Source organism: Lichenostomus cassidix, chromosome 26, assembly GCF_008360975.1.
Source record: "Lichenostomus cassidix isolate B80296 chromosome 26, HeHo_3.0, whole genome shotgun sequence".
In the NCBI taxonomy this organism is placed as follows: Eukaryota; Metazoa; Chordata; class Aves; order Passeriformes; family Meliphagidae; genus Lichenostomus; species Lichenostomus cassidix.
In genome coordinates this window covers 2045496-2114258 of record NC_139506.1, presented here as the reverse complement: position 1 = coordinate 2114258, position 68763 = coordinate 2045496, and the positions used below count along the sequence as shown (strand labels likewise).

At 50.8% G+C, this 68763-nt stretch overlaps 4 protein-coding genes across 11 annotated transcripts; 1 reads left to right on the top strand and 3 right to left on the bottom strand.

Annotated features, from left to right (window-relative positions):
* Positions 1 to 52: 52 nt before the first annotated feature.
* RAB44 (RAB44, member RAS oncogene family) lies at positions 53 to 16071 on the bottom strand. Of its 8 annotated transcripts, none has more exons than XM_085082887.1 (17): positions 15900 to 16069; positions 14283 to 14563; positions 14080 to 14194; positions 13668 to 13842; positions 13268 to 13411; positions 12849 to 12939; positions 12637 to 12732; positions 12135 to 12322; positions 11702 to 11750; positions 11297 to 11391; positions 9180 to 10813; positions 4119 to 4679; positions 3575 to 3656; positions 3139 to 3253; positions 2372 to 2473; positions 1463 to 1539; positions 53 to 1028 (listed from the first exon to the last, which is right to left on the bottom strand). In XM_085082887.1, the coding sequence occupies exons 2-17, from the start codon at positions 14490 to 14492 to the stop codon at positions 941 to 943; spliced, it is 3822 nt and encodes a 1273-aa protein (XP_084939013.1). In that variant the 5' UTR covers positions 14493 to 14563; positions 15900 to 16069; the 3' UTR covers positions 53 to 940. The 8 variants fall into 8 exon arrangements, with proteins under 8 accessions (XP_084939013.1, XP_084939014.1, XP_084939015.1 ...); XM_085082888.1 differs by having other exon boundaries at positions 9684 to 10813; XM_085082889.1 differs by having other exon boundaries at positions 10428 to 10813; positions 15900 to 16068.
* Positions 16072 to 17806: 1735 nt separating this feature from the next.
* On the bottom strand, positions 17807 to 22028 carry CDKN1A (cyclin dependent kinase inhibitor 1A). The gene is made up of 3 exons (XM_085082834.1): positions 21998 to 22028; positions 19187 to 19594; positions 17807 to 18464 (listed from the first exon to the last, which is right to left on the bottom strand). Exons 2-3 carry the CDS (start codon positions 19584 to 19586, stop codon positions 18415 to 18417), a joined length of 450 nt encoding a protein of 149 aa, XP_084938960.1. The 5' UTR covers positions 19587 to 19594; positions 21998 to 22028; the 3' UTR covers positions 17807 to 18414.
* An 11607-nt stretch (positions 22029 to 33635) lies between these two features.
* Positions 33636 to 39792, bottom strand: SRSF3 (serine and arginine rich splicing factor 3). Its single transcript, XM_085082756.1, has 6 exons — positions 39640 to 39792; positions 38654 to 38861; positions 37623 to 37757; positions 35400 to 35438; positions 34706 to 34792; positions 33636 to 34436 (listed from the first exon to the last, which is right to left on the bottom strand). Exons 2-6 carry the CDS (start codon positions 38857 to 38859, stop codon positions 34409 to 34411), a joined length of 495 nt encoding a protein of 164 aa, XP_084938882.1. The 5' UTR covers positions 38860 to 38861; positions 39640 to 39792; the 3' UTR covers positions 33636 to 34408.
* Positions 39793 to 51208: 11416 nt separating this feature from the next.
* Positions 51209 to 66154, top strand: STK38 (serine/threonine kinase 38). Its single transcript, XM_085082898.1, has 14 exons — positions 51209 to 51386; positions 53199 to 53331; positions 55766 to 55817; positions 55964 to 56086; positions 56653 to 56736; positions 57465 to 57588; positions 57997 to 58151; positions 59064 to 59166; positions 59717 to 59778; positions 60494 to 60611; positions 60970 to 61093; positions 61790 to 61885; positions 62134 to 62228; positions 63056 to 66154. Exons 2-14 carry the CDS (start codon positions 53201 to 53203, stop codon positions 63184 to 63186), a joined length of 1398 nt encoding a protein of 465 aa, XP_084939024.1. The 5' UTR covers positions 51209 to 51386; positions 53199 to 53200; the 3' UTR covers positions 63187 to 66154.
* The last annotated feature ends 2609 nt before the right edge of the window (positions 66155 to 68763 follow it).

Sequence of the window (68763 nt, the reverse complement as noted above, 5' to 3'; positions counted from 1 at the left end):
CACCTGTTGAACTGCTGGAAATTTACACAGAACATATAAATAAACTAAAATATAGCACTTGTATTCTGATTTATTTAGTCTGTATCACTTTTTGCAGAAAAAAATACAATTCTGTGAAGCTGTAAAAAAAAAACAAAACCAAAAAAACCCTTGAAATTGTGATGTGCTTATTTAGATTTTTCAAGCTGGATTTCAAACCAATTCAGTACTTCACAAAGAGCAGAAGGGCAGGATGCAGCAGTTCTTTACTGCCCAGCCTGAGATTTGTCGCAATAGTTCAGAAATCTGCTCTAGGGGCAACAAAATGAAAAAAACTCTTACAAGCATTTCTCCTCTTATTATCCTGGATGTGCTCTTGGGGCTTTTGAATTTATTTTGAGCAAAATATTCAGTAGCTTCCATCAAGCCCCATCACTGCTCACTGGCAGGATAAACGAGGAAAGGGAAAAATTAGCTTTACCTTTCCTAATTGGAAAGACTTAAGTGCATTTAGGATATATTGAATATCTCGTTGTTCCTGATCAAACCCAATCAGATTGCAAAGCCAGAGCAGAAGTCCTCACAGCCCAGAGCACCAACAGCACTAAACTCCCTTGTTTTATACACTTGGGCAGCTCCAGGTTCTCATTTCTTCTATCCCAAAGCTTGGGTTTACTCCCTGCTGCTTCCAGTGTTGTTCCAGCATCTCAGACCCTGCAGGGTTCCTTTTCTACCTCTCTCCTTGGCCTGTTTTTGGTCTCTAAAAGAAAGTGGTAAAGTTCCCCAAGAGGTATTTTGGAGGGCTGGGGGAATGGCAGGGGGTTCCCCACAGCAAGTTTTGCTCTCAGCATCCAAGGAAGATCAGGCAAGGTAAAGGGGAGCAGAGAAGGTTTCCAAGAGCTGTTTTTGTGCATTTCTAGCTGTTGCTGCAGTTTCAGATCAGTGGGGGAGGATCTGTCCATCACCAGCAGCAGCCCTTTTTCTTCTGGGGTGCCTTTGGTACCTCTTCTGCTTTATTTTTCAATTCATCTTCACGACCTTTGAGCAGCCTAGGAGAAAAGGAAGCAAATTATCCAGGTATTTCCCCCATATTTTGTATTGCTGTGCTGTTTGTCTTGCCAAGCCTTGATACAGGAGGCTCAGCACAGCTGAAAGGAATCAGGATCCTTCCAGTTCCATGTGATCCATGTGGATGCTGCTAAAAATTCCAGCCTAAATCAAATCACAGGCAGAATTTTTTTCAGTCAAACCAGGGGGAAATCAGCAGCATCCCAAAAAGGATTTTATTAATCTTGCAATGCTGATGGTTCGAGAGACAAGTTAGGGCAGTGGTAAGTGCTCATCTCAGCACATGCTGCCCTGAGTTTTCCCTGACATTTGGGCACGTGGAGTGACAGTGACATCCCAGTATTTAGAGTTAAGGAAGCAGGGAGGGAGCCCATTAAATTGAAGACAGCTGGAAAAATCCAAGCACACGTCTCACCTGATGAAGCTGACCATGGACTCGAAGACGTTGTGGCCTGAGGCAGCACTGCACTCGTAAAACATGAGCTGATGCTCCTGGAAGACACAGACCCCAGATAGAAATGTAATGTTTTTGCACTGGAATAGCTTAATGTAGTAACAAATAGCTATGGGACAGTCAGAGTCAAGGGGAGACAGGAGGGAATCAAGGAAACAACTCAATAACTTATTTACTGGAACACGAGGGTGAAATCGAGTTTTTCTGGTTGCTACAACACCAACTTTTAATACCAAGGAAAAGGCTGACACTGCAGACTGAAGAATTTGTGATGCCCTCTGGTTATGGAAGCAAACACAGAGAGAGACATAACTAGATTTTCCCAGCTCTTTTGTGCCTGACAATGACCAGTTTGGGAAAAGAAGCATCTATCCCTCATCTCCATTTGTAAAACTGACAATGAATTCTGGCCCAAATCCCATGAAGTTTGTAATTAATTCAGTAAAGGTGAGACTCTTCTCATTCTCCTCACCTACTTTTTATTAGCCATCTCTATTTGAAAAGATTAATCAAAGTTTGATCATTTCAGTATCTTTAAACCAGGACAGTGCTCAGTGGGTTTATTTTTTTTATGATGCTGGGAAGATACTCAACACTTCACAGCAAAGATAAGCAGAGCTGAAAATGTTTTAACTTATAAATCCAGTTCCATAAACCAATTTCCTGGGATGGTGCTGAGGCAAAATTAAAGTGGCAAAGGGAAAAAAGCAAGGCAGGGAAGGGTGAGAAGTGGGTTCAGAGAGCACTTGGCTGACTGCTGATGGATGAGGGTTAAATTAAGGGCTTTCCCCTTTCTTCACATCCTCAGGCTGGTGGTGTCCATCCTCAGCTGTCCCTGCCACCCTTGGGTGGCTGTGCTTCACCACCTACCTTGGCCAAGCATTCCCCCTCCTTCATAGGCACCTGTCTCTGGGCAGCACAGTCGGTTTTGTTCCCAAGAAGCAGAACAGCAACTCCATCCTCTGCTGCTTCCTGAGTGATAAAGAGGGGAAGAACAGGAGAGCTTCAAAATCTTCCTTGAATCCCAGCTGGCCACACTGTCTACACATCCCCTGGATCACCATGACTGATACCCATGGATTTGGGCTGATAACAAAACTTTAGATACTTAAACAAATTCAACAGCATTGAAGAAATTATTTTTCCCCCTTAAATCATCTGCCCATGTCTATTAACAGGGCAGAGCACTGGGTGAGTTACCCTTGTAATAAATTCACTTTGTGCTCAACTTCAGCAACTCTCTGAAGATGCTCTGGCTGGGATTTACAGGCACTGAGCATTTTTAAACACCTAATTTGCTTCAGCATTTTTAAACACTGGCTTTGTGCTCCACTGGAAATCTCTCACAAGAAGTTTTTAATAAGCCTCGAATCACCTCCCATTTCCCAGGACTCAGAGTGGACTATTCTTGATCTAAAAGCACTGTCAAATCACTTCCAATATTTTCCATTCCTCTGCACTGGATTTTGTTTAAGAGTTGATCATTACCCTAACAGTGTAAATGTGTTAGGGTAAAAAATGTGAAAATTGACTTAAATCCTCCAAGAAAAATTATTTTCTAACCGAAGCGATGCAGAATACCCTTTCCCAAGGGCGTGGCCACACCCAGCAGTTCCCAGACATCGGACCGCACCCACCTGGATGCAGCTGAGCCAGTAGCGCACGTCGGAGAAGGAGTACTCGGAGGTGATGTCGTACATCAGCACCACCCCGTCCGCCTTCCGGAAGAACTGCTTGGTCATGCTGCGGTACCTGCGGGCAGTTTAGATGGTCACCAGTGTGGTCTGAGAAGGTTCTGACTAGGAATGATGTGAAATCCTAGTGGAAAAGGTGGGAATGCAGGTCTACAAACCCCAGATTTGGCTTTTGTCCCAATGGTGGGGGCCATAGGAGCAGCCTGAGTGCCAGTTTTATCTTAATTACTTCCTTTATTATGTTTTATCAGATCACATACTGTACAGAGTCCCTCCTTGAGCAACCTCACCTTTGCTTAGCAATAGAATAATCATTGCCCCTAAACTACCAGGAAAAAGAAAACCCCAGGTTGTGTCCTTAAGCAGCACAGCTCCTCACCTTTCCTGACCAGCTGAGTCCCACAGGCGGAGAGCAAAGCGCTTGTTATCCACAACGAGGTTTTTGATCTGATAATCCAGTCCTGGAACACACAAAAGGGAATATTTTGATACTGTAGAGCTCTTCCCTGTGACAGAGGATGGATGGATGAAGGAACACAGTGCAGGGTGGTCTGAGGCTGCAGCTCCAGGGGTCGGTTCCCAAGTGAACCTCTGGATTTTGGGAAGATCTCTAATCTCATGATGAATAAAACCATGTTGGTGAAGAGAGGAGAATGGAGCTGAAAGGCAAAGCAGAGAGGAAAACACTGGGCCACTGTCACTGGTGCCCTGGGAAGGGCAAGGAGGAGCAGCATTTCCTGCCCATGAGCATCCAGGCGTGGGGAGTTGGTGGTTCAGCTTGGCCCCTGGGGACAGGTTGTACAACACTTTTGACGTGAGCTGTGGCAGGCATGTGGTCACCACCAGCAGCTTGTGGGGTGGAGGAAAGGGAATTGCAGTGGTGATCCAAGGGAGGGCTTGGAGAGGGGCTGGAGGAGACCTACCCACAGTGGCACTGAGGTGAGGGTTGAAGGTGTCGGCGTGCAGGCGATACAGGAACGACGTTTTGCCCACGTGGGAGTCCCCGACAAACAGCACGTTGTAGAGGTGGTCTGGGTCCTGGGCAGCTTTAGGACAACTCCTCTGGGCATCTCCTGCCCCACCTGCAGTCACAGCCCCTGGCTCTGCTGGGCTAGGCTCACCCTCCTGGCTCATTTTCTGACCAAACTCTTGCATCTTCTCTCGTTGACCAACACTGACATCTTTTCTCTGTTCTCCCAAGGGCTGCCTTTGCCCCAGTGAGTTATCTCTGAGGATCATCCCCAGCTGCTCACTCCCAGCACCTTCTGGTCTCACTGTCGTGTGCAGTGCTGATGCTGATGGCACCTCTTGCTTCGGAGGCCCAGCAGGTTCAGCAGCTGCATGCTCTGGTTCCATCGCGTGTGGTGTCTCCCTGTCCAGCTGTGGGGCCGTTGTGGGAAGCCTCCCCTCATGTCCCTGTGCTGAAACCTGTTCCTGAAGCTCCCTTTGGGCTGCCTGTCCCGGGGCACAGAGCCGCCACACATCTGGAATGAGAACATCCTCCTGCATCATTGTTTCCAGCTTTAGGGTGCTGCTTTGTGGTGGCACCTCAGAGACCAGGGAGGCCAATGCTGGCACAGCATCATCATGGCCCTGGTTTAATCCTAGACCCTGAGTTTTCCCTGCATTCCTCACCCCTGCCTCCAGCCTCTCTCCCTGTGCCACTCCCAGACTGTGAGCTCCATCCAGAGGCTTCCCCTCTGCAGCAGCTCTCTCTGCCTGCAGTGATTCCAGTGCCTGGGTGTCCTCCAGGATCTGCCCCTCAGGACCAAAGCATGCTCCCAGTTTTGTTTCCAGACCAGGCCCCTCTGCAGCAGTGACAGGCTCAGGACACAAAGCAGCCTCAGCTGGAGGGACCACATGTGCAGCAGCAGCTCCTTCCCATGGGTCTGCAGTGGGAGCTGCAGTCAGACCTCCCTCTGAACCTGGAGTCAGGCTCTGCTGTCCTTCCCACATCCCAGCTACACCCAGAGGTGTCAGATCTGCCTCCCTGCTCCCTCCTGAGCCTGATCTGGGCTCCTGCTGCTCCAGCTGCACATCAGCATCAGTGCTCTGGGCCTCCAGTGTGTCCAGGCTTTCAGCCTCCTCCTGTGGTTGTAGTCCTGCCTCAACCCCTTCTCCCTGTCTGTGTCCTGCTCCCTGGGGATCAAGCACAGACTCCTGTGGCAGTGCATGCTCACCCTGTCCTTGTGCCCCATCCTCCTCAATCTGAATGGCTGTTCCACCCTCCCCTACCCTCTGAGATCCCAGGCTTTCTCCTGAGGCTGATTTGAGCTCATTCCCCTCTGTAAGCAGCTGCACACTGGCATCACTGCTCTGGTCCTCAGTAGTGTCCAGGCTTTCAGCCTCTTCCCACAGTTGCACACCAGCACCAATCCCCACTGTCTGCCCAACTCTTGATCTCTGCAGATGAAGGACAGGCTCATGTGACAGTTCACACTCACCCTGTCCTTGTGCCCCATCCTCCTTCTTGTCCTCCTCCTCCTCCTCAATCTGAACATCTGTTCCAATTTCTCCTCCCTGTTGAGCTCCTGATCTGAGACTCTCACACAGCAGCAGATCAGCCTGGGCATCCTCTCCCTCCACTTCCACTAACTCTGCTTTATTGACCTGATCCAGGAGCTGCACCTCTGAATCCACACTCCCTCCCTGCTCTGTCCCTGGGGAGTCAGTCTCACCCAAGGGCTGCAGATCTGCCTCTGTGCTCCCTCCCGGAGTCACTCTGAGCTCTTCCTCCTCTGCAATTAGCTGTTCATTGGCACCACTGCTCTGGTCCACAACAGTGTCCAGGCTTTCAGCCTCTTTCTCTGGCTGTAGACCAGCACCAGCCCCCTCTTCCTGGCCCAAGGTCACACCTTCAGGATTAGACACTGGCTCATGTGGCAGCCCATGCTCACCTTGCTCTTGTCCCCCATCCTCCTCCACCTCTTCCATCTGAAGGGCTGTTCCACCCTCCCCTCCCCATGGAGACGCTGGGCTGAGACCTTCACACAGCTGCATGTCTTCCTGGGCATCCTCTGCCTCCACTTCCACTAATTCTGCTTTAGCCACCTGATCCAGGAGCTGCACCTCTGAATCCACACTCCCTCCCTGCTCTGTCCCTGGGGATCCAGCCTCACCCATGAGCTGCAGATCTGCCTCTGTGCTCCCTCCCGGGGTCACTCTGAGCTCACCCTGCTCTGCAATCAGCTGCACATTGGCACCACTGCTCTGATCCCCAACAGTGTCCAGCATTGCAATCTCATCCCACGGCTGCACACCTGCATCAGTCTCCCTTCTCTGCCTGCTGCTCACTGCAGAGGGGTGAGGCACAAGCTCCTGCCCCAGCCCATGCTCACCCTGTCCCCAGTCCCCAGCCCCATCCCTGGGCTGCACAGCTGAACTATCCTCCTCTGCTTGGGGGGTTTCTGGGCTGGCACCCACACACAGCTGAGTGTCTCTCCAGGAGTCCTCTGCCTCCATTTCCACTGACTCTGCTTCACCCACCTGATCCAGGGGATGCACATCTGGAGCCACATTCCCTCCCTGCTCTGTGCCCTGGGAGTCAGTCACACTCAGGGGCTGCAGATCTGCCTCTGTGCTTTCTCCCGAGGCTGATTTGAGCTCATTCCTCCCTGCAATCAGCTGCACATTGGCATCAGTGCTCTGGTCCTCCAGCATGTCCAGACTTTCAGCCTCTTTGCCTGCTTGTAGATCTGCCCCAGATCCCTCTCCCTGACCGACTCCTGCTCCCTGCAGATCAAGCACAGGTTTGTGTGACAGGTCACACTCACCCTGTCCTTGTGCCCCATCCTGCTCCTCCTTCTCCTTCTCCTCCTCGGGATGAGCATTTGTTCCACATTGCCCTCCCCATGGGCCTCCTGGGCTGAGATGCTCATGGAACGTTGTATCTTCCTGGACATCCTCTACCTTCATTTCCAAAACCTCTATTTTATCCACCTGATCCAGGAAATGCACATCTGCAGCCACACTCTCTCCCTGCTCTGTCCCTGGGGAGTCTGTCCCACCCAAGGGCTGCAGATCTGCCTCTGTGCTCCCTCCTGGGGTCACTCTGAGCTCTTCCTCCTCTGCAGTCAGCTGCTGCTCATTGGCACCACTGCTCTGTTCCTCAATGGTGTTCAGGCTTTCAGCCTCTCCTTGTGCTTGCATGTCTTCTGCAGCCCCCTCTCCCTGCCTGACCCCTGATCCCTGCAGATCAAGCACAGGTTCATGTGACAGCTCACACTCACCCTGTCCTTGTGCCCCATTCTCCTCCTCCTCAATCTGACCATCTGTTCCAATTTCTCCTCCCCATGGGACTCCTGAGTTGAGACTCTCAGACAGCTGCATGTCTTCCTGAGCATCCTCTGCCTCCACTTCCACCAACTCTGCTTTATTGAGCTGATCCAGGAGCTGCACCTCTGAATCCACACTCCCTCCCTGCTCTGTCCCTGGGGATCCAGCCTCACCCATGAGCTGCAGATCTGCCTCTGTGCTCCCTCCCTGGGTCACTCTGAGCTCACCCTGCTCTGCAATCAGCTGCACATTGGCACCACTGCTCTGGTCCTCATCAGTGTCCAGCATTGCAATCTCATCCCACGGCTGCACACCTGCATCAGTCTCCCTTCTCTGCCTGATGCTCACTGCAGAGGGGTGAGGCACAAGCTCCTGCCCCAGCCCATGCTCACCCTGTCCCCAGTCCCCAGCCCCATCCCTGGGCTGCACAACTGAACTATCCCCCTCTGCTTGGGGGGTTTCTGGGCTGGCACCCACACACAGCTGAGTGTCTCTCCAGGAGTCCTCTGCCTCCATTTCCACTGACTCTGCTTCACCCACCTGATCCAGGGGATGCACATCTGGAACCACATTCCCTCCCTGCTCTGTGTCCTGGGAGTCAGTCACACACAGGAGCTGTAGATCTGCCTCTGTGCTTTCTCCCGAGGCTGATTTGAGCTCATTCCTCCCTGCAATCAGCTGCACATTGGCATCAGTGCTCTGGTCCTCCAGCATGTCCAGACTTTCAGCCTCTTTGCCTGCTTGTAGACCTGCCGCAGTGCCCTCTCCCTGACCAACTCCTGCTCCCTGCAGATCAAGCACAGGTTTGTGTGACAGGTCACACTCACCCTGTCCTTGTGCCTCATCCTGCTCCTCCTCCTCGGGATGAGCATTTGTTCCACATTGCCCTCCCCATGGGCCTCCTGGGCTGAGACCCTCATGGAACATTGTATCTTCCTGGACATCCTCCATCTTCATTTCCAAAACCTCTGTTTTATCCACCTGATCCAGGGAATGCACATCTGCAGCCACACTCTCTCCCTGCTCTGTCCCTGGGGAGTCAGTCTCACGCAAGGGCTGCAGATCTGCCTCTGTGCTCCCTCCTGGGGTCACTCTGAGCTCTTCCTCCTCTGCAGTCAGCTGCTGCTCATTGGCACCACTGCTCTGTTCCTCAATGGTGTTCAGGCTTTCAGCCTCTCCTTGTGCTTGCATGTCTTCTGCAGCCTCCTCTCCCTGCCTGACCCCTGATCCCTGCAGATCAAGCACAGGTTCATGTGACAGCTCACACTCACCCTGTCCCTGTGCCCCATTCTCCTCCTCCTTGAGATGAACATCTGTTCCAATTTCTCCTCCCCATGGAACTCCTGAGCTGAAACTCTCCGACAGCTGCATGTCTTCCTGGGCATCCTGCGTCTCCACTTCCACTAATTCTGCTTTATTAACCTGATCCAGGGGCTGTATCTCTGAAGCTACACTCCCTCCCTGCTCTGTCCCTGGGGATCCAGCCTCAACCCCGAGCTGCAGATCTGCCTCTGTGCTCCCTCCTGGGGTCACTCTGAGCTCACCCTGCTCTGCAATCAGCTGCACATTGGCACCACTGTTCTGGTCCTCAACAGTGTCCAGGCTTTCACCCTTTTCCTGTAGTTGTAAACCTTCACCAACCCCCTCTCCCTGGCCCAAGGTCACTCCATTGGAATGAGGAACTGGCTTGAGTAGTAGCCCATGCTCACCTTGCTCCTGTGCCCCATCCTCTTCCTCATCCTCTTGGAGCTGAATGTCTCTTCCACCCTTGCCTCCCTGGGGTGTTCCTGGGCTGAGCTCCCCACACAGCTGCAGATCTGCCTCCACCAGTTCCAGTGCCTCAGACTTAACTGGGAGCAGCCCACACAAGTCTGGGCTGCCCACAGGTGCTTCTGCTGAGGAAGGACCTTCACTGTGCACTGCAGCAGCCCCCATTTCTTCTCCCAGCCCCAACTCTGCTTTATCCTCCTTTTCCAGTTGCACACCTGGATCCACACTCCCTTCCTGCTGTGTCCCTGGGGATCCAGCCCTGCTTGAGACCTGCAGATCTGCCTCAACCTCTGCCACATTGGTGTCACTGCTCTGGGCCTCCAGCAGCTCCACATCAGTTCCCACTCCTCCTTCCTGCCCGAGGGTGGGTGGCACAGCCGCTGCCAGCAGCTCCTGAGCACCTGAGCTCCCTGCCCACCCTGCACCTCCCCTTGCACACTCACCCTGCAGCTGCTGCTCTGCCTCCCTGGGCTCTGCTTCCTCCACCTCCTCTTCCTCGTCCCCGGCTCTGCTGCTCCCTGCACACTCAACTTGGGCTGGCAGCACTTCCAGCACTTTGGAGTTTGCAGTCTCTCCCCGGGGCTGCACCTCTGCACTGGCAAACTCCTGCAGCACGCCCGGGCCTGGAGCCACTGTCACCTCGGGGACACCATCCCCACGGGCTGCTTCCACTTGTGCCTCACCCCACGATGGTGGCTCTGGCTGCAAGTGCTCTCCCAGCTCAGTTTGCAGTTTCTCAGGGAGCCCCAATGATGGCTCAGCCCATTCCTGCAGTGCTGTGTCTGGGCCCTGCACACATCCCCCCAGAATTCCAGCTGCCTGGAGCTCTTCCCTGGCAAGGCACTGTCCCACTGCCACACCTTCCTGCTCAGTCTCAGGCGGCCCCAGACCTGCTTCCAAATTTTCTCCCTGGTTGATCTCCACTTCCTCAGCTTCTCCCAGGAGCTGTGGTTTTTCCCAACCTGTTTTTTCCTGCGTCCACCCTGCCCCTGCTCCCTCCACCTCCATCAGCACCTGCTCTCCTGCCCCCGTGCTCTCTCCCAGATGCTCAGCCACATTTAGCACCATCTCCTCCACACCAGCACCCTTTCCCTGCAGGAATAACATCCTCTGTGCCTCCTCTGGGCTCTGTCCCTGCTCTGCTCCTGGCTCCTGAGCTGTGTGCTGCCCAGCTCCAGTGGACGCACCAGCCTGTGTCACATCCGGAAGCTCAGCTGTGGCTTCTCCCTCTTGCAGGTCTCCTTCAAGCAGCTCATGATGGACGTGGCCAGGGAGGTTCTCCTGCAGGACCTCAGGGGTTCCACGGGCTGTGGCTGCCTCTGGCCCCGTTTGGGGCTCAGCATCATCCCAGGGGTGACAGGGGGTGTCTGATGGGGCAGGGAGAGCACCCGGTGCCTGTGCTTTGAGATGTTTGGTCAGAGCTGCTATTGCATCATTCATCTCTCTTAGCAAAGAGCTTTGGTCAGAGAAACGTTCCTCTTTCAGAGATTCTGGGAAGGGGTTCTCTTCTGCAGAGCTCGCTTCCTGTGGGGCTCCTGAAAGGCTGATTTCTGCTGGCAGCATTTCCCAAACCCTGGAAAGGGCAGAAAATGGGGGCAATGAACCAGCTCCCAGGTCAGGCTCCAGCTCCCTCCCATCCCTGGTCAGTCCCAGAGGGTCTCTGATCTACAGCCCCACCCCATTCTTCTCTGATCTTGATTTTATTTCCCCTCTGGGTGCACTTGGGGTTCACACAGGCAGCAATGGGGGCAGGGAAAAGGGGGATAGATGTGCAGAGAGCCAGACCTGGGGCTGTATCCTGGCCTCTTCCCAGTACCCATATTGGCATTATCAGACATGAAAAGACAACTTTAGCCAGGTACAGCAAGTTCCTGTGCCAAGGGAGGGATGAGCTGGGATAAGAGATGGGATCTCCAGGGTGAGAGATGAGTGGGTGGGAGAGGAGTGTTAAAAGGACAGAAAATCATGGTTTGCCTGGGGAGGGTGGAGGGAGGGCCTGAGCTCAGCCCCATCTCACAGACCCTGGGGCACACAGGGGAGCAGCAGGAGCCCTTACACTTGGTGGGTGCTCTTGGCTTTGCTCTCTCCGCTCTGCGATCCCAGCCTGATCCGCATCTCGGAGCGAAACTTCTCGCTCTTCCCCGGACTCAGCTGCAGGAAACAGTGGGAAGAGGAGAGAGAAAAACTCTCAGTGAGGGAGCATATCCACCTGAAACAATGAGGAGTTCTCTGGCAGGTATCCAGCTGTGCCCACCCAAAATCTTGGGGTACTAGAACTAAGGTGTTGCAACTCCCTCCCTCCCCAAACATCTGTGCTGACCCAGTTTGAGAAGGTTTTTAGGGGAGGCAGTGCTGCAGGAGCATCCTGTGCTCTCAGGCTCCCCAGCAGTCCCAGACAGAATAGCACAAGGCCCTGGAGTGTGGGCTGCCTGTCTTGTCCCCACACACCCAGCTGAAGTACCTGTGGGGACGTTGGCACCTCGATGGGGAGCTCTGCCACCACTCTGTCCCTGCAAACACAGAGCACAAGGGTCAAAACAGAACTGCATCCTCCTCCCCACATCTACTCCTTCCCAAGAAGGAGTGGTCCTCAGCCCCCAGGGCAGTGATAGAGCAGGACAGCAACACCCACACCGCTTGGATCAGTCCCTCTGAGCCCTCCTGGGTGAAGGACAGCCCACCTCTCTGGCACTGCCCTGCAGGGACATGTCCAGTGCACAGTGCTGATATCCTACCTTTTCTCTGGTGCTTTGCACCCCAAGCCACGATCTACCTGTGCTGTGGAGGGCACTGCAGCACTGTGATGGCCAGTGCCCATCCAGCTCATTCCCCATCCAGGAGGGAATTACATCTATGTGGATGCATGGGTGACCCAGGGTCACTCGGCTGCTCACCTGGGCTCCCCCCGCTGCTCCCAAGCCACTGTAGCCCTCATTGTCCTCAGGCGGCCCTGGGTGTGCTGCAGCTGCTGGTGCAGGTGCTGCAGGTGATGCTCCAGTGCCTGGTTGCTCTCCTGCAGCTGCTGGTTTTCCGTGCTGGTGACTTGCTGGGAGCTGTGGAGGCTGTGGCAGCGCCGCTCCAGCTGGGGGATAACAGCCAGGACACTCTCAGCCCTCCAAAATTCCCATGCATGGCAATTAATAACATCTCCTCCAGATCAGGGGGTGAATTACCCCTCCCTGGGGATGGTGGGTAGGAAACTCAACTCGTGTCCTCTGAGGGTGGATGGGAGTGTGGGGATGGGGGTGGCAAAGGTGGTGTTGAGGCTCCTGTGTGACAGCCTGCAGCAGGGCTGGCAGGGACACACTGGGATCAGCTGTGTAACCCCGTGGGGTTGTTACAGCACAGCCCAGAGATCCTCTAACACACACAGGGGTGTTTTTGGGGTCAGCCCACCTCCATCTGTGCTGAGACCAAGCGCTGCACCTCCCTCTCGCTGGCGTCCAGCACTCGCTGCAGCTCCTCGCCCTGCTGGTGGCTCCTGGCCACGCTCTGGGTGGCACAAGGACATTGGCACCCTGTCATCCTTCAGGAGCTGCCGAGGGGGTTTGGGGTGCTGGATCCCCCCGGTATGGGCAGCAGGGGGAGAGGAGCAGACAGTGACCCACCTGCTGCTGCAGCCGCAGCTGTTCCTGCTGGATCTGCTGCTCCAGCACTTCACAGAGCTGCTGCACATCCTTGTCGTGCTCAGCCACCCGCCTGTGGGGACAGCGGGGCAGGAGGGTGTCAGACCCTCCTCCCGGGAATGCAGGCCTTGGGACCCCACAGTGCCCGCGGGAGCTGCAGGCCGGGCTGGGTTTGCCTGCAGGGGTCACCAGCAGGGATGTGTTCGGCAGTCCGAGCCCAGCCCTTTTGCCATCCCATCCATGACTGTAGAGGGAGCCCGACCCCAAACATCGGCAAAACCTCTGCTCCAGCCACTGGTGGAGATGCTGAAAGCACCCGGGTTTCTCCCCACGGCTGGGATGGCCCTCCAGGGTTCCATCCCTGTCCCCATCCTCCCTGTGCCATCCCTGGGGTGACTCACTTGTTCAGAGTCAGCTCCAAAGCCTCCTTCTTGCTCCTGGCATCTTGGATGCGATGCCTCATCTTGGCCAGGAAGCCCTCCAGGTTGTCCAGGAGCTGGGGCTCATCCTGCCGGAGCTTCACCCAGAGCTGCCAGATCTCCTGCCTGCAGGGAAAGAGGTGTTTGGGGTGAGCATCCCCAGAATCCCCAAAGTCAGGCCAGCTGGGTCCTTTCACTCACCCATTTTGAGTGTGTGAGCACAGATGAGCACTGGGGTCACTCTGACCCTGTTCCCTGCTCCTGTGCTTGGGCCAAAGGCACCTCCAGACATTTCTGGGCTCCCTGCCTGCCTGGGGACCTCCAAGCCTTTCCCTCTCCATCCATCCTGCAGGATCCCATGGGTGCCCAGCAGGGCACTTACTCCTCAGAGATGTTGTCTGTGCCCAGCTGCTCCATGAAGGCTGCAAAGTGTCTGCGCTCCTCGCTGTCCACCCCTTCCAGCGCCGGGCTGGGGATGACCAGCCGCACCCTCCGCGATGCTGTTTTCCGACGCCGGTGCTCCCTGGCAACGTTTTGGGAGCTCAGGAACTGCCCTGCTGATAGATATCCCAAATCCTCAGTGCCCAGCTGGAGCAACAGCAAAGCCCAAACCCCAGCACTTCCCCCTCCATGGCTTAACAAAGCACTTTGGCACAACAGGACCTCACAGCAGGTGAGCCACGGGCTGAGACCTGGCCATGGGGATTATTTATCCTGTGCTCCACAGCAAGGGCAGCATTTCACACCCCCAGGAGAGCACTGGGACACCCAGGATGAGCCCAGGCTGCACTTACGGAGTCCAGCTGTGAACTCCTCAGTGCCCACCCGCCCGGTGCCAGCGGCATCCAGCCCATGGAACACGAGCTCCAGCTCCTCCGTGCTGCATGGGAAACCTTCCTCCTGCAGTTTCTAGAACCAAAGCAAATCAGGGTAAAAACCCACCCATCACACCTTCTCCAGCCACCCCAGCAGTGCTAGGAGAGAACCCCATCCTCACCTGTATGTCCTGCTGGGTGACAAATCCTGCCTGCTCCGTGTCCCTGCTGCTGAGGAAGTGCTGCACCCTCTGCACTACTTCAGATGCCCAGGGTGGCTCCTCTCCAGGGCCAGGCGCTGGTGCTGAGGCCTCCCTGGAGCTTTCCTGCAGCTGCTTGCGCCGGCTGGAGCCCAAGCGCCGACCCTTGCTGGCCACACGGCGCTCGGACATGGCTGGTTGGGGACACCGGTGGATGCTGAGCCTCGGCTGGCCCTCTCCTCACTGGGGACCTTTGCTCCTGCCTGGTGGGAGACAGCAGAGAGGGACCACGTTGGGAATTCATTTTGCTGCTGTCAGGGGCCAAAGCCTGACTGCTGAGAAGGGTTTGGCAACAGGAAGGGAAGCAAAGCCCTTATCTCCGATTGCGCAATGCAAACAGAGCTGGATCTGCCCCAGCCATGCCAGGGGCTCCCAGCCCAGCTCCCACCTGGCCAGCAGCTTCTCCTGCCACCACCCAAACATCCATCCCAAATCTCCCATGCTCTTCCCCCGCCGTGGAGGATGCACAGGGTCACCCAGGAGGTGACACAGCCAGGAGGTGACACCAGCAGAGGACCAGCCAAGGCGATGCTGGAGGTCTGAGAAAGACGTGCTGGTTCCACCTGCCTTCTCAGAGCTCAGCAGCAGCTTTTCAAATTCCTCCCCCAGTTTTCACAGCCGTGAGTCACCTCCGGGGAGAGGGCGTGCAGCTCTGGGACGTTTCCATTTCTCTGCTGCTCACCCAGGTTGTGGGGCCTGGGCTGGGGACCCCCCAGTGCCCTCTCCCCAGCCTGGGTGGGTGGCTGTGTCACCAGCAGTCACCGTGCTGCCCCTGAGAGGGGTTGTTCTCTGTGTGAAAAAGCTGAAACAGCGAGGGAAGGAAACCACAGCTGTGGGGAGAGGTGACGCAGAGCTGGGGCTGTGCTCGATCTGCCTGAGCCCAGCTCTCCTCTCCCAGCCTGGGGAGACCCCCAGCTCCCCCAGCCCTCTGCCCCCTTCCTTTTGCAGTGAGAAACAGTGATCCTGCTGAATCCCACTGGGCATAGGAAATGTGGGAACAGCCCCAAAACTGGCCCCAAACCCTTAAAGCAAGAGGGTCTTGTGGAGTTGCTGGAGTCGCACAGGACCAGGAACACCTTTCTGGTGGTCCCAGCCTCTAGGACAGCACAAGTGGGAGCTCTGGGGGGCAGGGGGGTTGTTTAAGGCATGGGGAAGGCCCTGGTTCCCTGTCCCAGCCCCAGGGCAGGTGAGCTGAGCCCACAGCACGAGGGAGGCAGGGGACAAGCAGGGGGCTGGGATGGGAATTGTGCTCCCCCAGCCAAGCAGGGCCCCCATGGCATCACCCAGTGCCCTGCCTCCCTCCACAGCACCCTGAGCTGCTCCCAGCCATCAGAAAAGGGCCCTCAGCCATAGTCCCCCACAGGCAGCGAGAAAAAGCCCCCTTGGATCACCAACAGCAAGAAAAACCCCCTTGGATCACCAACAGCAAGAAAAAGCCCCCTTGGATCACCAACAGCAAGAAAAAACCCTTATGTCCCTCACTTTTCTGTTTCTTCAGGTGATGCCCAAGCTATCCCCGGAGCAGCAGGTCTCACTTACCCTTCCCGTGTGCCAAGGGGGATGCTCAGTGGGGGCACAGGAGGCTGAGAGGTGCCCAGCTCAGGGGAATGCTGGTCCCAGCTCAGGGGGATGCTGGTCTCACCCCGAGGGCGCTGGAGCCACCCCAAGCCCTGGCTGTCATCTCTCTTACTCAAGGCACTTTCCGTTTTCGGGTGACACTCAACTGCCGGTGCTCACACACTTCCTGTTTGCTGCCTTGTGCCTGGGGCGTGGGGAGGACCCACCAGTGTGTCATTGTCCCCCCAAAATCCCCAGATCCCAAGCCAGTGCCATCAAGAATGGCAGCAAAGTCCCCATCCTTTCCTTGTCTGCCATGGTCCAGGGCTGGGAGGTGCTGAGGCCAGGCTGGGTGGGAGCAGCAAAACACAACCTGGGAGGTTTCCATCCATTCCTCAGCTGCTGGGAGCCATCACCATCCCAAAGCTGGGGGGACACAGTCCTGGAGTGTCCCAGCAGACCCTGGCTCTCCCCAGAGCCCACAGACAGGGACAAGGGAGGTTCACTGATCTATTTCTCATTTTCTTCATTGCCACTGCTCCTGGCAAACAGGAGGTGACAGCAGAGGGGTTTGGAAGGACTGACATAAGGGGAAAGATTACAGGGGCTAAATGTGTAGGGTTTGACTCAGCAGCAGCTCAAAGGCTGTGATTGTGTGGCAAGGGACATGGGCTGCAGGGGTGTCACCCCATGCTCTGGGGACAGGCAGATGCTTTCAGGATCCTCACACAGCTGTTCATCACCATCAACTTTATTTTCATCTGGATCCTCTGCATATCAGGTCATTTCTCACATCAACCAGAACCTGAGTCTGCATCCAGGCTTTGCTCAGTGCTCTGAAGAAGCAGCTGGTGGTAGAGACATCCCTGACTCCCAGGAGATCTCAGTCCCACCCAAGATATGCCACATTTCCCCCAGCAGTGCCACCACATGCTCTCTGTCCCCACCCCATGGCATGGGTCACCATGTGGGTCTGGGCACCCAGCAGCCCTTTCAAGGGGGAAGGAAGGGCACCAGCTTGCCTGTGGCTAGTGGCCACTTGTACCTCGGGACAGTGTGCTGAGGGTCAGGAGGAACACAGGAGGGAAAGGGGAATGCTGAGAGAAGCAGAGGAGCCACCTTCACACAGGGGTCCTGCAGGGACATCCCACACAGGTGGCAGTGCCTTCTGCTGGGGACATGGTGGCAGCACCAGACCACTGTCCCCAGGGGATGGGGACAAGCACAGGGGTTGGGGTGAGGTTTTATCCCTCTCAGCCCTCCCAAAGGCAGATCCCAGCTCAGGACTGCATCCCCAGAGGGAACCCCCAGAACTCCCTCCTCCCCCAGCCAAACCCTTTATCCACACTATCCACAATTATCCACATTAACCCAGAATTCCCTTCCACAAGTGTTTATTCTGAATTAACACTTACAGACAAACAGGTATTTCCCCTTTCCCCACATACACTTAATAGCATTATTTTAAATATAAATAAACATTTAGTGCTGAGAGCTTGGCAGCTTCACTGACAGCAAAGTGCATCGTGGTGCAAGGTGGGAGGTCAGCCCTGTCCCTTTTCTTCCTGGGACCATCTTGCACCAATTTCCAGAGTCCAAATCCAGCAGAGCAGGAGATGAACCACGTGAAAGTGCCAAGACCTGACAGTGTCAAGTCCCTCAGGAGCAGGGACTTCATCCTTCAGTGCTGGAACAAAACAGCCTCTGCTCCAGGCCATCCCTTGGTCCCAGAGCAGAGCCAGGTGAGGCTCCTCTCCCCGCCAGACCCAAAGGAGAAAAAGTCCAGGAAAACAAGCTACAATTCCTTATTTCAGCATCATCCCTGCTGGTGAGCAGGAGTTATTCCTAGAGGAGCCCAACAGAGGCAGAACAGGGTCTCCCCAGGGAGGAGAAATGTGGGGAAAAGCCAACAACACGGCAGGAAAGTGGGATTTGGGGGCAGTGGAGTGCCGGGGATCCCAAAGCCTCCCAGGCAGTGCTGGTCCCCCCATGGCTGTCCCAGTGAGTCACCCCAAGGCAGGGCTGTCCAGGGCACAACTTCCTCTCCCTGCAGCCGTGGGAAGGAGCAGCCTCCACATCACTCTGCTTCCACCCATGACAAGTGCTCAGGTCCATCCTGCTGGGACAGAGGGTCACCCCAAGTGCCAGCAGCTGGGGTGTCCTCAGGGCTGGGGTGTCCCAGGGCTCTACAACCCACACCCGTGACTTTTCTTAAAGATATCTGGTGCCACCAGGTGGTTGGGACACAAGTGTCCCCCAGGGCCAGCCCTCAGGCAGGGGACAGCAGGATGGCACAAGCACGATGCTCATCTCAGTCCTCCTCCAGCCCCAGCATGGGGCTCCTCCTCAACATTGCACACAGTGAAGGCCCTTCAGGACCCCAGAGCTACTCATAAATAGGGAACTACAGACTCTACATTGCTTCGTACAGATCAGCTTACAGAGCACAGGGCAGGGCAGCCATGGCCACCCTGCTGTCACCAGCTGCCCCAGCAAGTCACGGCCTGGGCTGGGCAGGGACGATTCTCCGCTTGGCACTGTAGAAGTCTGGAGGGAAGAAGGAAAGGAAAGGGTTGGAAAGTGTCTCCAGCCTGCTGGGAGCAAAGGGAGAGGGAGGTGTCCCCAGGGAGGCACCCCAAAATCAGCCCAGGTGGGCTCCACCCTGCAGCCCCAACCCAAAGCTGCTGCAGGGCAGAGCTGTAGATCTGCAGCATCTCTTCTGTTTGCCTCACCGGCATTTCCACTCCAGGCCATGACCTTGGAGGACAAAAATTTCTTAGGAAGAATTTTTACTATGAGGGTGGTGAGTCACAGGCACAGGCTGCCCAGGGAGGTTGTGGATAGCCTAGCCTGGAAGAGTTCAAAGCCAAATTGGATGAAGGCTTTGAGCAGCCTGGGATAGTGTAAAGTCTCCTTGACCAGATGATCTTTAAGGTCCATTCCAGCCCTTAACATTCCGTGATTCTATGGCTGGGTCAGGCCATTGGAACTGAAGGTGATGAATTTAGGGGCATCTTCAGCTACAAAACCCAGCAGCCTGATCGATGTCAGCCTCCTGCACAACCCCCAGCAGCAAAAAGGCACCTGCTTGGTGGCCTTTTCCCCTTGGAAGATGGGCTCTGCTTTCCTAGAGAGATCCACAGAGGGTGCTTCCCTCCCCAAGCCCACGAGCCAGGCAGGGCTCTGGCACCCAAGTCCCCTCCATCTGACCTTGCCATGACATCAGTGCCACCCAGCCCCCAGGGAGTGACACCAAGCCCAGCTCTCACCTTTGATCGTGGTCTGCCCACGTTTCAGGCTCTGCGGAGAGCCAGCCTTGCAAACGCTCGAGCTCTGCTGGGACTCCTCAGGGCAAATCCTGCTGTCACAGTCCTTGGGGGGAGCCCTGGGGGCCAAGGAGCTGTCACTGCTGGTGACAGCCCCGACCAGGCTGTGAACCTCCTGGGGCGGTGGCTCAGGCACCAGGATCCTCTCCCACTTGAACGGCCCTTCCAGGGGAGTCTCCGTCTCAAAGTCAAAGTTCCAGCGCTGCTGAGCTTCTTCCAGCTGCTGTCTTATCTCCTCCTCAAAGTAATTCTGCAGCTGCTCGTGATCCACGGGGCCAAAGAGGTTCCTGCACAGCTTGCTGCTGCATGGCATCTGCTCAGCCCTGCTCTGGGACAGTGGCATCGTGGTGGCTGTGGGGAAACAGAGCGAGTTAGGGGGTTGGGATGACAGGAGCAAGCACAGGGAGTGCTGGCTAGCAGAGCAAAGCTCATGGTAGCCAAGGTGGGACAAGCTGGGCTGGGCTCTGCAGCAAGGGGACTGACATATCTGGGCTCTGACTTTTGGGGTTTTAACAGAGCATGGCTGAGGCAGACACAGCAGGAGGATGGGGAAGGTGCAGATGTCATTCCCACATTCCCTATTCCCACATTCCCTATTCCTCCTCCAGCAGGCAAAGCCCTGCCAGGTCAGACCATCCAGCACCTCCCTGCTGCCACAGGCTTCATCCACAGCCCCTCATTCCCACTTCCATGCAGGCAAAGGCAAGTTGGCACAAGGGCAGGTGAAGCAACAGGATGTTTTTCTGCCCAGTTTCTTCATCTCAAGAGCCCAGACCCAGTGGTAAGGAAACCTTCAAGCAACTGCAAGAACATGCCACAAGCTTGACCACTATGCTAACCACCCTCTCTATCTGCAAGGAGTTGAGTAACCAGAGACAAGACCTTGTTTGTTTTTTTTCAAATCGGTGCCAAAAGCCTTGACCTTCCCAGGGAGTGGCAAAACCTTTCTATCAGAGCAATCCTTTCCCTAACACATGTGGGGATAATGGGTCCCTCACTGCACCCACGGTTATGAGGAACCTTGACACGGAATCAGAATTGTTTAGGTTGGAAAACACCTCCAAGATTGAGTCCAGCTGGTAAGAGTCAGCACTGCACTGGGATTTGAGTTTTCAGAGCTAAGCCTTGCCCCTGCTGGGACAGCCACACTCATTAAATCAGCTTAGAAAAGGAAGATTCACAGCTCCCATTGCCCACCCAATCTGGGACACCCAAAGCCAGGCCACGAAAGAGCCTCCCCATCCCCAAACTTCCCCAAGAAGTGGGTTCTCAGCCTCCTGCAGGGAGGATTTCCCCATATTCAGCACCTGCAGCCCCTCTGGACTGCCTGTGCCCCATTGTCTTCCCCAGATTCCATCCATAGAAGCATTCAAGAAACGACTGGCTGTGGCACTCCGTGCTCCGGCCTAGTTGATAAGGTGAGGATCAGTCAGTGGTTGGGGATCTTGCAGGTCTTTTCCAACCTTAACCATTTGATGATCCTATTACCAGGCACAGCACCAGCACGGTGTGCCAGGGGGCAGCTGGACAGTCCCCAGCTCAGGGGCTGGGGAGGCCACACTCCGTCCCTGGAGCCACCCTGTGCTCAGACTCAGCATCCCTGAGTAAAAATAGCAATCGAGCTTCCTATCTCCGGGCAGTGTGAGCACGCAACAGGGTGACCTCACTGCCAGGCAAGTCCCAGCATGTCCAGGCAAGCCCGGGCAGGTAGCGGGAGAGGAACAAGTTCTGACAGCCCGGCCAGACACCCCCCAGCCCTCCCGGCCCGCGTCACATGCCGATGTCCCCATCCTCAGCTCACCGGCGCGACTCAGGTGCCACTCGGGAGCCTCCAGATAACGCCCTCGCCCTGACTCATGGCTGCAGACTGCCAAAGCCACCACGGAGGGAGGGACCAGGCCGGGTCATCGTCCCCTCCCTTGGGGCTGGCGCCGCTTGCAGCGACCTCTGCCCAGCCAGAGTTTCGAGGCTCCCGGCAGGCGGGCGGGAACCCCAAGATCCGGGCGAGGCAGCGGCAGGTGCACAGCCCCGCTAAAACCTCTCCCAGCCGAGCTGGGTGATGAGGGCACCGCTGGGGTGACACCCGTCTGGGCTCCACAGACACCTGCGGCACCCAGGACCAGTCACACCAGTTTGGGGAAGGCTGGGCGAGCAGGCAGGGCTGGGGGCACGCAGACCCGCGAGTGGCTGAAGCCGCGGATCCCGCGCAGAGAACGCCCCGCTCATGACACCATGTGCCCGGGGGGCACTGGCACGGGGAGGGCACGGGGTTGGCATGTCCGCGGCCAGCCCCGCAGGATGCTCGGCGGCGGGAGCGCACCGCACCGCACCCTGCGCACCGCACCGCACCCTGCGCCGAACCACCCCGCACGGCGCTGCCGCCACCGGGGGGCGAGCGCGGCCCAGCCCAGGGCTCCGCGTCCCTTCGGGGGCTCCGGGGCGCCCAGGGGGCTCCGCACCGCCATCCCCGGCACTGCCACCCCCGGCACCGCCATCCCCAGCACTGCCACCCCCAGCACCGCCACCCCCGGCACCGGGCGAGCCCCGCTCCCTCCCCGCGCTGGGGACACGGCCCCGGGTACAGCCGCCCCCGCTACGGCGCTTCCCTCGCTCCAGGCAACGGCGCTTCCCGGGGACAGCGGCGCTTTCTGGGGACAGCGTTGCTCGCCCTCCCTCCGTGGCCAGCGAAGGCGCGAAGCCGCCCGGAGCAGCCGCCGCCCGGAGCAGCCGCCGCCCGGCCCCGCCCGCACTCACCGCCGTCTCCCCGCGTCTGCCGGTGCCCGGCACCGCTCCGCCTATTTAAGGAGAGCAGGGCGGGGCGGGGCCAAGCACCGATCGCGGCACCGCCCGGGATTTCCCTCCGGCCCCGCCCCGGGCCGCCGCCTCTGCAGACGAGGCGGGCATGTTTGTGACACCGGGCCTGTTTGTGCCCCCCTACCCCTCTGCCATCCCTGTTCCCGGTGCTGTGTGTGCCCCCGCTCCTTCCTCTCCCATCCCGGATCCCGGTCCCGGCAATGTGAGCGGTGCTGGAGGCGAGCGGCCGTGCTTAGACCGTGGGCATCGAGACCCCCTTCCTCGGGGAGAGCAGGGACTTGTGCCAGGGTCTACAGGGACCCCTGTTGGGAGATACAGAGACCCCCTTCCTTGGGGGTGCAGGGACACTCCTCCATTAGGAGATGTAGGGACCCCCCATCAGGGGATATGGGGAACCCCTTCCCAGGGGCATGCAGGGACCCTGCATCAGGGACCACCGGGAAACATCAGCCAGGAGATATAGGACCCTTCTTCCTGGGAGGTGCAGGGATCTCCCTCATCAGGGAATACAGGGATCCCCTTCCTTGGGGGTGCAGGGACACTCCCCAGTAAGGGATGCAGGGAGCTCCTCGCTAGAGGCTACAGGGATCCCCCAGCAATGGATTTGGGGTGCCCCATTGCAGCCAGGAGATGCAGGAGTTCAGCCGGCTGCAGGGGGGTCCTGTCCCACCCACCGGGCCACTGTAGGAAAGGGATTAATGGGTTAAGGAAGGGGTGGCTCAGCCCCTCGGGGTGCCAACCTCAGAGCCACAGTGGGATGATGATCCCCTGGCCCCCAGGCGCTGCCCAGCCCATCCCGGCCATCCCTGGCCTCTCCAACTGCAGTTTCTCCCCCGAGCTTGGCTCTGCTCCACCAGATGAACCCCAGCACCCGCTGTGGGTGGAAAAAAGCTTTTAGAGCAGGATGTGCTGCTGTGAGTCCTGCAGATGTCCAGGCGGGGATGAGGAGCAGCAGGAACAAGTCTGTGCATGTCCTGCAGGACCTGTGGCAAGGATTTGAGGGGATCTGTGGCTTAGCTGGAAAATGCATCCGAGTCCATGCGCAGGAAGGGTGTGAAGCCTGAGCAGCTCCTGCTGGGGTTCCTCTGCGGGGCTGGAGGGCACCTGCCCTGAGCCTGGGCTGTGGATCCACCGCTGCCCTGCGGCAGGAGAAGGGATGCCCTCGGAGTCAGCCCAGCTGTGCCCTGCAGCCACTCCCAGCCCAGACATCACCGCTTGGGCACACGGAGACAAACACAGCCTGCTCCCGTGGGCACAAGGAGGTGACAGCGCAATTCCGAGTGACAAAAGCCCTGTTAAAGCCATCCCTTGGGAATGCCAGGTCTCCTCAAAAGCCCCTGGAGCCATTAGGTGCCGGGGTGCTGGGAGGACCCTTGGTGTGCAGACCACTCCTGCTTTTCCCAGCTGGACCAGCAGCTTCTCTCTGGCCAGAACAGCTGGGAAATATGTTTGGGCATGTTTTGACTGGAGGCCGCCACACACTGCAGGAGGATTTAGCAATCACTTGTCCCCACTCTGTGGAGCTGGGCTGTGCCGAGGTGCTGGGATTTGGATCAGTGGTGGCTGCTCAGCCCCTTGGCTGCCTCCAGACAGGCACAGTGAGATAGACAGGAAAGGTGAAAGGAGGATGGGGAATGGGAAATCATCTTAAATTCATGCTACACACTGCTGAAAATCCATCCTGGAAAGCTGCAGTCTGGATCCCAACACTCAAAAATTCATCCTGTCTTTCTGTTTCTAACAGGCAGGGAGAGGAGGGGGCAAGTTGGGACAGGGAAGCTGTCACTGGTTTTTCCACCTGGGAATGATTTCTGCTCCTGGCTTATTGCAAGAAGCAGCTTTCAGAGCCTCACTGCAGAGGTGGCTGCGGTGCTGAGTGGTTGTAGATCCTTTCCTTGCCAGGCTTCAGCTGTGCTCCAGCTGCAGGTGTGGGTTTGCTCCCTCTGGGTGTGAGGGATGCAATCGGCACCTCCCATCGCAGCCCTGTGGGCATCTCCCGGGTCAGCGCAGCTCCAGCTGCCTCTTGGGACGCTGGGATGAAGCAGCATTTATCAGAGGATGCTCCCTGCTTAACACAGATCCCTTTTGCTTCCATACAAGACCCTCCCAGTGCACAGAAGAAAATGGGAACATCAGACCAGCAGCTTTTTGAAGCAGCAGAGGAAGGAGCTTGTGCAACCCTGAGCGGCTCCGCAGCCACTGATGCAAGAGTGAGGGATTCAAAAAGTGAGATAACCGACCAGCCTGGCTGATGGGAACATCCCATTACACCAGGGATTCATCCCAGGGCTAAACCAGCGACAAAATCAATCAGACATGGATTTTCCCTTGGGAAAGTAACTGTGATTCTCTCAGTGATTTTTTGGTGCGGTGAGGGTTCACTCCTGGGATGGGGAAGGAGGAGGGGAGGTTTCTGGCTCTTGCAAACTCCACTCTCGCTTCCCTTCCTCCAGAAGAGGGGAGCTCCAGCATCAGGGGAGACCTCAGCCAAGTGGGTTATTGGAAATGGGAAGTGGGGAGAGGGATGGCGTCAGGGTCTGGGTCAGGAAGTCCATGGGCACGTCTGCAGTGGCATTACCAGAGAAAAAAGGGAGGTGGGGAAAAGAGTGATTACGAAGGCGGTACAGGAACTTCAAAAAAATAGAAAATCCCAAAGGTGATTCATGATGTTTGATCCCCCAACACGGAGGAGGAGGAGGAGGAGGGCAGACACAGGACTGGGGACCAGGATCAGCGTCGAGGGCTGATGGGCTATTTCCTTCTCACCATTTATAGCCACCGTGTGGGATCTGTCACCTCCCCATCCCAAGCTCACCCTCCCCAGGGGTCCCAAACCCCCACCCGGGAGGGGTGTGGTCGTGGGAGAATCTGTCTTTATCATTTCCTTGAATAACCCATCCTAATGCCTGGAAGCAAAAGGAATATATTAAATGACTGCATATTCCACAGCCTTCAAAGGCACCTCCTTCCCAGCACCGGGGGCTCCCAAATACCGAGCAGCAGCTCCTGCCTGAGCCCGAGAGCCCTCGGGAGAGTCTCATTCCTAGGGGATCTCCCCAGGTGGGTCCTGCAGGAGCCGAAGGGAGTGGAAGCCTCTGCTGACACGGATGCAAGCACATTACTCACAGCAGCAGTGTGACTCAGCGCCGGGATCCGGCAGGGAACGTGTCTGGGCTCATTGCTTCTGACTGCCAGTCTCATCCCCGGCTCGTGTCCTCTTCTGACTGGAGGAGCAGCACCCTGAAAGCCACGGGGGCACGGCTGGGAGTTCCAGCGTGGAGCGTGGGTGGTGTGGAGGAGTCAGGGTTGGAATGCTGCAGCCTTGGAGAGGATGGAGAACGGGGAAATGTGGCTTTATGGAATAGTGTTTATGGGAATAACACACCGAGGTCCAACTGTGCTCGTAAGGAGTGTTTGGAATGCACAGAAATACCTGTATATAGGGATTTTACACAATTTAGAGATTTAGTGGTCAAAGGTCTGTGTGAAGAGGGTTTTTGGGGAGGGGATATAATATTCCTGTTAGATCAACCAGCATAGTGGGAAAAACAGCAGAGTTGGGCAGATGAGCATCCCTTAGGACTTTGGGATGGAGCTGGCAGAGATCAGGGCACACTTATTTTTCAAGGTGCGATAAGCATAAACTCTGCAAAAAGCTGAATTTCCACCCAGGGAAACAACCTGAGAATGGGGGGAACTAACACAGGACCTCTGCCCCAGCACAGAGAGTGGGGATGAGCACACGGGGTTGGGGTTCAGTCCTGCAGAACACACCATCCTACATCCCAACCAGGGATCCTACATGTCCAACCAGGGTTATGTCCCACTCCATGGGGCACAGGGATGATTTTTTTCCCCTCCTCAAACAGTTTTTCCTTGCCAGTACATCCCAAGCAGGTGGCAATTGCTCAGCTCAGGACAGCAGATTGCCAGGGACAAAGTCCCGAGTATTCCAGCACTAAAAACCCTCTTCAGCAAGATTCAAATCACCAAGCCTTTTTTCTGTGGTTTTTTTTTTTATTATCTCTACTAACAAGCTTTTTTCTTTTAAGTGGGAAACGTGAAGGCTCTTAATGAAACCCTCACGCTCCAGCAGAAGTCTAAATGAACCCAGTGTTCGGCTGGAGGGCGTTTATATCCCAGTGAAGCCTGTTTTCCCATCAGCTCTTTGAAGTGCCCAATTAAGTGATTTTATACTAATAGGATTTTCCCAGGAAAGAAAGACAAGAATGACAAAACGCTGAATGCTTGATTAACTCTGCCCCTAAAAGAACTCGGATCGTGTTAATTGACTGTTCCCCTGCCATATCCAGCCCTTGTTTGCCCCATTTATGAAGGCATTTTGATGAGACACCAGACCCAGCAGAGTGGAAATAGAGTCCCACCAAGCACAAATGGGGGATGAGACAGTCCTAAAACAAGGCCTTTGCTTACTGGAAATATTCCTGGATGCGGGAGCTGGGCTATGAATCGGCCGCTTCATTCGGCCCCTCACTCATTTTCATCCAAGATTGTTTTTAGCCCCATTCACAGTCATTAACGTAATTGCTTCACTGACTTTCCATGAGCAGCTTGGAAGCTTTGTGGGGTTTTTTTGCTGGCAGCAAAGGCCTCATTGTTCGGAGGGCGGCCGGGCGGCTGCAGTACCTGGCTCCAAACCCCGCGCCCGGCTGCTCCTTTATTCCCTGGCTGCTCCACCTCATTGCCCACGGCCTGGAGAGCAGCAGGATGGGGCAGGCGCCCCGAGAGGACATGGACACCCCGCTGGGAACTGGGGTGAGTGGCTCCAGCCTCTTGCAGAGCTTCCTGCAGGGAGTAAGGTCCATCCAAAATGTCCACAGGGGGTTATTTTGCAGCCAGCAGTTCCTCACAGGCATCTCGGCAAGGGCAGGGGGAGGACAGGGATCGCTCCAGGAACACCTTGCCCAGCAGGATTCCCCCCGTGGGGGGGAATACACAAGTGGAGTGTGGGGTAGGATTGCTCCTGTCAAGGCAGCTCATGGGTCCCCAGCCCTCAGTGCAGCCCAGCCTGTGGAAGCTGTCGATGGATGTAACTTCTTCCCAAAGGATGCTACATGTGGCACGGTGAGGCTGATGAGGGATTTGTTGCTCCCCAAGCCATGGGATGGTTTGAAATCTATCAGGAGCTCAGTCTGGCCCTTTATCACCGTGTGTGAGAGGTGAGGATGGAGAGCTCTGACTAAGCACTTGCTCACGATGTCACCTCTGAAACAACCCTGATTCCTCAGGGCATCCTCTGCCCGGAGCACCCAGACACCAGGATGGGGAATCTCCACCCCCAAATGCTGGGAATTTGGGGTTGTCCCACACAAACCTGGGCTCTAGGACACACATGCTGGCTCAGCGTGTGTCACCATCTCCTGGGATCTCCAGTCACACCTTTCAGGAATGCCCCCAGTTGAGCACAGGGTCGTGATTCACTTCACCCTTGTGCTGGGGGGCGAGGAGTGGGGCTGGGCGTGGGCAAAGGGAGGGAAGGGCAGAGCCAGGGGCAGCCAGACCCTGAACATGCCATGAAATGCCATCTGTAGGAGAGCAGGACCAGGACTCAGACCACGGACAGACAGACAGAGCCCTGCCTTGCACAGTGACCCTCACACAGCCTGGAGCACAGCAGAGGTAATGGGAGGGGACAGCTGAGATGGCAATAAAGCCAGGGGTGAGGATATGGCAGCCACCACCTTGACACCGGGGTAAGGGTCAATTGCACTTTCCCTCATTATAATCCAGAGCAGAATTTCTGGGAATGGGGATGGAGGAGCAGCTTTCACCCCACTGGACCCTCCTGGCCTTGATGCCGAGCTGACCAAGGGGATGGACATGCTCCACACACTGGGAGCTCTGCCCAGTTCCAAAAAGCTGGGGAGTGGCACGTGCCAAAAATAAAACCTTTCTCTTTCGTTTCAGCCACCCTCACTGGTTTCTGGGCTAGGCCTGTGAAAATCTGCCTTTCAGCAGGGAAAGAAAATTCATTGGAACTTGGAGCTGTGGTCAGCAGTGCCACAGAGGCTGGAAACAGGGTTAAAATGCTCTGTACTTCACCCACCAGCAGCGATGCTGCACCAGAACCCTTCCCACCTCCACACAAACCTGGGCTTTGCAGAACACTGAAAGGTTTATAGATTGTCAATTGAAAATCCACCAATGGAGCAGGAGGGAGACAAAGAGGGAGAGGGAGGTTGTAAAAATGGGACTGCTGAGGCCACAGCTCGAGTACTGTGTTCAGTTTTGGGCCCCCCCATGGCAAGAAAGACATTGAGGGGCTGGAGTGTGTCCAGAGAAGGGAATGGAGCTGGGGAAGGGTCTGGAGCTCCAGGAGCAGCTGAGGGAGCTGGGGGGGCTCAGCCTGGAGAAAAGGAGGCTCAGGGGGACCTTCTGGTTCTGCACAACTCCCTGAAAGGAAGGTACAGCCAGGGAACAAGGGACAGGACAAGAGGAAACGGCCTTAAGCTGCACCAGAGGAAGTTTAGGTTGGATATCAGCAAAAATTTCTTCACCAGAAGGTTGTCAAGCAGCAGCACAAGGCTGTCGAGGGCAGTGGCAGAGTCACCATCCCTGGAAGTGTTTCAGTGTGGATGTGGCACCTGAGGACATGGGTTAGTGCTGGACCTGACAGTGTTTGGGGGAACAGTTGGACTCAATGATCTTAAAGGGCTTTTCCAACCTAAATGATTTCATGATTCTATGAAACACGGAACTCTGAAAACATCAGTAGATCAAAAAATACTCCACAGGTCCCTGTCAAGCATTCCCTGCCCAGGGGAACTCCTGACTCGAAATCTGGCAGACTTTCATCCACGAGTTTCCGAGCGGCACGTGTCAGCCAAGCAGCTGCAAGGACAAGTTGCCAGGAGTGGCACCAGACCACACCTGGAGCTTATCTCTCCAGCTGGGGCAGCCTCCTCCCACAAAGTTTATAGTACAAGTGCATGAAAAGCTGATCAATCCAGCACCAGGAGAGCAGCACCCAGTGCAGGTGTAATAACACTGGTGTTAGGCAGGAATCCTTCCCTGTGAGGGTGGGCAGGCCCTGGCACAGAGTGCCCTGAGAAGCTGTGGCTGCCCCTGGATCCCTGCAAGTGTCCAAGGCCAGGCTGGACAGGGCTTGGAGCAGCCTGGGATAGCGGAAGGTGCTCCTGCCCAGGGCAGGGGGTGGAACAAAATGTTTTAAGGTCCCTCCCAACCCAAACCAGTTTGGGATTCTATGAAACACTGCAAACACTTTGTATCAAACACTGACAGGAGGCCTTCAGCAGCGGGGAGGGCTGGGACAGCACAAGGGCTGCCTGTTGAATATTTTTGAATATTCATGTTCTAATGTTCATGCTCTAAGCAGCCTCTGCCCACGAGGAGATAATGCCTCTGTCACAGCTGGCAGGGGTGATGTTCCCAAGAGACAGCCCGGGTGACACAGTGCCCCACCCTGATACCACTGCTGCACCCCGATAGCGCAGTCCCAACACAGCAATGGGGCTGCCCAGGCCTGTCACACACCTCGGGGTGTTTTGGGGGTGACATCAGGCAGTAGCACATCACAACCTGCCCGTGTTGTCCAGCAAAGTGCCCAAGAACAACAACCTGACTGTAGCAGGATCAGCCTCCTCACTCTGGGAGGTTGTGCAGTGACACTGCTGTAATGGGTGACAGAATCCAGATAGGAAGGACACACACTTCCCTTTCCCGACTGGGATAACTCCCACAGAAAATCTGACGGCTAAAATGACTTAGAGGACCAAGCAGAAACACCACCCGCATCAATGTGAAGATCTGCTCAACTCCAAGTTATGTCAGCCACTAAATTATTAAATAATAGGCAAATGACTCACTTGGGAACGAACATAGTGTTCCTCTTGCATCGTCTATTTTATATTTGTCTGGATCCTGTGTTTATTTTAGTCCCCAGCAGTGTTTGTTTGAAGGGCACTAAGAGGAAACTCACGGCTGTGCCCCAGTGAAACTGCAGAAACGAAAGAGCAACCCCAGACAGTGACGGTGTTTCGAGGAAGCCAAACACTTCTTGTGAGAGCAGGGATGTGGCTTCAGCTCCGGCAACCACTTCACTGACTGACTGCAAAGCAAAAATTGGCTTTATTCTGCCTCTTTCTGGCAGGTTGAGGTGTGAAGCTGGAGGCAGCTGCATTCCAGCAGCAGGGCAATGGGGATCCACCCCTTCACGGCAGGTCTCGGCGCTGTGCCATCACCTCATGCAGGAGCTAAGGTCGAACCGGAGCAACTGGAATTGCACTCCTGCCCTTCAGCCTTCTGTTTGCAAAAGGGGTTGATGCTCCAGTTTTTGCACTTTTTTTTCCTTTTCCAGCTAAGAGACTCTGCATTACAACAGCACCAGAGCAGGGTGATCCATGGTGGGGACTGCAGCTTGGGTTTTGGGACAGTGTTTCTGGGGTAGGATTTGAACATGGATACAGAGACAGGGATTAAATCTAGCAGAAATAAGTTTGTCCAGTGTTCAGCCACTTTGAGGATCTGTGTGTCAGGAGATACTTGGGCAGCTCACGGTGATGAGATCATGGCAAATGAAAGTAAAACTGGAAACTGAAAAGAGGTGATAACAGCAGCAAAAAGTTGCAGAAGCACTCAGGCACGGCTGGGGGAGCGGCTGGACTTGAAGTTAGACGGCTTTTCCAAACTTAGTGATTCCATGATTCTATCAAACACAAAGTCCTGAAAATGTCTATAGATCAAAAAGTACTTCTAGCATTGGGTTCTGCTGACAGGCCCTCACCAAAGCAGGAGAGGTTCAGAGGTATGAGGTGTAACCTGCCTCAGGCTGCTGTAGAAGATTCGTGGGCACTGTGTGCTCTCTGTTTCTCTGACTTCAAACAGAAGGAAATGCAAAGGCAGAGGATGAAATGCAAGCTCCCTGTATCAGTAACACATTTCAGCTCCTGGTGTGGCTGGAGGACAGAAGAGCAGAGCTCCAGAACCAGGTTGGGTTTGGAGGATGAGTGGGGTAACACAGCACACCTGCCTGTCCAAGAGTAAAAAAGCTCATTTTCACAGTGCAATGTTTGGCTCTGGACTTCTGGAGTTCTTTTCTGCTCTTTGATGGGAGGCAAATCAATTTATTAGAGGAGAAACCAGAAATCGTCAGGCTGCACTTCTAAACGGATTTGCACAGGGAAGCAGCAATCCTTGCCAAGGCTCAGCTTTGAAATCAACATCAGGTATGATCCATACTGGATCCCTTCATCTTTCAGAAGAGGGTCAGCTCTGAAAGGACAATGTACCCTAACACCTCGTGAATTTGAGTGGAACAGACAAAAACTAATTTATTTTTCAAGGCATTTTTCCTTGCTTTTCTAACATTTTCTGTCAGCATTCCTTTTCTCCGGTTTTTGTCATAACTAGCACATTCCATGGACATGTCATCCTGCACATCGAGCAGTTTAACCAGAAGCACTGTCAGTGTTTGAGAGGATCTCAACTCCTCACCCAAGCACAACCCTGTCTGAAGGCCAGGGGAACAAATCCCAACAAAAGCAAGGACATCCTTAACCTCTCCATTTTTTAAGTGCAAGGCACATTCTTAACATGATCTCCTGTCATAAACAAGGAGCAGCATGTACATAAAAAGAAAAAAAAAACAAGATCCTTTTCTTTGCAAACCCATTTGCACACAATGCTCTCCCCAGGGAGAGTGTGAGAAAGAACTTCTGGGATGTGCTCAGGCACTGCTGAGGACCTCTGAAAATTATTAACCCCAGGATGCTTCTGCCTGAAGCAGGGGCAGCTAAACCTCTCCCCAAATTAGAAACACAGTAAATCATTACTGTCAGCACCATGAAACCAGGCCCTGAAACAATTTGGAAGGTGCCAGGCAGCAGCAATTGCTCCATCACCCCAGGGGTCTCCAGAGGGCTGTGGCTGAGGTTCTGCCAAGAAGCTTTGGACAGTGTCCCTCTGTCCTCCCCTTGCTGGGACAAAGCGCTTGGTGACTCTTCCTGGTGGCAATCTTTGGGGAAAGGCGAGGGATGCTCCCTGGCCTTAGAACACCAACACTTCCTGGTACACTTAATTTGAGAGCAAACTTTTTAAACACAACACTCCCAGGCTGGTCACTCCCTCAGACAGGAATGGGACGCCTGAAATCCACCAATGTGCTGCTGCATCAAAAATAGCTCATTAATTATACCCTGGGGGAAGGGCTGTCCAGTCAGTGTTTATATGTATTTATATATTTCCCATCTTTCTCTAGAAGCTGTTAATTGTATTCCACTTCAAACCTCCACACTTCTGATCTAAGGGGCAACTTCTTCATTCAGCTGAACAGAAGAATAGTCAAAAACCCAAAACTGAAATGCTTCCAGTTCCACAAGACTCTGTTACGTATGAAAACCACAACCTGCTTCCCACTGTCTCTGGCACTTCAGATTTCTCTCCCTGCAGTAGCTGAACTACTGAAAGCTCCTTGTTCCCCCACGTAACCACAGGAGGAACTGCCATGCCGGCAGAGGCACCGCAAGCTGAGACCCTTCTGCACATCAGACACTGCCAGAGGCACACAGGGAAAGGGAAGCGAGCTGATCTCGGTCCCGGGCAGCCCTCGGCCCTGCTGCCTGTCCCGGAGCTGCGCTGGGGCTCTCGGGGAGCAAACAGGAGGTGCTCCCGGCACAGAGGAGCCGCGCTGACCTCTGCCGGGCACCCGCAGCACTGCACGGCCCGAGCCAGCTCCGCCCGCTGTTCTCACCCTCCTCAGGTGAACAGGGCCCGGGAGAAGCCAGGGGACTTGCCGGGTCCTTCCCAGCTCCCCGAACCCCACTCCAGGGCAGCTCGGGCTGTCAGAGATGGCCGCAGTACCTGTGACCATGACACGAGGTGGGTCACACAGCAACACACACGGTGCTGAACTGATCACCAGAACTGCAGAGTCACTGAAATTGGAAAAGACCGTCAAGATCCAATCCAACCATAAATAACATTACTAAAAAATCAATCCAGACACTGAGCTCAGCAAGCCAAGGGGGCAGCACCCCACATCCTTCCTTTACAGCTTCACCATCACCTTGTCCTGGACACCACCAGGCAAAGAAAATCCCACCATCAGTGTTCAGTGTGAGGGATTTGATCTAAACCACGCAACTGAACCAATGGAGCACATCCTGTCTGGGATACACGACTGAGGGAGCCATTGGGCAGTGTGGGAGCTGCACCTGCAAGTTTCACAGAAAGTGAATCTTCTGGGAAAGCCTAGCTTTCCAGACCAGCAACTTCCAAACCGAGGTAGGACAAATACCTTAACTGCTGCTCCCAAGCCACAGCCAGCATGCAAAGCTAACATTTGCATCTCCAGCTGTTTTTCCAAGGAACGACTACAGGACTCACTCTTAGGCAAGAAGTCAGGTGGCATCAGCTACTGAACCACCCTGCCTGAACCTGTGAGACAAGGATTAGATTGCCATGGCAGAATGACACCCTGCACCTCACCTGCTGCCAGGTAAGCAGATGCTGCCAGAGACAGTTGTGTTGGACAGTTCACAGTTACAGCCAGGTGGGGTGACTGTCACAGCCAGGGACGAGTTAAATACTGAACAACGAGTTGTAACCAAAACTTTAATCCCAAGGATCTCACAAAAGACATTTTACAAGTGACATGAAAATTCTTGTACAGTAAAGAAATGTTTAATTCCTAATGTTTACAATGTACCATTAGACACAACACATCCACTCCAGGTGTCAGTTCTGCTGTGGATTTGGTCTATTCAGAGGTTCTGGAATAGATGGTCAATGAACAATCAGCTAATTAAGGACTCTACTCACACCAAGTAAAAAATTAACTGACCCTATGGCTAAAAAGTTTTAATTCATGGAATATAAAGCAGCTCAGTCAGAACTGGAGCTGGATGAAGCTATAGCCCAACCCTTTCCCTCCCCATGCCACTTGCTCACTTTCCCAGACCTGGATGGAGCACCCTTATCCTGCTCTGCTCCTGGCATGATCCCACAAGAAACACACCATCCCTGCACACTTCCTCAAGCTGAGCCCCAGCAACCCCCAGCCCAGCCCAGCCATGCTCTCCCAGCTACACAACACAGATCATTTGCCATTCCTCACACACACACAAACCGTGTCTAATGGTACATTGGAAAACCATTAATATTACAAATCATAGGATCTGCTCAGAACCATATACAGATTCACATCTTTACATATGCCACCTGTTACAAGATACAAGAAACAAAGCAAGTTCAACAGCTAAAACATTTTAAAAATGCACCAAGCTTTATGAAGTGTCAAAACAAAACAATGTTCTGTACATACTCCTGGCCTCGGATCTCATGACTTCCTGTACACAGCTCCTTCCCACAGTCTTATTTCCTCTCATTTGACCTGGAGCGACTGAAGAATGACAGACAGGTTACATTAGAATCCAGGTGCCAGGAGCAAATTTTCCTTTAAGCCCCCCAGCCCCAACCAGCAGATGGTATTTAAGCATTTTCAAAATACTGTTCATTTAAAAAAACTGAGTATTTTATTGTTCAGGGTGAAGAACCTCCAATGACACTAGAGGTGATTCTCCACCACCACCACCTTCGGCAGTATTACTAAGGCACAGAAAGGCATTTTTACATTTACTCAGAACTCACAACACTGAAGGCTCTTCTTACCTGCGAGACCTGGAAAAGGAGCGAGAAGGCTTGTGGTTCCTCTCTCGTGAGAGTGATCTCTCTCTTCTTCTGTCTCTGGAGAGGGACCTGGTACAGATCACAACACAACATCATCAGAGCAAAGCTCAACTAGGCCAATGAAGCTCCCTGAGGATCTTCCCTTCAGGAGTAAACTATTCAGTCAGGGGAAACCTGTTACAGATGCTGCTATTAACACCTTCTTGAGGGAAGAATAATCAGCCTGAGCCAACAGCTCACAAAATGCTATAAACAGGTGTGCAGTACTTCGCAGAAGGGTTTGTTCTGCAGAACCCCAGCTATGCACATCCTGATTTATGGCTGGACTCAATCTTAAAGATCTTTTCCCACCACACGGCTCTATGATCCTATGCTCACAGTAACTGTGAGAGTTATCAACACTTAACACATTAACACTCCAACTTTGGGGAAAACTGTCAGAAAACCCCAGGCAGCTGCAGGAGAGGAATTACTTCCATTCTCTGTATCCTTCCACTGCTATCCCTGGACTCTCAAACAGCTCAGTAATTCCAGGCAAGCAGTATGACAGAGGCAAATCTGCTTGCCTCTTACCAAACTACAGTCTGTGCACAGCCCACGCAAGGAGCTGTTCTGGGCTGTTCCTTTTCAACCCCCCAGCCTGGAGCAGTCCACGGGGTAGGGAATGGCTTCATACCTGCTGCGGCTCCGGGAAAAGCTTCTCCTTCGCGGTGATCTAGAACCAGAAAACCAAATGTGAGGCACTTTATCCATTCTTTGAGTTTTAATGGGGTGAGGCATTTCCCAACTTGTCAAACTCACTGTTGGGCCCAGGGAACGTGCCAAGAATAACTGGCATCCATCATCCAGTAAAAGGCATGGAAAGATTAGGCAGTAAAACCAAGCTCAGTGTGAACAGCACGTTTCCAACCACGAATTCACTTAACTAAGAATGCGTCAGAGCAGAGTTGTCCAATGCAACACTTTCTATTTCAACTAAATACACTGCCCAGAACACCACACCAAAGTCCCACAAGTGGTTCCAAAAAAAAAAAAAAAAAAATAGCACAGAGCAAATGTTTTGGAACCCATGCAAGCCAAAAAGGTCCATAACAAGACATAAGAGATATCAAGTGGAAAAAAAAAGTGAAAATGCGCTCAGTGTCAATATTGATAATGCCATTAAGTGCTACATTAGAACTGCATATTTGTGATTGTCATTTTTAATGCCATAGAGTGTGTTTAGACTATTTTCTTATAAAAAATAAAAAAATTAAAAATATAACCTTAGCTCGGCCCAGTTCATCCCAAAAAAGTAATTGTTTTAAGTTTTGAAAACTGTTAGTAAAACCATTTAAAGGTGATAGGATTTTTCCGGCAAGGAAAAGCTACATTTGTTAGAGCTTCAGTAAAAATTTAGTTTGGCATCTCACATGCAAATATCCTGTTTTTTAAGTTATTCACAGTGTAAGAGCTTCCATATCACCCTTAAAAGTTTTCTCAAGCAACATATGTACGTTACCACTCAATTATGCACAGCCAGCCTTTGATTGAGAAAAGTAATTACTTATAAGCCGCTTACTCCTTATTTTAACCAGCAGTAAACTGTATAAGCAGGAAAAACTTACAAGTCTTTGGTTTCAACAAGCTAGAAATGGTGAGGTGAGGCTGCCGGACTGACTGCCAAGAAGAATTTGCTGAAAAGGTTTTGCCAGATGTTGCGTTGTATTTAGTTGGTTGGCGAAGGGGGTGTTGTGGATTTTTCCTGCTTTTTTGTTAGCCGAAGGCTGCTGCTGTAGTTGTTGTGAAGACATTTGGTAAATAAACAGCTGAGCTGATTGGCCGGGAATGTGTGGGCGGTCGAGGTGGCTGCTGCCGATTTGGTTAAGGTTGGAGAGAAGGCTGAGAGAAAACAGCATGCTCGGGAACCAAAGGGCGGTGCAACCTGACGACTGGCCATGCCTGGGTCATGTGAAACGACACCAGCCAAGCTGCATGGGGCGCGCTGGTCACATGACGCTGAAAGGGCTAGTTGGCTGGCTAATGCAGACTCAGAGGGTGGTGAGAAGAGACATGATGGTGACTCTGTAACGGGTTCATTTTTATTAATAGATGGACCAAAAAGCATAAAAAAAATGAAAAACAAGCCATCAGTACAACCATCTATTAGCTAACAAATACTCCTAATGTGTTATTTTTTTCAACAGCAAAAGGGTAAGCTTGAAACCCTGACTTGGGAGGACTTCACTCACCTGCCACAGGTAAATTCAGTCCTGTAAAAACCACGCTGCACACTTAAACTGCCAGACAAACTAGTCTGGGTCCAAGAATGTGCCAGTTCCCAAAAATCCTGCTATATGCTAGAGCTGGGTTTGCAAACCAAGTGACAGGCTCGTCACATGATGCTTTAATGCCAAGCTAACACTGAAGTGTCAAGATTCCAGATGTTCAGAGCAACTGTTACTCAATCTATTATTTAACAGCTGCCTGCTCAGGAAGTATTTAAGTTCTGCAAACAAAGCGGAGAAACCCATCAGTATGGAAATGCTAAACTGCTGTATGTCATGTTCTGCCATTATGGAATAAAGGAAAGAACAGCCTAAGTTGAAGTATGGGGAAGAAAGGGAAAGTGTGACTAGAAGATGAGCAGATTTTAGGACGAACGAGGATAAGCCCAGGAGAGAGGGCACTGACTACCAACTGCACAGTCACCTAAAGACAAAAGCCAACACTCAACACAACTTAAGTTCACCTCGATTTTGTAGGGGGGTTGATTTTGTCTGATTTTTTTTAGCATGTCATCGCCGAATCATGACCAGATAGATGAAGGTTACCCATCAACATGCCTTTAACAACCTGCTTCTAGGATGCTACGTGGTAACTGTGCCAAGAGCTCTAGGATTGTGCTGTGCCCAGGTACCTGCGCCGAGGAGGGGGACTCCTCCTGCGATAGTCATCCCGAGGGCGCCGGCCCCATGACGGAGGAGGGCCGCGGTTCCGACTCCGCTTCTCGCCGTTGGAGAGCTCCACTCGGACTCGACACCCACACAAGGTTCTGGGGAGAGAGGTTGACAATGGTTAGCATTTCCAAAGAGAAGGCAGCATGGTAGAGAACACAAACAATCCAGAAAGGTGAAAAAGAATGGGTAAGAGCAAAAATGTTCTGTCATGGAAGTACAGTGTTCAGGGTCAGCTCCAGAATGACTGTGGTGGCCCCTTCCCTGGAAGTGTCCAAGGCCAGCCTGGATGAGGCTTGGAGTAACCTGGTCTATCTAGTGGAAGGTATCCCTGCCCATGGCAGGGGGTGGAACTGGAGGGGCTTTAAGCTCCCTTCCAGCCCAAACCATTCTGGAATTCTACAGCAGACAACAGGTTTTGCTGCTTCTCAAAACTGCTGTGCAGTAAAGCAGACAGGGAAGGAACCACGGAGAGTCTCCATGAGCAGTTTTGCCTCTTTACAGTAAGACCATCTTCAACTTCATTAACACACAGAGACATACAAATAATTTCTCATGTGGTAGTTCAACTGTGAAGTGCAAAATTAACCATTACAACCCTATTCATGAAGGACAGCAGGGTTAGATTGAATACTAGCAAGAAATTCTTCCCTGTGAAGGTTGTGAGATCCTGGCAGAGGCTGCCCCTGCATCCCTGGAAGTGTCCAAGGCCAGACTGGATGGGGCTTGGAGCAACCTGGGACAGTGGAAGGTGTCCCTGCCCATGGGGAGGATGGGACTAGATGAGCTTTAAGGTCCCTTCCAGCCCAAACCATTCTAGGATTCTACTTCTGCACTGTAAGAACACCCTTATAGTATCATATAAATAAAGAGTGCATAACAAATGTGTCAAGACATTAGACCAGCAGTTTAGGCTTCCCAATTTAAAACTGCATCATTCCCACAATGTCTTATATTTTTGACCAGCCAAGCCAAGCACACAAGTCCATTTTACCTTCCATCTAGCTCTCTCACTGCATCAGCTGCATCCCGAGGATCTTCAAATTCCACAAAGGCGAAACCAGGAGGATTTCTTGCCACCCATACACTGCGCAGTGGTCCATAGTAGCCAAAAGCTCGCTCTAATTCCGTTTTGTTGCCATTATTTCCAAGGTTACCCACATAAACCTTGCAGTCCAGCGGACAAGAGTCACGATGCATTGCTAGGACAAGAAAAAAAGAAGTTCACGCATATTTAACACAGCGCACGTGCTTGTTCACTTCCAAAGGAAGTCGCTCTGTTGGCTGCTTCCCCCTGAAACTTCGGCAGTGATACGATCAGATGGGATGGAAACACTCTGTGGAAGGGGCGAGCGGGGTGGGAGGAGAGTGTCAAAAACCAACAAGAAAAAACAGCTGTTATGCCGCATTGTGATTAAAATTCACTATTTCGGGGAATTTCGTTTACTTTAACGGCTTACAGATTGGCGGGGGAGGGCGGTCCCTGCGTCCCTCTTCCTGCTTAGCGCGGGGGATCTGCAGAGGGCGCTGCGCGGGAGCGGCTCCATTGTTCCCGGATCGGATTAGGATCAGGGCCACCCGCGCACGGAAGGGGGGCAGCGCCATCTCCGGCCGAGCCCCGCGGGCATTACCCGGATACTCGCTCCGGAGCTGCTCCTCGGCGCGGCCTGCCGTGCCGGACCAGCGCTGCTATCCGCGAGCGGCCCGCCGCCACTCCGCCCCCGCGGCACCTCCCGCTCCGCCTCGCCTCGCCCGCCGCGGGTAGCAGGCCGAGAACGGCTCCTCCCGGCAACGCGCGGCCTCCCCGCCGTCTCCCCGCCCGGTTCCGCTCCGGGCCGCAGCAGCCGCCGCCCCAGGCCCGGCGTTACAAAATGGCGGCTGTTCTTTGTCTGCCGCCGCCACCGCCTCCATCCGCCCCGCCGGGGGATTCAGGCCGCGGCTACCGCCTCCCTGCCCGCCCTCCGGGGCGAAGATCCTCACCGGTGCTCAGAGAGAGGGCGCGCGAAGGGAGCCCGCGCTAAACTCAGCCGACTCGACCCTCAGCGAGACCCCAGCTCCGCTTTTCCTCACTGGACAAAATGGCGGCCGGCGCCTACCCCGCCCGTCTTTATATATGACCAACGTCTCCCACGTGACGACAAGCGACGGCGAATCAGAGGGCGCCGTTGGGCTGATTGACGGGTGGTGTCACGGCGCGCGCGCGGGTGGGCGGGGCGTTGGCGGCAATGGCGGGAGCGCTGAGGGGGTTGCGCGCGCTCCGCCTTGGCCCTGAAACCACGGGATGAGATGGTGGTTTTTCTGACTAAAATGAAAGATAAAGCTTTATTTCCTTGTGGCTCTGGCCTGGTGAGGTCCTTCCGGGTAGGGTTAACACCCATGAACACTTCAGTTCTCTCAGAGCCATTTCTGCCCGTGAGCTTCAAATAAGTGTATTGAGTAAGACAAGAGTTTTTGGTAAATTTTATTTACCAAAATAAAATTGTTGGGCTTTGCTTTCTGAGGCACAAAAGACTGAATTGAGTTGCTGGGGTTTTTTTAGCACTTGAGAAAACGAGAGGATTTGAACAAAGGAATTTTAGTTACAGATACACAGTGCTGTTGCTGTGCTTTGCAAACTCTCATTGATAGGTGATATTTATATGTTCATCAGGAGTTTTAACCTCTGTTTAAACAATTAACTTGCTTCAGGTTGCCTTAGATAACAAACTTCCTGATTTGGTTATCAGGTAATATAAGAAATTCACCCAAGGTTGTTGCTGCAATCACCTCCCCAAACCTCCCTTTGCAGCCAGCCTGGCTTTAATCCACACTTCATCTCTTTGACTAGGGACAGAGAAGATTAATTTATCTGGTACAAGTACAATTAATAATACTTTGAATCAGGTCATACACAATAAAGCATTTTGAGTACCAATTAATGCTCACTGACTCTGCTTTCCCAGCAGGAACTGTGCAGAGGATGGGGTTTGCTGAGTCTACCAGAGTTCCAGAAACCCAACTGGAATTAAAAACAACCACCTGATAGAATTCATTGGAATTTTCCAAAATCTTTTGCAGCATCCCCCATTATTTTTAAGAGCTTTTTCTCAGTAAAATCCTCCAAGGGTCAAAACTGGCCAAGGGACAGAAACACAATGATGATTTTGAGGTAATAGATGCTCCAAAGTATCTTTATTGTGTGCACAGTTATCTGAGAGTTACCTGCCTTTAATTAAGGAAATCTAATCCATTGTAATCTAAATTAGTTGATGGCTAATTTCCTGAGGCAACACAAGCAAAGGAAATAATTTGAAGGTTGGGGCTGTTCAGCTATTTCACTTTGTGACTTCTTTGAGATGGTGATTTCCAGTACTCACCTCCCTTCTCCCAATGGGGTTTGCAGCATTCCTAGACCCTGCTCAGGTCACAGAATGTACATTTAAACATGATTTAAGTTTTGCAATTATGGATATTAAAAAAAAAAAAATAAACAAACCAAATATTAGCAAGCAACTTGGACAACCTTGTATCTTAACAGAACTTTTAATTTCATATCTTCATGATGTATGAAGATAATTCCAGATGACAGACTTGGGAACAAAGGATTTATTCAGAAGTCAGTTCATGTCCTGCAAAGCAAACAGAGCACTCAGCACTCACCTAGGACATGTCACCTGCTCTATTCAAGCACTTCCCTGGGATTAAGCCCCATTTATAAACCACAGTCCACCAAAATCCTGTCATCCAAACATAATCCTTTTCCAGTTTGCTTTTGGCATTATACAGAAACTAAACATGGCACATCACCGGACACAAGGCAGAGCTCAGAGTGTTCAGCCAAATTCCCAGAGCTGGGGTTGGGATGTGCCAGCACAGCCCCACAGCACTTGTGTCATTCCAAAGTCACTCACTTGATTGTCCCCCCAAAGCTGGTCCCCAAACCAGCCCTGGGCAGCTCTACATGTGAATGTCACATATGTGAAAGCTGCTTTGTGCCACATTACTTCCCTCCTTGTTCCAAGTTTGTGAGTGTTTGGAAAGTCCCACTGCATTGCACTCGCTGGCTTTTACAGTAAGAAAATGCCATTTGTGTACAATATTATTGGTTAAATGTTTTATAACACCCCCAGACCAGGATCCATGACCACACTCACCTGGAGTAATGTGTTCTGGTGTCATGGTTTCTGAGATTTCAGTCTCACAGAGGAAAACAAACACATTCTAGGCATTATGATTTAGAAGAAACCTCAGCTGTGTGAGCCAAATTTAAGGGATCACAGAATCACAGAATCTCCTGAGCTGGAAGGGACCCACAAGGAGCACCAAAGACCCACTCCTGGCCCTGCACAGACACCCCAACAATCCTACCCTGTGCTGAGAGCACTGTCCAAACGCTCCTAGAGCTCTGGATACTTCAGGAGACAGATAATGTTTACTGGAGAATCCTTCTGTCAGCAGGAGGATGTCTTAGAGCTGCTCATCAAGTGAAAGCAGACACTGACAAACCCAGTTATTTGCTGGCACGATTCTGCCCACGGAAAGGCCTTTTGCTGGGAAACGTCATTGCACAAACACAACAGGAACTGGTGGAGGAGACATCTTCAGTCAGAAACCACCTGCACATTTGAGCCTGCCTGAGGTTCCTGTGGATTCACCCCATTTTCACATCCTGCCCATAGACCAAGCCTGGTGAAGGCCATTTTCTGAAGAAACAGAGACTCACACAAGCCTGATCTTTAGATAGATAACAGCTCATTCCCATGAACTCATCTGTTTACAGGGTACAAGTCCCTTATTCCATCACTTCTAAAACATATATATTTTTACAGTGTGAAAGCTTTTAGCTGAATCTCAGACTTCAGGGAGAGTGAAGGAACAGACAGTAATTTCTGTATCCTAGACCTTAACTAAGACACAGCACCCAGCACAGGAGCACAGCATGTCCCTGAGACTCAGCGTTGGGGATTAATTAGTGAGAAGTTTGTTTACTTGAATGACATTTCCTTGCTCCTCCTTCACCCCCACCTTTCCAGGTGTGAGGCTTCTGCCACAGCTGGGGTCTCACCTCTAAGCTATGGGCACCACACAGTGACATTCTCTTGCAGGGGCAGATCCCAGAGAGTTCCTTTTTATGGAGACATGGCCCATGGCACTGGGAAACATCCCTTCTCTTTTTTTGTTTTTACTCAGGTGAGGTCCTCAGGAGACTTCTGCAAGGCTGTGGAATCTGGGATAAGCTCAGAGAGTCCAGTGGGTGTTACAGAAGCAGCAAAAGGGACCTGAGGCTTTGTCTCAGCTTCACCTGAATTTATTTTGCACACATAAAATATTCCATCTGGAGACTGTTTTGGGAAGGAAAAAGAGAATCAGCCCCAGCCTTGGCTTCAGGACAGGTTTTGGAGGACAAAACACTCACCCTTGCTACCCTGTTCAGACAGAGCTGTGAGTCTCAGGAGCTTCTGTAAAACTGGCTTGGAATCAGAAAATGGAGAATGAAAACAGTGAGCCTGAGTCACTGCTGTAAAACTCTAATTTTAATTCCCTGGAAGATGGGAGTTCTCTCTGGAATGACGCAGTACACAGTCCATTAGGGGCCAGGATTTCAAACTGCTCCTGGAACACTTTGCCCCTCTTCCCCCCGAATGTGATTACTGTCACCTCTCCGGATGGCACAGGACTGTCCCCAGCAACGAGGAGGCGACACAGAAGAGCTAAATGCACCCACAGGGAGGGGAAGCCTGGAACTCACTCCTGGGAGCTCAACTTCCCCTCTTGAGGTGGTCATGGAAGCCATGGAGCTGCTGGCTCCTTCCCTGGGGCAGAGGGCTGGTGATGCCCCTGTAGCACCTTGAGAGCAGATGTGGTGGTGCGAAAACTGTCGTGGTTTGCTGTGAGGTGACATTTCCTCCCATCTCTGCGGGAGGGAGGACAAACAGCCCTTCAGCAGCTGCTGCTTCCCCAGCAGCCCAGGGCAACTCTATTTACCACAGTGTGGTCAGTGTTTCCTCTCAGCAGGGCGGTGCCCAGCTTTCCACACACAGCTCACAGGAATTCGGCTTGGTTGGGCTAAGAGCAGTAAGGGAAAAAAAAAAAAACAACACAACACAAAAATAAGAATAATAAAAAAGAGTTGATGTTTTCGTCAGGGAAGCAGGAAGCTTTCTGGAGCCCACACTCCTGTTGCTGGTGAGCAACAGAGAACAGCACATGGAAAAAATTCCTCAGATCTGTCGGCCCATCTCCCTACAGATAGAGGATCCCTTTGATGCAGCGCAGTCTTCGTTCAATTAAATTTTCAAATCCCAGCCCAGAAGATCCCCCTTGCCCTAACGAGGCTATTTGCACATTTGCTTTGCTTTCTGTTCCCTCCCCCAGCTCCTTCTTCCCCCTCAACTGGGCCTCCAGGCTTTCTCTTCCCTTTTTCTTTCATGCTCTGCAGCAAGCCATATTCCCTTCCTCCCCCACCTGGCTCCCCGGGGAAAGGACTGGAAAGCAAAACAAAAGAATCACTCCCTGGGAAACTATAATTGGCACAACCCTCCTGCTCCAAAATGCCTCCTGAAGGTGAGGGAAGAGCGAAGGCTCCTCCCATGCAGACAGCAGGAAAAGCCGGAGGGAGGGAGAGAAGGCTTTGAAGCCAAGGCTGAAACCTTTGATGGCTCCAAGAGTGCTGTGCGGGACGCCCTGGGGGGACCAAGCTCTGGTCAGCCCGAATCCCTGCTTACTGTCCCGGTAGAACAGGATCCTCCTCCACTCTGCAGCCTTCAGGGTTAATTCATCCCACCTAAAAATACCACCTGGGAGTGCTGGTGGGACAATTTCCCCTTGTGACATTAGCACTGACCCCATCACAGCTTGGAACATTTCCTCCTGGTGTGTGGCTGGGGCTGAAGTGTGCAATCGTCACATTTTATATTTTCTTTAGAAATATTGTATCTCTTACAGAGACAGTGTACCTCCAGAGCAGTCCGACCTCAGGGAGATGTCATAAAGCCACGACCATGGTTATTTTGACTTCTCCTGAGTCCTTAGGTGGAAGAAAATGGCCAGTGGAAGGGCATAACCATGGCAGTGTGGAGTGACCACCAGAACATTCTCCAAGTGCCCCTGCTCTGACCCCTCATTGCAGTCTCTGCCTGTGGTCACTCAGCTGACATTTTTCCACTGGAAATGCTGATAACTGCATCGAAAAAAAACCAATTGTACTGGGGACTTGAGAAGTTCAAGGATGAATTGTCCCAGATATTTTAGACAGGAGTTTGGCCAACGCTTATTAATCCTTGAAGATGTAACCAAGGGATCCACAGCAGATAATGTGGTGTAACCACAGTGTAAGTGCTGCCCTGGAGACTCAGATGTGAAGCTGAGCCCTGATTTACCAACATTTAGCAAATGTCAACTTTAATTGGTGACTCTAATGGGTGACACTTTCCCTAACAATCAGGACTCAGGTAATGAAATCAGGAACATTTATTGGGTCTCTCGGAAATAGCAGGGCTCAGACTAGCTGCCCTGAGGAACATAATGAAAAGCAATTTGGTGTCCATGGAAGCTACAAGAACAGACGAGGCTGTGAAGCCCTGCAAGGGGTCTGTCTCTGCAGGACAACGTGTCTGCATCCACCTGAGTCTGGGTTTATCCCTGTGCCCATGGGAAAGGAATTTGTCACTTCTGAAAACACCGAGCAAATGATCTTTCCAATCTTCCCAGGAAACTGCTCCTTAGAGATGATAAATAGATTCATTGTGTTTCACTTTGAGAAATAGGAACTGGTCCTCTTAACTAGTTCCAACCTAATGATCCAGCCACATCCTGAGTATCCAAATTCTACTGAAATTACCTGGTTAGAGATCATACAGTGAGTATCAAACCTTGTATGGGGAGACCTTGTAGGGTTTCAAAACATAAACTGGCTTTCTGCCTGTCCTACCACTTGCACTTTTACTGTTTAGTGAGTTGATAAGTCTTCTCCATTTCTCCCATTTTCAAGGTTTCAAACAAGTTTCTTTACTGTACAATCAACACATCTAAACGAGATCTGTACTGAACATTAAAATCCAGTGGGATCTCATTTAGGTTGCCCAGAGAAGTTGTGGCTGACCCTGGATTCCTGGAATTGCCCAAGGCCAGGTTGGATGGGGCTTGGAGCATCCTGGGACAGTGGAAGGTGTCCCTGCTATGGCAGAGGGTGGCACTGGGTGATCCGGAAGGTCCCTTCCAGTCTAACTATTCTGAGATTCTATTATTTACCAGCTCCTGAGATGTTCTGTGAGTAGCTGGGTTTTACTAGTTGTGCAGTGCAGAGGTCCCCAGTGTTGTTAATTTAGATTCCTCTTCCCCAGCTCAGGATCCCACACAAGAAAGGAGGGAGATCTCTTTTGCAGAACAGAGACACTTTTCCTGATCAACCCTGGAGCAGCTGGATATCTCTTGTCCATCATCCTGGAGCACAGGAAAGCTGTGCTAAAACCCAAAGTTCTCACAAAACAGGAGAGACTGCAAAGGAAGAAGAAACTGCCTGCAAAGTTGAGAACTTTTCCTTAGACACAGCCGAATATTTCAGAATCCAGGATTTATTCTCATTGGAGCTGTTTCATTTCCCTGACACGAGAGGAAAGGTCTTAGTCACAGAGAGCCATTGCCATTGCTCCTGAGCTCCCTGGGCTGCTATAAAAGGGCACCTGGTGTCACTGCACTGCAACATCACCAGGAGCAGGTCTGGACTTCAGTGGGATCCAAACAGCACCATCAGTAAGTGGATAATGTTCCTTTTGTAACTGAGAGATGCTTTTAGTTAATGTATAATTTACTGTTGATCACAATAGCAAAATGTAATGTCTCTATTGTGTCTGCATTAGCATAACTTAAAAAATCACTCAGTATTTAATACACACATCTCTATGTATATTTATGTGCATGTATCTGCATTTAATACAGATGTTTTCCATCAGAACTAATACCCACTTGTTATTTCACATCTAGTTTGATTTCAACATATTGCCCAAGGAAATTATTCACAAATTACTGGGGCAGACTTAATAAGAATCAGCTTGTTACAAGCAAATATAGAATTGATGTAAATTTATGTTCTGTTAATGTATAATTTGCTTTTCTATCCAGCCACTGACATTATTCAAGTTGGTGTAAAGACAAGTTGTTTGAGGAGATGCTGAGTTTTTCATTATCCCAAATTTCTTCTGCACAGAAAGAAATATTCCTTCAAATAATTATACAGGAACATGTCTTTACTACTTTTATATGACAATTTAAATTCTGCAACTTTTATTTTGTTGTCCCTCAAGGTGTTGATGTAACAATAAATCCAGGATTTGCTGGTAAATGAACAAAGGGTTAGACTGGAGTCAATCCTAAAGCAGGTACAGTCATTAGAACCAAAAATGCAGATATTTTAGGACCAGACCCGGCAATAAAGGCATGGTGGGGCTGAAGGGATGGGTAGGTATGGATGTACCAAGGTCAGGAGCAGATACAGAGCTGGATGAAATTGTTAGATTAAATAATCATTGCACAACTACATCTTCCAGCTGTCCCTTCCCTAAGCCAGAAATCCACTTCTTCACAGAAAAGAAATCTGACATCAGTCTCATATAATCCTGGATATTTGGGTGTCAGCACTTGTCTTGCTCATGGAAAATGTTGTGTTATTGGAGACCCAAACCCCTGGATTGTGAACACCTTTTAATTTTATATTCCTGCCCCAGCCTTAAATACCTTTTGGGTTTCATGATTTTCAGCAATCCTGATCTTTTTGTCAAATTTCTGTGAAGTTTTTACCAGGAAGGTCTCTTCCAAGTCCTGAAATAATTTCCTGTGCTTGCAAATACACAAGAATTTAAAATGTTTTATTGAGAGGCAACAGTGGGAAAGGAGATTTAGGACTCAAAACAAGGAAATGTAGAAATATCCTGTGCATTCTTGTCTTTTCCTGGTGTATGTTGCAAATCCACAAATCTGGGATGAGGTGGGAAGCCCTGGGATATTTTACCACAGCACAGTTCTCCACTCTCACCCCTGCTTAAAGGCTGAAATTCATTTTGTCAGGTGAAAGAAAGAACAGAGGAAAAGATTTCTGATCACACAGTCAACCTCTGGTCCTGTGGAGCTGATTTAAAGAAGAGAGAAAATGTTCCTGCCCCAGAGATCTCTGCAGACAGTTACATTTTTGGCAATTCTTTTTTTGGCCTGTTTTGCAACATGTCAAGACATTGAAAAGTAAGCAATATTACCTTTTTAATTCATTAATATCATTAGAAAACTGCTCACTTTTGATTTCATGGGCTGTGTTCTGCACTGCTATTAGTTACTCCAGGCATGACAGAAGAAAAATTTGATATATTTGATACAGCACCATTTTACCTCAGCCTCTCTGCAGTACAAAATTACACCAATTGCATCTCTAGATGTGTAACATGTACCACATTTCAGTTGTCACTTTTAAACAGTGCAGCAAATCACGTAAGGATGTTCAACATGAGCCATGGAGATGGCATATGCTGAAATTCCATATTTAGGTTCCCAGTCAGATCCAAATCTGCAGTGGGAGCCTATAGCTGCACTTAGAGCTTATCTAAGCAGCATGGAATCCTGAAATATTTGCATCTGAGATTTAGCTTGCCCTCCTCAGTCAACAGTTGACTCAAAAGTTTTGATGTATCTGAAGAAAATAGGGGTTTGGTATTATTTCATGGACATCAGTGATTTCAGGTAAATTACTCCCGAGTTAAAGCTCTGGAGGGAAAGAAACAAACCCAAGAGTCCTGTAACACTGAGGTGATGGAAAGGGAACTTTATTCTGCTATTGAAACCTCTGAAAAGAATCTAAATTTGGGAAAGACCAAATCTCTGTAAGAGCTCCTTCAGTCTGCTACAGTCATTTTGTCAATGTCCCCAGTTTAAATTGTTTTAAAAACGGGAGATTCAAGGTACATCTTTGGAATAGCACAACATTTCAGCTGCCCATCTGCAGGGATCCTCAGGCTGCTGGAGCCTGAGGCACCTCCAGTGCTCCTTCCTCAGCGCGGAGAAGCATCTGGGGTTGATGGATGCAAATCACATCCCTGTCCCTGACTCGTGTCTCCCTTGCAGCCGGCGGGCAGTGACCGAGCACCAGCTCCTGCACGACAAGGGGAGGGCGTTCCAAGGCCTGAAGCGGCTGCTGTGGCTGCAGCACGCCCTGGGGGCTGTGCACACGGCCAGCAGCAGGGACAGCCCACTGCCCAGTGCCGCCTGGGATGGGCAGAGGAGCCAAGATCCCTCTGGTTTCAGCAGCATCGACGGAGATGAGGCTTCAAGCCTGATGAAGCAGCTGCTGGAACTGACAGAAGCTCAGGGCTTCCTCCCGAAGATCCCAAAGGGTAACTGGAACCCACAAGGCCTTTTTGACCCCCTCTGACTATTCCCACAAGTGTCAGCCCAGACATCTGTCCCTCCCTTTACACGTGTGCTGCTGGAGGGAAAAGCTCCAGCACAAAGGTGAACAGCAAAATGAAAATCCTTAACTGCATTCACTGCTCCAGGTGTTCATTGACACTCTCATACAGAGCAGCTCCTCTCCCACCTGAGCACCGGGACTGCCATGGATCCCTCTCTTCCCTCGTCCTGTCTGTCACAGATATCTTAGGCATGGTGTGTCCTGTTGGAGCTCCTGTGGCTCACACGGAGCAGGGAGTTTGGTCATTAATCTGCACATTCACAGCCTCATTCACAGCCTAATGGTTTGACTCCTGAAGAACTTTACATCCCAATACAGGTTATCTTCCATTCACACCTGCCTGCAGAAATTTCACACTCAGCTCTAGTAATGACCTACTGTAGGTCCAGAGGGGCTTTTTCCTGCTCCTCCAGCATGAAGACTGTTTTAAATGTCTTGGCCCTTCAGGTTTTCCCTCATTTTTCCAGGTAGAAGTCGGCAGTGATCCCCAGTCAGCCAAAGCCCTAGACATCCTCCTTGTTCTTCTGGTGGAAGAGATGAGAATGAGCTTTCAGGGTGCCTGTTTGAGTCTTTTGTTCCACTGCTTCCTTTTCTTTCTTCAAGTAAAATCCTCTCCCAGAGCTCCCACAGCAGCAGGAAACCAGATTCATGAGGCCACCTGTGTTTCCTGAGAGGTAACACTGGATTTTGCTGTTCACCTTTGATAACAAACTGACCCTCTCTGTCTAAGCAAAGCAAGGTCCAGTTTAACTGTAAAATCAGTCTTTCAGACATGAAATCTGTCACGTGTGTTACAAATATATCAGCATTTCCATCATGTAGGGACTCTACATACTGTTTTAAATCCTGAAATTCCTCTGTTGCTGACAGACTTCAACTGTCCTGAATGCATTTCTCAGTGATTCAAATGCTGTTAATAATAAAAACCCTTTTCACCCTCTTAATTGTACTTGCCATTTATTTTTTTGAAAAAAATGCAAATAAAATGAAGCAAAACAACATTTCCCAGTATCTCCACACATCTGGGATGAGTATGGAATCACATTTTTTTGGTTACATCACTCCTCACAGCTCCCTGTTAGGTTCTCAAGGCCAGTCAAACCATGATTGAAGCAGATGGTTTCAGATATTCCCGAAGAGCCAGGAGGGAAGGGATGAAAATGGGTTGCACAGCCCAAGCTATACAATGAGTTTGCTGAGCTGCGATGTGAGAGCTGTTCCTCATTAAAATCAGAGGATGCAGCCTCGGGGAGCTGCCTGTGACAGCTCTAACCTGTGGGACACGGTCAGGAGCTGCCCAGCACACTGCGGGATCAGGCTGTCCTTGTCGTGCAGCGTCCTCGGGGGCTGAGGGGCTGTTTCCTTGATCCCTGAGGGGAGGTGACCGCGGTGGCTCGGTGGCCCCTGTCCCTAGGTACACCTCGCTCCCGTGGGCATTGGGTGATGTGTGTCACCTCTGTGAGGATGGGGCAAACCAGCCTCCCCTCGGCGGCGAGCCCCGGCTGTGTGCTGGGATGCTGCAGCTCACAGCACTGCCGAGGGAAGGTGGGAAGGCACCAGGAGGAGCACCCCAGGAGCATCCCAGCAGCAGCGCGGGCAGGCAGGCCGGCACCGCAGGGCTCGCAGCGCTGGTGCTTCTGCCGGGATCCGGGGGAGAGCCAGGGCTGCTCGGATGCAAAGTGCGGGGATGCAGCCACGGCCCCCTCGGCTGGCTCCGCAGCAGCCCTTCAGCTGCGCCCGAGCCCCCCCGGCCCGCAGCCGCCGGATGGGCACCGAGCCCCAGCACGGAGCGGGGCGCGGGGCCAAGCACGGAGCTCAGCACGGAGCACAGCGGAGATCCCAAGCCCAGCACGGAGCCCAGCACGGAGCCCCAGCACGGAGCCCCAGCACGGAGCCCCAGCACGGAGCACAGCGCGGAGCGGGCCGCGGGGCCCAGCACGGAGCTCAGCGAACATCCCAAACCCAGCACGGAGCACAGCGCGGAGCGGGACGCGGGGCCCAGCACGGAGCTCAGCGAACATCCCAAACCCAGCACGGAGCACAGCGCGGGGCCCGGCGCAGGCGCTACAAGCGGGGGCGGTCGGGCACAGGGCTCCGCCCGGGCGGGGCGGGCCGGTCGCGGGGCGCCTGCGCTGCCGTAGCGGTCCCTGGGCCGCCTGTCCCGGCCGGGTCGCCGTCGGAGCGGGGGGCGGCGGTAGCGGCGCGGGGGCTCCGGTGGCCCCGGTCCCGAGCCCCCCACCCGCCTCTCCGCAGCCGCCTCGCCTGCAGCTCCTGCCGCCCCGCCCGGGGGCTCCGGGTAAGCCGCTCCCGCCTTGTTCCCACGGGCGCTCCCCGCCCAGGGCTCCGCATCCCCTCCCCGCCCTCCTCTCTCCCTCCCTCCCTCCCTCCCCCCGGGCCCTTTGCCGCTCCCGGGGAGCTGGGTGGGGTTGGCCTCCGGAGCCCCCCGGTCCGGTGGGGCTGGTGTTGGCCGCGCTGCGGGCCCGGGGCTGGCGGGGATCCCCTGCTCCCCCTCTGCTGAGGGCTCGGGCCCCCTTTGTCCGCTCCGGGGATGCTGCCGGGCCCCGCCGCCGCTCGGGCCGCCGAGCCGCCACCCCAGTGCCACGCCGGTGTCACCTCCCCGGTGTCATCCCGCCGTGGGGGCGTCCAGCCCCGCACCGTCCCGCGACCCCCGGGCTGGGTGGTGGGCTCGGAGCGCCCATCCCTCTGAAAGGAGCCCCGAGCACCAACAGGTGCTTTGGCAGCGAGACTTTCTCTTTTCTTCCCCTTCTCTTTTGTCCCGCACCCCCTTCTGTCAGATCGTTTTCCTGATGTGATCTCTAGGAAGTGAAAACTGCCCATGGCTTTTACACCTCCTGCTCACAACCGCGGGGTGCAACCCCCATCTCCGGGTGTGCAACCTCCATCTCCAGGGGTGTAACCACTCACCTCTGCAGGTAACCCCATATATAACCCGATATCCAGGGGTACTTGCAGAGTGTGACCCCCTCACCCACTCAGAGCTGCTCCTCCATCAAGCCATAGTCCCACCTCAAACAAAGACATAATTCCATCTCAGAAGTCCCCCAGCTGGAGATCCTCCCCAGCTCCTGTCCCACGAGGGTCCTGTGTCTGGGAGGGAGGTGGTTTGCAGGGCCCAGCGGTGATGCCTTGTAAAGAGCTTGAAGAAGTGAACAGAAAGAGTCACTCGAGCGTGTTGGCAGCACCCACGGTTGTAAAAGTGGGAAGTGCCTCACCTATTTTGTCTGCAATTTCTAGTAATAGCTGCAGAACTCTGTTACCTTACTGCGAGTTACGTGGTGCCCAGGAGAGCCAGGGTAAGATGTAGTAGACATTTGAAATCGTTGTTTTTTTAATGCATAGCAGGAAATAGAGCTGGGGTGCCAAATAGACTGGAAGTGCTACTGGTTGGGGGTGGCACACTCGAGTATTTAAATAATGTATTCTCAGAACTGGAAAGAATATTAAAATATATATGTCTTTCTTAGACATAAATACATCAGATACTTACACTAGGGTTTGGGGTTTTGTCTATTTTTTAAACTACAACTTGCCCAAAGGCAGTGCTCCTCTGGATTTGGCCAAATTTCTGTGTGAAAACATCTAGTAAAAGTGCTTAAAGGCAACTGAATGCCTTTTTTTTGCTTCTTCCTGAGTTGCTCTCTTATTGGGATACCTTTCAGGGTTTAGATAAATTTCACAGCAGAAGAGCCATAGGCAACTGGTGGAATTATTTCTGCAGGAGTTATAGGAAGAATAACTTCTGTATTAGATATTTCAGTGTGATATTCCTGATTTTTGAACATTTATTAAAGATAGAATGTGTTTGGAGCAATAAACATTTGCAGTACTGTCTTGAGTTGTGGTTTTTGAGGCACCGCATTTCTTAAGTTTCCTTCCTTCTAATTTTCAGATCAAAAATGTTCAAAACAGGAAGTTTGACTTGTACCTTTTATTTTGTAAGACTGTTCCCTACTCGGTTGAGACTGCTGGTATTTGATGTTAAAATCTCAACTCTGCAATCCAGCATCACTTAGTGGATTTGGGCACTTGGTAAAGGTTATTTGTCATTTATAATGTTTGATGTTCCTCCGTTTTCCCTTCCTACCAGCCATGGCCATGACAGGCCCCACGCCGTGCTCGTCCATGAGCAACCACACCAAGGAGAGAGTCACAATGACAAAGGTGACGTTGGAAAACTTCTACAGCAACCTCATTGCCCAGCATGAAGAGCGAGAGATGAGGTAAAAATCCTTCTTGTTTTCCTTCCAAACTGGGTGAGTGCCAACATTTGTGTTGAATGAATTTAGTTTTCTTGAGCCAAAGCAAAAGTCATAAAATCAGACTGGTTTAGGTTGGAAGTGACCTTAAAGCTTATCCAGGCCCACCCTCCCCACAGGCAGGGACACCTCCCACTGTCCCAGGTTGCTCCATGTCCTGTCCAGCCTGGCCTTGGACACTGCCAGGGATCCAGGGGCAGCCACAGCTTCTCTGGGCACCCTGTGCCAGGGCCTGCCCACCCTCACAGCCAGGAATTCCTTCCCAATGTCCCATCTATCCCTGTCCTCTGGCAGTGGGAAGCCATTCCCTGTGTCCTGCCATTCCATCCCTTGTCCCAAGCTCTCCCAGCCTGGCTCCACAGAGGTCCAGCCCTCGGAGCATCTCCGTGGCCTCCTCTGGCCTTGCTCCAGCAGCTCCACATCCTGCCTGTGCTGAGCCCCAGGGCTGGGGCAGCTCTGCAGGTTGGATCTCACCTGAGGGGGCAGAGGGGCAGAATCCCCCCTCCAATGCTGCCCATGCTGAGGGATCAGCCCAGGGCTCAGGGGGTCCTGGCCTGGGGCATGTCCAGCTCTGCCCCACCAGCACCCCCAAGTCCTTCTCCCAGGGCTGCTCCCAGTCCATTCTGTATCTGGGCTGGGATTGTCCTGATCCCTGTGCAGCACCTACAGACAGACAGTGCAAGGAGACGAGGAGGGGGTGCTGTGAGGAGTCACTCAGTGCTGCCTGGGACTGCCCTGGACCTGGGGCACCTCTTTGAGTTCCCTGATCCAATATAACAATGGGCTGGACTGAGCTGTGGGACTTCCCTTTGGCTGGAACCCTTGAATTTACTGAATACCCTCAAGTTGTAGGACTGGGACTTCTGCTGTTCTCCCAGCATGCCATGGAGTCTGTGACAGAATTTGGAAAATGGTTCAGGGTTGGTTTGGCTTTGCTGCCAAAGCTGTAACGAGCTCCCCAAGGAACTCCCCAGTGCATGCTTGGTACAAATGAGGAAGCAATTTAGAAATAAATATTAACTTGCAAAGATATTTTTTCCAAAGCTTCAAATGAGTAAAGAAAGACTGAGGTCCAATTCAGACAGAAAACTTCACTGATTTAATTCTTTTCTTTCTCTTCGTGAAGCTCTCACCTTTAAAATTTATTTACTTATTATGAGCACTGTTGTGTACTCCCCAAATCTCAATGGTTCTTTTCTGTTTAGGATCAAGACTTTGTCTGAACAAACAGACCAGACTTTATAAGTTACATGTTTTTTTGGAACAATACATGTCTGTGGGTGTATAATTTGGAGTTTAAATGGTGTTGACACTGTACCCTGAAGTGCAGATTAAGCCTGTTAGGGATATTTGGGGGAATTTCAGCATGGCTTTGGCATCACTCAGTCCTGCTGAGCCATTTCATTCTGTTTATTGCACAGACTTCTGCTGCTGGAGCTGCTGGTTTGAGAGTGGAATGGGCTGACTGGGCAGGGCTCCCTGGTACTTGAGCAAGGGCAAAACAATTTCAGTGTGCCTGATTCTGCAAGTGATAACCCCAAATATTATCACATCACAGCAGCTGTGTAGAGCCCCAGGAGACAGGAAGAGGATCTTGCAAAGAATGACTTGCAAAAAGAAGGAATTTCTTAGTACATTTGTGATGTTCCAAACCACCAGTCCCAGTTCAGCCAGCTGCTAATACGACTGGCACTGGAGAAAAGTTCCCAGAGGATAATCATTACAAGTGTCCCCTGAAGCAATTCCCCTCCTGAAGTCTTGCTTCCTCCTTTCTTTTCTCTCAGATAATCCTTTTGTACTAAGGCTGTAAATATTTCTGATTCTTCGAGGGGAAAAACATGTACAGACAAGTTTCCTCTCCCCAAATATTTGGAGTATCTCAGGGATTAGGAAATCTAAAGTAACTTTTCTCATCTTGCATGTGAATAGTTTGAGATGCAGAGAAATTTTAAATGCCTTTGAATACCAGTTCTGCCTGGAATAAGTGAAATTTTGGTGTTAATATGCTTATTATGGCTCTGGCCTGAAGTGACTTGCCCAGCTGTCAAAGAGAGACAAGAACAGAACCCAGATCGCCTCAATTTCTATTTGTGTACAGCAAAAATGTACACTTGAATAACCTTGTGAAACTCAAGGCAGGTTTAGTTTATTAAAATCAGAGAGGACAAGGTTGAAACTATAAAACTGGATAGTAGATTCTCCAACATTAATCTCCTGTCTGAGTCTCTTCCTGTACATCTTTGCAACTGTAACTTGCTGGCACAGACCAGAGGAGGTGGATATGTGCACCTGGTTAAAAAACAACGTTAATGGTTCAACCTTTTTTTTTTTTCTAATTTGATTTATAAAGCAAGGTTAATGATTCAACCTTTATTTTTCTAATTTGTCTCTGCTCTAGACAAAAGAAACTAGAACAAATGATGGAAGAAGAAGGCCTGAAAGACGAAGAGGTAATGAATGTGGAAAAATTATCTTATATGGTTAAATGCCAGAAATCTTGTTTTCTAAATGGAGATCTGGGATCTTTCCATGGAGTTGCTGTGGTCCCGGTGACACTCATTTGCGGAATTCTCACTGGGGGTCTCTTAAACTCTAGAAAAGAATCAGGAGGTCGGCACATGCACAAAAGGAAACAGAATTTCTTCGCCTGAAGAGAACCAGGCTTGGACTGGAGGACTTCGAATCTCTAAAAGTAATAGGCAGAGGAGCATTTGGAGAGGTGAGTCCAGGAAAAAAATGATTACACGTGGTTTTAACTGGCTCTGGTGTTTGTTAAAGACTTGCTTGGTTTATACAAGCAAAAGGTAAATATAACAGCACAGATTGATTTTAGCTGAACTGTCCTGTGCAGGGTTTTTTTTTTGTGTGCTTTTTTAACTAATAAATGATCGTTTGAAACACCTTGTGCTTTAAAGGATCCTGAATTATGTTGAAAATTACCTGATGGGCAGCTAAATACAGGTTTGCAGTGGGTTTTAAAGGTGCAATTAGGGCTGGACTTGGGGAGAGCTGGAGGTGCCTTGCAAAGTCTCTGCTGGTTGCCTTCAGAGAAGGGGCTTTGGACTACCTGCTTTAGGTGTGAATTGCTCAGTGTCAAATCTGTCAAAATTACTGCATCTCTTAGAACTGACAGGACTTTTTACCATTCCTGTGTGCTTTATAATGCTTCTTGTATTTTATAATCTGATATTATTTCATAAAATGGAAGCCAAGGGCTTGCTACCCAACTTTGTGCAGAGTTGTGCTGGGCATGCTGGGTTTGATGCAATCCCTGTGTGCCCCCAGGTGCGGCTGGTGCAGAAGAAGGACACAGGACATGTTTATGCCATGAAAATCCTGCGCAAGGCTGACATGCTGGAAAAAGAGCAGGTGAGGAACACCCCGAGCAGGAATTGTAGCAGGGATCACTCTGGGAGGTCACTGTGGTGTGTGGAGAGGAGGAACAGGCATCTGTGCTTTAGGTTTAGTAGCTAAAAATTCTGGTTTTCTTTTTGCCTCCTTGCTTACAGAGGAAATAAGTTAGAAAAATCTCTGAATTCACAAGGACTCGTTTTCTATTTGTCTCCTTAAGGCCTGCACAAATGATTCAATGTAGACTTCAAGGCCAGTATTTTACTGCATTTCTGGCTTACAGGATAAATATAAATACCAAACTGCTGGAATTTAGACTCAGAGACATAAAGAAGCAGCATTTAACATTTTTAAGGCTTTCCTTTGCTACTACTTCTGGGTATATAATGATCTGGGACAGTCACTTGTTCAGCACTGGGATGAAGCTCTTGTGTTTTCAAAAAGAGATCTAATGATTTATATTGGTAAAGAATTGAGATATTTTTATCTCCTATATATAGGTTTACTAGTTATAAATAGTACATATATAAATATATATATTTAAAAAATATAAATATATATATATAATAGGTGTAAAATGTATGTATATAATCAACCATATGTCAAAGTTCTGATAGTGTTTCTGCCCTGGTGCAGAAGTTTGACTGTTGTGTTCTCAATATTTGATGCTATTCAGTATAATAATTAAATTGCCTGTGAAATAAATGCATTTAATAAAACAGATCCAATGCACTGTGTTTGTCCAGGTTGGCCACATCCGTGCTGAGCGGGACATCCTGGTGGAGGCAGACAGCCTGTGGGTTGTGAAGATGTTCTACAGCTTTCAGGACAAGCTAAACCTCTACCTGATCATGGAGTTCCTGCCTGGAGGTAACTCCCTGGAATCTAAGGGCTGCTCTCCTTTTGGTTGGGGATTGCTAATTTTTTTTATTACAAGTGCAGTCTGGGACTAGAGTGCATGTGAGTGCTCTGCAGTGGTGTTTGTATTTTACATCTGTGAGGGAACAAGATTTCTGCTTTCTGGGGTACTGAGGTGTTTGGGTAAGCTTGAGGTTTCCTGTTTGGGTCTTTGAGCTGCAGGTATTTAAACTTGGCCTTCATATTCCTCTGGTTCTTACCCTTGCTGTGCCCTGGCTGTCTACACAGCCACAGCACATCCAGCTTTGGCAACCTCTAACCTGCTGGTTTTAACTGAACGCAGCAGAAATAGCTTTTCTCTATAAATGTCTTCAAACTAGCAAGAGTGGAGCCTGTGTGTTCACCTCTGGGGTTTTCCAGGTGACATGATGACCCTGCTGATGAAGAAGGACACCCTGACAGAAGAGGAGACTCAGTTCTACATCGCTGAGACCGTGCTCGCCATCGACTCCATCCATCAGCTGGGCTTCATCCATCGTGACATAAAACCAGACAACCTCCTCCTGGACAGCAAGGTATGGACTGGCTGGGGAGGAGCAAATAGGCCTTGGGATTGTTCATACTGACCTGAAGGGGTGTTGGCAGTTGTGGAAGGAGATGGTGCTTCTTTATTTAGCCCCGTTCTTTCCAGCTTTTGAGGGCATTTCTGCCAAATTGCCGGGGAAAATCCCCAAGCCAGGAAAGACCCCAGCTCCACTCAGACCTTGAGCTCTTCTGACAGCTGTTTCAACTATTTTTGGCTATTTCAGCTGCAGTTTAAAGCACGTGGTTTCAGTTCCCTCTTAGGCAAAGCTGTTTCCCTTTGCTCTCACATCTGTTCCACTCCCACTTGCCAGCTCTGGTCGTACCAAACGTGAAGGACGTGGCTGTTCCAGTAGCCAGGCTGAGAATGGAGAATCTCCCTCAGGATCAGGGTGTATTCCTGAGGCTGGCCAGGCTGCCTGGTTATTGCAGGCTCTTTGCAGAAAGCCTCATTATTTCAGTATCCTCCCATTGCTCACTGCAAGCTTGCCTAAAATCAAGCTTGCTTGGAAAGAGTTTGCCAGCAGTAAATAAGGACTTTCCTACTACCATGTAATGCACTGTTGGAATTACTGCAGAAGTCCAGAATGGTTTGGATTAAAAGGGACCTTAAAACTCATCCTGTTCCACCCCCTGCCATAGGCCTCAAGTTGTGCTGGGGAAGTTCAGGTTAGACATTAGATTTTTTTCACTGCAGAGTGGTCAGGCATTGGAATAAGTTGCCCAGGGAGGTGGTGGAGTCACAGTCACTGGAAGTGTTCAAGAGGCACGTGCATGTGGCACTTGGGGACATCATTTAGGGGTGCTGATGGTGTTGGGTTTTCTTCCAGCCTTGCTGATCCTGTGATTTGCTATGATAATGTCTTATATTGATTTTGAATTTTGGTTGCTTTGTTTATTTTTAGGGCCATGTGAAACTCTCAGATTTTGGTCTGTGTACTGGACTGAAGAAAGCCCATAGGACAGAATTTTACAGGAACCTGAACCATAGTCTTCCCAGTGACTTCAGTAAGTCCTTTGGCTCCAAAGAGTATCTGGGTGGTTGCTCTGACACAACTCATTTCAGTGTGAGGGTGTGGCTGCAGTTGGGAGTCTAATAACCAACATTAAACCTTGAAGTGGAATTTTCATTTTCTGTAAAATAAAAATAATTTCACTTGCTTTAAACCCACTTTCATTTCCAGCAGCTTGTCTCTAAAACAGACTCCACTGTAGCCTTTTGCATGTGGAACAGAATGAGAACTCAGTGAGTTGGTAGCTGCTGGCTGGATCTCAAGTGTTTCTGAAATTAATAAACCAGCACAGTCTCTGAGTATCCAGGATTATTCTCGAGGGGAATAACTTGGATCATGGAGTTACATAAACCCTGAAAGCATGGTTTGCTAATGAAAGGCTTGATTAGATGTTGCCCATATTCCATAGGTTTGGAAGTTGCTGGAAGGTTTAGGTCTGGGGTCTTGACACACATCTTAAATGAGATCTTTAGTATAATGGTTTGGGGATAAAAATATAGTGGGTGACCAGTGGGATTCAATCACAGCTATTGAATCTCCTTTAGCTTTCCAGAACATGAATTCCAAAAGGAAAGCAGAGACTTGGAAGAGGAATCGCCGGCAGTTGGTAAGTAGGTTCTACCTGCTTGGAAATGTTCCTGCTGAGGTGTTGCATCCAAATGGAACATGGATTTCCATGGAAGTTGTTAATGCATCTCAGAGTTCACAGAATCACCAGGTTGGAAGAGACCTTCAAGATCATCAAGTCCAACCTATGTCCCAACACCTCAACTAAACTAAACCATGGCACTGAGTGCCACATCCAATCTCTTTTTAAACACGTCCAGGGATGGTGATTCCACCACCTCCCCGGGTAGACCATTCCAAAATTTTATCAATTCTGAACAGTCCTGAAAGATTCAGGCATTTTTTTAAAAAGAAGAGGAATGACTCTAGTTTGTCCTTTGTCCATCTGCTGAACAGCTGGTGACATATGTGCCACAGATAGCACTGCCATCATTATTTACATGGATGTCTGAGCTCTCCCAGCCCAAACTGTCAGTTCTTGCCACTTCCAATCTAACAGGGGGCTGCTGACCCACTCCAAGGTGGATATGGACAGTGATACCCTTCCTCATTTTCCTCACGCTATTTAAGATTCCTTCACATGAAGATGTTGATTTTGTCTCTATGTATCTTGGAAGAAAGGCTTTAAACACCTTTGCTAAAGAATCTCAGAGACAATCTGGTGTCTTCCTCAAAATATCCACTTTGGTCCAAGTTCCCACTTTCATGTCAGGCAGTTGTCTGTACAGATGTATAACTGATGGTGTTTGTTCCAGGCTTTTTCTACGGTGGGAACTCCAGATTACATTGCTCCTGAGGTTTTCATGCAGACTGGATACAACAAGCTGTGTGACTGGTGGTCCCTGGGGGTCATCATGTACGAGATGCTGATTGGTAAGGAATGGGCAGGGCAGGGTTGTAGGCAGGAACTGTGGGGTAGGACATGAGCTGTGTTCATGGAATCCCAGAATCCCAGAGTGGTTTGGGTTGGAAGGAACCTTAAAGCTCATCCAGTCCCACCCCCTGCCATGGCAGGGACACCTTCCACTATCCCAGGTTACTCCAAGCCCCATCCAACCTGGCCTTGGGCAATTCCAGGGATCCAGGGGCAGCCACAGCTTCTCTGGACAGCCTATTTCTGTGCTTAGGGTCAAGTTCTCAGAGCAGCCACTCCTTGCCTGGTCTGTGAGGTGTGTTCTGACTTCACAAATTATATTTGCTTGATCCAAGATTGCATTTTTGTTCTTTCCAGGTTATCCACCATTCTGTTCCGAGACTCCTCAAGAGACATATAAGAAAGTGATGAACTGGAAGGAGACCCTGACATTTCCTCCAGAAGTTCCAATCTCTGATAAAGCAAAGGATCTTATTTTAAGGTGCCAGTCCCATGGTTTGCCAGTTAATATAGCACTAATTGTCTTGTCCTGTCTCTGTATTCTGTGCCTTTCGTGGCTTGTTTCACATGGACAAACCCTGATGCTACAAACTGTTACACACATGCATCAAATGCTGAACTCCCTCGTCAAATACTTTTGTCTCTCAGGCCATTTAGTGGTTCCCTGAGTAAACTGTGCTAAAAAGGATCTCCCATAGAAGTGCTATTTCTCTGGCAAAATGTTTCTGCTCCTTATTTTGCCTGCAAACTTCTCATGGAAGCAACTTCAATCCTTTTGACAGAGCTGACTTCTTACAGCAGCAATGATTTTGCCTTTGTATGCACTGGAGCATACAAATGTCTCCCAGTGCTTGCTGACTCATTTGTACTTCATTATCTGTTCTCAGGACAGAAATATAAATGTCTACATTTTTTAGGCTTTATATGTTCTGCTCTACACTGGTCCTGAAATAGAAAGGTCACATTATCCTGTTGTGAAGGAATAGCACATCTTAACTGTGGCATTGGACACGACATTCCTAAACATAACTTTGTGTGTTGGTTTTGCTGTGGGAGTTCTTAGTCTGCTCCATTTCTGTGTTAAGAAACTGTAGCAGTATCAGTTCAGAAAGCTGTTCCATGCTGGAATGCTTTCGTTTTCATTCTCCCTTCATTTTCATTCTTCCTTCCATCCCAGATTTTGCTGTGAATGGGAGCACAGAATTGGTGCATCTGGTGTGGAGGAAATAAAGAGTAACCCATTCTTTGAAGGGGTTGATTGGGAGCACATCAGGTAAGATGCTTTGCAGAAAAGCAAGCTGCTCTTCTCTAGGGACAGCTGAGGCCAGCCCTGGTCTGCAGCAGGGAGCAGCTGACTGGCATTTATCATATGCAGCTGTGGTTGAGGGCATTTTGTTCTCTGCCTGAAGCTTGCTGAGGTTTAGGTACCTTCAGTCTTGATTCGGTTAAGAAATGGAAGGTGGCTGAATCCTGCTTTGTCTGCCTTTGAAATCTTAATGCTTCATCTGCTCTTCTTGGCAGAGAGAGACCTGCTGCGATTTCAATAGAAATTAAAAGCATTGATGATACCTCAAACTTTGATGAATTTCCAGAATCTGATATCCTTAAACCAACAGGTAAATGATTGTTTGATTCTCTGTATTAACCTTCCTCTTCTCCTATAGAGTAATCTTTCATGTTAGCCAGATCTTACTAGATGCTGATTTTTTATTTTTTTTTCCTCGTGACCAAATAGCTTAGAAGCCTCATGGTGCAGGGGGTGCAAACTGGAATTTGGGTTCCAGGAGATGCAGGCTTGTAAATGATGTGGTAATTACCTGAGAAGGGGCAGCTCTCAGAGGCAGCAGAGCTTCCAGAGAGTTCAAATCTCAGCAGGACCTGGGAGCCCCAGTGCTGCAGGTTCCCTTCAGTGCTGATTCCTGTGGGCACTTGGAGGAGGGGTGGGGAGGGGTGGGACAGAAGGGGAAGGTTTGGTGGGAATCCCTAAAGGAATCACAGCACAGTCACACATTTGTTCCTTGAGTTTAAAAACAGAATCCCAGACTGGTTTGGGTTGGAAGGGACTTTAAAGCTCATGCCATCCCACCCCCTGCCATGGGCAGGGACATCTTCCACTACCCCATGTTGCTCCAAGCCTGTCCAGCCTGGCCTGGAACAATTCCAGGGACTGGGGCATCCAGCACCTCTCTGGACAACCTGTGCCAGTATTTCACAGCCCACATTGTAAAAAATGTCTTCTTTCTATGTAGTCTGAAACCCTGTTTTAGCTTAAACTGCTTGTGCCATGCCCTGTGTCCCAGGAATTCTTTCCTGGGGTTGAAGCATGAAGTTTATGGTATTTTCCCCTTTAGAAACATTCTGCCCTATTCCACATTCAGTGTTTTGTATGAAAATACACTTTGCAGTTCCAAAGGATAATTCTCTTTCTTCTGTGTCTTCCCAGTGGCAACAAGCAACCACCCAGAGACTGACTACAAGAACAAGGACTGGGTTTTTATCAATTATACCTACAAGCGTTTTGAGGGCCTGACGGCCCGAGGAGCAATTCCATCCTATATGAAAGGAGGGAAGTAACACAGCTTTACCTGGGACTTCTGAGCCGTGGAATTCTGTTGCTGTACTTTGGGTTTATACCCATAAAAGAACTTGTTCCTTTTTTTTAAAGAAAACTTGAGGGCTATCAACTCTTGGAGGAGACTTCAGGACCCTGTTTTGTTACACACCTGGTTGTTATTAAGGATTTTTTTCCTGCGCCATTGAAAAATTCCACGTTTGCATCATCTCTGCTGCCAGCACCTTTTGCTGCTTCAGGAGGAAGAGTTTTTTTTATATTCTTTGCTAGACTGTCCAGTCCATTGGGAGATGAGAGCAAGCTTTCCCTTTGGCATTGCAAAGCATGGGATTCTATAGGACTGCATCCAGTCCTGCATTAAGTGACAAACTCACTCTGCCAATGCTGCCAGCACTGTTTGCCCAGTGGCTGAGGACTCCAGGACAGAGGAACAAAGCAATAATTGAAGCTTGAGACAGACAACTCTCCAGGAACCTGTCTAGTAGAAGGACACAACTCGGATTGCCTTAACCTTACTCTGTAGTGCTGTTTTTATAATGCTCCTTGGAAGCCTCTTCAATAGCATTTCTCAGCTCTGTCGCTGTGGCCTCCAGTTCTGGTGCACTTTATTTTGGTACTAAGTGACCCTCAAGCCATTTAATATTTTTTCTAAATTAAAAAGTTTTTGCAACACTTTTTCTGTCCTAAATAGAGGAGAAATGGGCCATTTCCTCCACTGAGCGCCGAGTTTTTGGTTACTGTATGGCAGGATGGATCCATAAACAATGCAGATAAACTACAGCTGGTCACACAAGTGGGTCAGGAATTAGAGCAGAGGGAGGGGAATCCCATGAACCTGATCCTTGGTGGGCAGGTTGTGCACAGCCCTGAGGCTCTCCAGGGCTGCTGCTGCTGTTTCTTAGCCATCTGTGAGCTCTGCTCCATCTTCAGTGGTTTAAAGGCAAAAACCCATCTTCTGTGGCCTTTTTGCTGCTGGTTTAGAGCAGAACAGGATCAGAATCTTGCTGATTGAGGCCTGCCTGGTGTTCCCTCCCAGAGCTGCTCTTGCTGTCCTGGCTGTACCATCTGTCCCCAGAGTCTCCCACGGATGGTACCTCATGGGGTCACCTTTGGGGCAGTGGAACCCACCTTGGCCACTCTTTTGATTATTGCCCACTCTAGTTTACAGAAGTACATTCAGTTCTGATCAGGGTCTCTCCATGAGAGCCCCAAAGTGCCTTTCCTTGCCCAAGCCTCTCTCAGAACACGACAGCATTTTGGGAGGGAGGATTCTGCCTCGGCTGAGCTTTTCCTAATTCCTTTTTCTAACCAAGAGCTCCACTTTGTGTCCATTTGTAGTTAACTCTGCACTTCCAGGGACAGGTGGCATTAACCCTTGGGCCTGCCTGGTTCCAGTCTGGAATTTACAATCAGATATTAAAAATGGGATTTAATGAGGTTTCTAAAAGCATGTTTCAATTTGAATGGGTTCCTGCAAACTTCTCTTGGTGCTGAACACTAACTCCGGAGTACAGACAAGACAAAGCTCCAGTGATGTCTCACAGGAAACAAAAAAAAGGCTTCCAGGTCTGACTTTCTTGATTAGAGAATGAAACAAAATGGATTTGTAGTGGAATTTTTTTTTTTTATATAGGTGCTTTTAGGGAATGTTTACCTAGATGTCTCTTGACTCGAGTGCCATCCTGAAGGACTGATGGGGAACTGCCAGTACTGTACAGAACTCATCAGGGTCCTCCCCTCACCACCCCTGTGCTTTTTGTACTTGTCCTACGAGTTTATGACTTGCCATAAGCAGTTTAGACAGCAGTTGGATCCTACCAAGCTGAAATGCAAAACTAGCCTTAATTAGAAGTCCCAGGATCTCTGTAGTCAGAAGGGCTCACTTGGATCAATAAGGGCTAATGGAAAGAATGACTTACAGGATCAGGCTTTTATCAACTTGTCCCAAATCACCTTCTGCTCCCTTTTGACTTTGCATGAAGGACTGATACCAACTTCTCAAACTGTTCCATCCTTATCCTGCAGTTTCTTCTAGCCATTTGAAAATGTTGCCTTATAAACTATTGGAATTAATGTAAGACCATTTTTTTTTTCAATTCCTAACAGCTTAGTTACTGCCTTAAAATAAAAACAAAAATCAAAATCTTTTCAAGCTGCTGTGGATTAGGAACAAACGATTTTGAGATAATAGCTGCATTCTTAGCCCTTTACTGAAAGGGACCAGCATTTTTATTTATAAATACCAAAGATGAAGAAGCTAAACAATTTTAAGTTGCTGTGAAAAACCAACTCTCTAGTACTGTGTATTGTGCATTTTTAGTGCTGTGTTTGAAGTGGGACCCCTCAGGTGGGTCACTGGAGTCCAAGGTGAAGTTTTCAAAGGCACGAGGAGCAGTTGGGTACCTCATTCCTGTTGTCTTCCAGCAGAAGTTGGACGTCTTTCAATCCAGTCCTGTTGGACACACCTTTGCAGTGGGAGGTTCTGGATCCCAGCTGCATTGTAAGCCTGCTTCCTGTTCCACTTTTTCACCAACAGTAGGGAAAAAAGTGTCTCCTACAGTGTCTCCTTCCTAGGATCCATACTTCACTGCTAATAGTAAAGATTTTGTATGCCTGTTACATCTCCCATGGTAGCCAAACATTTTTCTTGTGTTTTGAGGTTGTTCGTATCTTTTAGCTCATTTTTTTAAGCTGCAGTTGCTGGATTTCTAGAAATAATTCCAATCTGAATTTCCAATGGATCTGAACATCTTATGCTGCCAGTTCATCTCTGTATCATGCCTAGCACAAAGCTGCACTAAGTGTTTCTTATCACTGTGCCCTGACTCTGCCTTAAACTCTAAGTTGAAAAAGTGTTCTGTAAATATTTAAAAGCTGTTACAAAATTGCACTGTAAAATTTGGCAGGTGTAGTCAACTTTTTATGGAACGATCTCATTGTGTTGTGTAAATAAAATCCTCTTAGTAAATACACTGTAGCTGATATGTTGTGTTTTACAAACAGGAATCAGAGAATGCTGGAATGGTTTGGGTTGGAAGGGAGCTTAATGCTCATCCAGTGCCACCCCTGCCATGTGCAAGGACACCTTCATTGTCCCAGGTTGCTCCAAGCCCCATCCAGCCTGGCCTTGGACACTGCCAGGCATCCAGGGGCAGCCACAGCTTCTCTGGGCACCCTGTGCCAGGATCTGCCCACCCTCCCTGGGAAGAATTCCATCCCAATATCCAATCTAACCCTGCCCTCTGTCCAAGGGAAGCCATTCCCCTTGTCCAGTTCCTGATGCGGAAGGTGCTGTGAGGTCTTCACACAAATCCCACCTTGTTCAAACTCTTGGTCCCCTTCCCAAGCTTCAGCAAGAGAAGCCTGGAAGTAATCCAAGGCTGAAGATGGAAGTCAAAGCCAGACCTGCTCCAAAGCTGTTTTCTTCTGAAGCCAAGGAGGTACAAGGAGAAAGCACTTTTTGCAGCACTGACCAGAACTCTTGGGGCTTGTTAGAGATGCTGCCCAGTTTGTGGGTCAAGGAGTGACTGCTGAGTTCTGTGCTGCCTTTAGAACATCACTGCAATGTGGTGTAGGGATGAAGGGAACTTTGGGGTCCTCTCAGCACAAATGGTGGTAACACTTCCATGCCAAATCAACCAGGCTCTGTCTGATGCCAAACTACTCCTAAGACTTCAGGATCCCAACCCACACTTACTTAATGAAGTAAGGAAGCAAAACCTTTTAGCACTCTATCCCCCTGCCTGTTCTTCTACTCCACATTTAAAGTAATTTTTAAAGGAGTCAAACAAGTCACATGTAATTTATACTTTAATACAGAAAAATCCCATACATCTGGGGTTCATACACAGCACAGGGAGCACTTCAGTACATCTAGAGTAAGACAAAAGTTGACCTTGTACTTGAAGTAGGTAACCATGAGAGGAGGAAAAGCAAACACTTTTAAAATTTGATTCAGTGTTCCAAAGGAACTCACTCTACTAACAAAAATTAAAACCCAAAATGAATAATTACTTGGGAAAGCCAATAAACTACAGTGGGTGAGTGGTAAAAACTGCATGGAAATCATTGGAGCTGGATATCTCCATCCCATGCTGAAGGTCCAGGTGATTGCACAGGGAACCAAAAGCTCCTACAGGCTGTAACTCCCAAGAGGGGCTGGTGCAGTTCAATAAACTGCCTGAATCCTCCCAGAGGCCGAGCTGAGCTCAGGGCCACACTCAGTGGGAATTGGTTTGGCTGGACATGGTACTTTAGCTGTCAGACCCCAAAAGGTGCTGTTGAGGTGCAATTCTCAGCACCTGATGCTTTGACAGGCTCCTGAGGAGGAGCTCTGAACAACACCCACACTTCAGTCCTTACAGCAGAGCATGTGGAACCTCCAATTCCAGCTCAGCTGGGCAACACCAACACTCAATTAAACCTGACACTGCTGTCAAAATAAATACACATTGAAAAACATCATCACAGGGCCACCACTGCTGGGCACACAGAGCCTGGGGACAAGTTCCATCACTGCTGGGCTCACCAGTGCTTCTGTTTGTGCTGAAGGAACAGCTCATCACCAAGGCAAGGAATGGGGCTGGTGTGGCCCCTGGTGGAGACTCATGGTCCATGTGTCTTCCTTTCTCTACTACAAAAATAGCAATTCATCTGGAGCAATAATGGAGTGTCTGCACATCACCCCAGCTCTGTGCAGCACCAAAGGACACTTCTCTCTACTGACCCAGTGACACACAGGGAGAGTTTTCAAAAGTAGTCAGGTGGAATCTGGGCATCTGAACCCCTGGGACTCTTAGGAGGTCCTGAAATCTTCCCATAGGCACTTAAAAAAAGAAGAAATCTATTTGCTGTACTTGGGAAAGAAGCTAAGAGCAGAAACACCAAGAGAATAGAACCTCTATCCACACTAATGAAACTAAAACATGCCTTGGCAGAGATTTGCTACTTGTAACTAAAAATTTTTGCTTGATCTTGTCATGTTACTTGCACTGAAAACCACAAACATCCTTAGCAGCAAACAGCAGCAAACTTCACTGCTCAATCCACCATGCACTTGGCAGTCAGAGGGAGAACAATACAAATTTGCTTGCTGTTGCAGCCCTGCCAAAATAGGATTAAACTTTCTAGGGTAAGACTGATACCTACACTTCAATTTTCCAAGTCTGACCAACGATCCTGGTTTCCACACCATTGCCAGAGCAGCACTGAGCTGATCAGCTTTGTGAGGAGCTCTGTCCTTCTCTTTCGTCTTGAATGGTTTCAGCTTTTCTTTGCACCAGGACCATATTTAAAAACTCTGATTTGGGTACATAGAGCCTTTACACAGCCATCAGGAGGGATGGCTTTGTGAGGCAGTTCCATTCTGGGTGCCTCAGCTTGGCTGGGGCAGTGCTGAACTCACTGTGTGCTCATCAGGGCTTAAGCCAGTTCCTACAGGGAACTCCCACAGGGAATTCCTACACCTAACTCCTACAGGGAACTCAGTGCTGCAGGAGCAGGAGTGGCTCCAATCTACCTGAGCTAAACCAGCCTGGAGTGTGCTTGTTCTTACAGCCACAGCTTTGTTGGCCCTGAAC

Bases quoted from the DNA above. Each gene is read 5' to 3' on its own strand.
- STK38 (XM_085082898.1), top strand. From the start codon at position 53,201: ATGGCCATGACAGGCCCCACGCCGTGCTCGTCCATGAGCAACCACACC. The intron at 56,087-56,652 runs GTGAGTCCAGGA...GTGTGCCCCCAG, and splicing joins GCAGAGGAGCATTTGGAGAG to GTGCGGCTGGTGCAGAAGAA. The intron at 61,094-61,789 runs GTGCCAGTCCCA...CTTCCATCCCAG, and splicing joins GCAAAGGATCTTATTTTAAG to ATTTTGCTGTGAATGGGAGC.
- SRSF3 (XM_085082756.1), bottom strand. From the start codon at position 38,859: ATGCATCGTGACTCTTGTCCGCTGGACTGCAAGGTTTATGTGGGTAAC. The intron at 35,439-37,622 runs GTACCTGGGCAC...TTCTGGTTCTAG, and splicing joins AGTCCCCCTCCTCGGCGCAG to ATCACCGCGAAGGAGAAGCT. The intron at 34,437-34,705 runs GTAAGAAGAGCC...GTCATTCTTCAG, and splicing joins TCCTTTTCCAGGTCTCGCAG to TCGCTCCAGGTCAAATGAGA.
- RAB44 (XM_085082883.1), bottom strand. From the start codon at position 14,492: ATGTCCGAGCGCCGTGTGGCCAGCAAGGGTCGGCGCTTGGGCTCCAGC. The intron at 13,412-13,667 runs GTAAGTGCCCTG...CTTTCCCTGCAG, and splicing joins ACAGACAACATCTCTGAGGA to GCAGGAGATCTGGCAGCTCT. The intron at 12,733-12,848 runs GTGGGTCACTGT...TGTGCCACCCAG, and splicing joins AGCTGCGGCTGCAGCAGCAG to AGCGTGGCCAGGAGCCACCA.
- CDKN1A (XM_085082834.1), bottom strand. From the start codon at position 19,586: ATGCCACTGTCCCAGAGCAGGGCTGAGCAGATGCCATGCAGCAGCAAG. The intron at 18,465-19,186 runs GTGAGAGCTGGG...TCTTCCCTCCAG, and splicing joins TGGGCAGACCACGATCAAAG to ACTTCTACAGTGCCAAGCGG.